This window comes from Drosophila gunungcola, unplaced genomic scaffold (assembly GCF_025200985.1).
Source record: "Drosophila gunungcola strain Sukarami unplaced genomic scaffold, Dgunungcola_SK_2 000018F, whole genome shotgun sequence".
Lineage (NCBI taxonomy): Eukaryota > Metazoa > Arthropoda > Insecta > Diptera > Drosophilidae > Drosophila > Drosophila gunungcola.
Window position 1 is genome coordinate 1,530,117 of NW_026453200.1, and position 72,089 is coordinate 1,602,205.

General features: G+C 41.4%; 2 protein-coding genes across 3 annotated transcripts; both read left to right on the forward strand.

The window, feature by feature from the left end:
• Nucleotides 1-12,400: 12,400 nt before the first annotated feature.
• Nucleotides 12,401-40,286, forward strand: LOC128263725 (plexin-B). Of its 2 annotated transcripts, XM_052998823.1 has the most exons (5): nucleotides 12,401-13,260; nucleotides 24,896-29,665; nucleotides 29,725-30,311; nucleotides 38,571-38,753; nucleotides 38,823-40,286. In XM_052998823.1, exons 1-5 carry the CDS (start codon nucleotides 12,750-12,752, stop codon nucleotides 38,928-38,930), a joined length of 6,159 nt encoding a protein of 2,052 aa, XP_052854783.1. In that variant the 5' UTR covers nucleotides 12,401-12,749; the 3' UTR covers nucleotides 38,931-40,286. The 2 variants fall into 2 exon arrangements, with proteins under 2 accessions (XP_052854783.1, XP_052854784.1); XM_052998824.1 differs by lacking the exons at nucleotides 24,896-29,665; nucleotides 29,725-30,311; nucleotides 38,823-40,286 and having other exon boundaries at nucleotides 38,571-38,709.
• Nucleotides 40,287-48,129: 7,843 nt separating this feature from the next.
• LOC128263780 (circumsporozoite protein-like) lies at nucleotides 48,130-48,615 on the forward strand. The gene has a single exon (XM_052998976.1). It carries the CDS (start codon nucleotides 48,130-48,132, stop codon nucleotides 48,613-48,615), a length of 486 nt encoding a protein of 161 aa, XP_052854936.1.
• Nucleotides 48,616-72,089: the final 23,474 nt, after the last annotated feature.

Genomic DNA, 72,089 nt, shown 5'->3' on the forward strand with positions numbered 1-72,089 from the left:
GTATTTTTTAATGAAGTCGATTCCTAGTATTCCATCACATGGAATTTCGAATTATAAATTTACAATATGAGAATTGTGTGGAATTAGTATGAATTTTAATAGAAATTAGACTCTTTGATTTGGTGACTTCTACGAGAGAAAAAAACTCGGGTAAAAGACTAGACGGGAAGGGTGTTTACGCGCAGGCCGCAAATACTACGGGAGAGTAACACTAACTAACTACAAATAAAAACCACAAGCAATGAATTTAATTTCCTTTTATCCCTTTATATTACTGTTCTTCTTCAATATTTCTTACTTGAGTCTGGTACACCGTAATTCTCCAATGAGGAATAATCCTGATTACACAAACCTTGAGAACACTAATCTTTTCCGAGATCTTATAGCCTGATTCCATTGCCGCATTAGTGGACTTTTTAAATGTGCCTGATTCCATTGGCGCATTAGCATTTAGCTAATGCTACTCCGACATGTGAATGGCAGAAACAGCTGATCTGGGCTTGTTTACTTTTAAATTGTCGTAAATCAAAACGAAATAAATTAAATTATGAGCGAGTTTACGGAAATCTTTAATGCTCAGCAGGACATCCACAATGCGACCGAGGCATTTGCCAAATTGGACGACATGGAACGGGAGCTGATGGTGTTGTTTGACAGGTTTGTAAAGGAGTTTCGAAAAAAGAGCAAGGATCCCCGTATATGTGGGAGTTATTTGCTGCCAGAGATCCAGAAGTAATGTATTGTAGTACAGCGACAAGGATTTGCTGCATGTGCTCTTGTTTTCAGTCATTTTTATGCAAAATAGATTTTAATTTCGAAAGAAATCAAAAATTGCGCCAAGCTTGCATATAAAAGCCAGCTGTTGTAGTGGCGGCACTAAAGAAATATCGGTATTTTCCAGTATTTTTTATAAAAACGTTCGGGGCGAATGATTTTTAATCCCATTTATTTATCGCATTTACTTGAAATGCGGCATTTAGCCTTATGGGATTCCCTGTGTAAATAGGCTAAATGCGTTTTAATGCGCCAATGGAATCCGGCTATTACTTTCCACCGAACTCGCGTATGCCGAAGCGTAAATGATGCGCACGTGATTCTGATACCTTAAATTAACCGCCCGCCGAAAGACACGTCTGTCCCGTTTCGCGATTCAAAACCAAGACCGATGTTCGGTCGGTGTACGACCGCCTTTCGCCTTCTTTCCTTTTCGCACATGCGGGATTTAAAGTACTATTCGCCCTCCTACACCGAACAAAAATTGATAAGATATGATACTTAGTCTGATGAAATTCCGTATCATTTTATGTGTGATACATGACGATATGTAAAAAAATACATTTCGACAATATCAATTTTACACAAAAACAGTATCAATATATTAAAACATTTTTTTGATATTAAAATGTTGAATCAACCATGTTGTAAATTTCATACTTTAATATAAAAACTTTATTATTGTATTTATATTATTGTGTATTTAATATTTTATTTAAAATAAATAGCGAGACTGTTTTTTTTTAACAATTTTATTAGCACTTGCCAAAAGTATGTACATTTGTTTTAGAAATAACTTTAGAAAATAAATATATATGATGTCATATTTATTTATAAAAACAAATTTCAAAATGTTGTGGTTGAATCGTACATATGTATATGCGGTTTCTGCCGATACTTAAGCTTCTTGTTTAACTTCTGGAAAGAAAATATAAGGTAAAATGGAATTAGGTCCTGTTTTCTCGTCTTGATGATTAACTAAAAGTCGATTTTAAACTTGAAACCTTAACCATTAATAGTGTGTGAGTGTATATGCCGGCCGGCAAAAATAATGCATAAGTGACCTTATTAGTGACCTTATATTTCTAAAAAGTGTGTGGCTGGGATACCCAAACACACACAAACAGTCAAATTTTTGGCGGCCAGCATAGACACTCAGACACACAACACAAAGAATTATGAAATTTTATATGTTAAAACAATAACTTGTTTAACTAGTTAGTTACAATCATAACTTATCATCCACTTATCACTTATTTATAAACGCACTACCGATATCTTCTCACATAAAAGTCAAATCACCGAAAAACAAGCAATGCGAAAGCCATGTAAGTGGGTTACTGTCTTTCTCCCTCTAACTTATTAGATATTATTCGCCATCTTGCAGGATTCTATCTTTTTCGACTGGAGAGCACTTTCAAAGAGAGGGAAATTGAAAAAATATCATTTTCCAACATCAAATTTACATTTTTCAATGGTTAAAATAAAAATCTCTTGTAAATATGAAATTGAACAGTAGTTTTTTTCTTACTTTTTTAGTATATTCTGCGTCTAGGCTAAATATCGGCTAAGGTTGCCACATGGGTTCTGAACTTAAATTATAACTTAATAATATATGTCGCAGTTCTCAGAAGTTTTTGAATTCGATGAACGCTAAAGTTATTTGGCGCTCAGATTTGGTTGTCGCTTAGCATAAGCAGCTGGTTCCTGGTAAGACATTGGTTCCTGGTAAAACATGGATTCTAGGAATTCCTGCTCTACTCGTAGCGCGACGGCATTGCAAGATCTCTTATAGAGTGGCGTAGTCGTCGAGTGAGGCCCGGTCGCCCAAGAGAGAGAGAGAACCGGAGAGCAAGAAGATGAGCTCTGGTATTTTATATGACTCAGAATAATATCCTGATTTTTTGTAAGTTTTATTTTAGAAGTCATTAAATAAAATTCAAAAATGATGATTTTTCAGTGGGTGAAAATTCAATTTCAAGATAAATTGATTTTTTCAATATTTCCACTCTGTTTATTGAACGTCAACGTCAAAGGTTTTTTGACGGATAAACAAAATCGTGATAATGTCGATCTCTATTTAAACAAAAAGTAACTTCAAACATAAATTGGAGGTTTTCAGCGAGCAAATTAGGATTCCGAAGTAGCTCAGTTGGTTAGAGCACTCGACGCGAAATTAAGAGGTCCCGGGTTCGATTTCTGGCTCGGATGATAATTATGGTACACACCTCTTTTGCTTTCTTCCAACTATCGAATTTCACTTTCACCAAATGACCTAAAGGTTGTGACCCTTTGCCGCCGCTTACAGCAAAGGCTACACACGGAACACAAAATGCACCATGATGCAATTCTGAGTAAGCAAGCCAGGAAAATTCATCAAACCATTTGTAACAAAATTTTAATTTTCGAGTTTCGAATTTTTGCAGCAATGGAAAAAAGTAATTTATCGGCGGGACCCAAGCATTTGTTAATAAGTCCAGCCTCTGAGATTCACTAAGTCTGGTGCCAATAAAATTTCCGACGTCGTGTTTATTTAAGGCGGATGAGGGTTATGTTGTTTAACGTTTTTGTTGCCTTCACTACATGAGCTTTGATCGCCCGTATTTTCACTACCCGATGCAGCATACCGAGGTTTTTTCACCGCTGTTTCGACAGATGATTGCGCTTCTTCATTGTCTTCAGTTTTTGGAGGTTTGCAAAATGGTTTTACAGGTACTAAAAATAGCTTCATTTTAATAGAATATAAACGAAATGCATACTCGAAACTGCTCGAAACTATTATATGCAGCTGATGCAGCGCCGCAGCACGCAGTAAACTGAGAGGCACTGTGACTGACAGAGGTATCACTTGGAGGTCGCATGATTGGTCGGTCCGTTAGAAGCGCTGGAGTTATCATATTTTCCACGAACCCTCCTGATGAACAACAAACCGGCAGGTTTGTAAATCCTGGGAAACGCAGCGACCGCTGGCGAGCTAAAAGATTCCAGGAAGAATTTGTCGGTTGACAAGAAGTCAACAGTATTGAACATAACTCGGGCATTCGAAACTTTAATATGCTGTACTGCACAGTCATCGCGTAAAAATGTGTTTCTTTTTCAATTTTGAGATTATATCATCTTATAATTCTCAGACCCAAGAAGGAGGGGGGGATTGATCCCCCTAATCCCTCCCCTATCTACGCTACTGCTGCCCACCCATAAACGTTTACTAATAGCTAAAACCTGAATTGTCCCAGCGCTATTTTATGGTGTAGAAGTGTGACTTCACACTACCAGTAAGAACAAAATTAAAGTTCTATTTAATTGCATAGCCAGGTATATATTCAACCAACCACATAGAGATCACATATCCGAATTTTCGCTGAAAATATTCGATATCCCGCTAAATGAATGGATAAAGATGCAAAACTTAATTTTTCTGCAAAAAATTATTTTCCAAAAAGAACCTTCGTATCTTTTCGAAAAACTTCAATTTACATCCTCTAGAAGAGCAAATAATCTTACTTGCATAAGACCTAGATCATTGACATCCGAAAGACAATTTTTAATTAATGCTATTCGATCATGGAATCAGCTCCCAAACCATCTTCAAGATAAAATTATTCACCTTAAAAACACTATTACGTAAATTAAAGTAAAAATAGAAGGCGACTTAGGTTGGTTTTTATGAAAATTAGTTTTAAGTTTAATGTAACAATTCAATATTTGCAAACTCTTAGTGACTAGCGCATTAACTTATAAGTTCCAAACTTGTAGCGTTAGGATGAAATTTTATAATAAATACAAATACAAATACAACATACAAATAAATTTGTTATTTATAGGCCTAAAATGGCACAAGCACTGTCGTATGAATCCAATCTGGAAAACCGTTTTAATTTTAATAAAGATTTAAGTGAGTTTGATAAAGAAAAATAAAGTGAAATATTAGGAAAATATTCCAAATCTTTTATAGTGGGCATTCCACACACACGAGTAACAACAGGGCTACTCAGCAAACGGCCCATTGATCCACATAAGACTGTTCAGCGTCGCCCATATAGACTTAGTGAAGAAGAAAAGGCTAATTTTAGGGAAATGATTAACGAATTATTGTCCGCAAAAGTTATACACCCTAGTAGTTCCCCTTTTGCTAGTCCGATGATGCTGGTCAAGAAGAAGAACGGTTCAGATCGTTTATGCGTAGACTACAGGGAACTAAACACAAATACGGTGGCAGATAAATACCCGTTACCACCTATAGCTGACCAAATTGCCCGTATGTGGGGAGCTAGTTTCTTTTCTTGCTTAGACATGGCTAGTGGCTTCTATCAAATTCCAGTTTACCGGACTCGGTCGAACGTACGGCATTTGTAACGCCCGATGGGCAGTATGAATTCCTCGCCATACCATTTGGGTTCAAAAACGCTTCATCGGTGTTTCAACGTGCAATAATTAATGCTTTGGGACTATTAGCCCATACCTATGTTTTTGTTTACATTGACGACGTTTTGATAGTTTGATAGAAACGAAAGATCAGGCAATGGAAAGATTAGATGAAGTCCTTAAAATTTTAATGGAAGCCGGTTTCTCGTTTAACATAAACAAGGGTACATTCACACAGAAAATAAATTACCTAGGGTATGAAGTTAGTGCGGGAGAAATACGACCAAATGGTCTTGTGGAACTACCACCTCCTCAGACGGTACCTCAGTTAAGGCAGTTCATAGGAATGGCTTCATACTTCCGGCAGTTTGTGCCAAAATTTTCAGAGTTATTAAAACCATTATTTTTACTAACTTCTCAAAATTGCAAGACAAAAAATAATAGAAATTTTGACTAGTTCTCCAGTATTGACCATCTTCGATACCAAACACCCTATCGAGTTGCATACAGATGCAGTATGGTTGGTTATGGTGCCATTTTGATGCACCGAATAGATAAAAATCGAGTATTTTAGTAAATGCACAACTCCAGTCCAGTCCAAATACCATTCATACGAGTTAGAAACTCTTGCAGTGGTGAACGCTGTTAAACATTTCAGGCATCATTTCCAGGGACTCGAATTTGTGATTTTTACGGACAGCGATTCATTGAGGGCGAGTCGTTCCAAGACTACATTGACGCCGAGGGTACGCCGGTGGTGGGGGTACTTTCAGGCATTTCAGTTTCGTATTGAGTATAGGAAAGGGGGAGAAAATGGCTCATGCTGATTTTCTGTCTCGGAATTCTCTACCCGTCGAAAAAGATTCCCAATTAGAAAAGGTAGTCGAGAAGTGCATAAATTTAACCGAGGTCTCCAACAACTGACAACTCGCCGAACAACAGCGAGATCCAGAATTTTTTGAAATAATCGAAAAGCTACGTAACGACGAATTAGAGAAAGATTTACTAAAATCTTATGAGTTGAGAAAAGGTATGCTTCATCGAAAAATCCAACGCAACGGAAGAACACGTTGTCTGCCCGTAATACCCTGAGCTTATAGATGGGCTGTAATAAAACACGTACACGAAGCTGTAATGCCCTTAGGTTGGGAGAAGACATTAGATAAAGTTTATGCGCTCTGTTGCAAAATTGCATTACATGCAAAATATCAAAAGGCTCTAAAGGTAAAGTGCAGGCTGAACTCCATCCGATTCCGAAAATAGATATACATTGGCTTACTCTGCACCACGATTCTATGTGAATGCGTGGCAAGAGCATATGTGTATACGGCTGCACCATGATCCTATTGGGATGCTTGGCGGGAGCGTATGTGTAGATCCTACGAGGATGCTTGGCGAGCACAATTGTGTAAGACTGCACCACGATTCTGTCTGAATGCGTGGCGGGAATATATGTGTATACGGCTGCCCCATGATCCTATGGGGATGATTGGCGGGAGTGTATGTGTAAATCCTATAAGAATGCTTGGCGAAAAGAATTGTGTGAGACTGCACCATGATCCTGCGTGGATACGTGGCGGGAGTCAGGAGGACGAGTCGGTGTCCAATTGGAAATAAAGAAAAATTGTGAAAAATAATGTTGTTGAGATATAACAAGAAACGCTGTAATTGGTTGTATGTTTATGAAATAATTGAATGATTTAGATTGGAAGGAATAGTGCTTTGTTGTAAAGCTTATTGGGTCATGATCACGCATACACGAGGACGTGTGCAGGTCAGGAAGGCCGTGTCGCAGTTCTCAGAAGTATTTGAATTCGATGAACGCTAAAGTTATTTGGCGCTCAGATTTTGTTGTCACTTAGCATAAGCAGCTGGTTCCTGGAAAGACATTGGTTCCTGGTAAAACATGGATTCTAGGAATTCCTGCTCTACTCGTAGCGCGACGGCATTGCAAGATCTCTTATAGAGTGGCGTAGTCGTCGAGTGAGGCCCGGTCGCCCAAGAGAGAGAGAGAGAACCGGAGAGCAAGAAGATGAGCTCTGGTATTTTAAAGGTAGTCAGTTTGAATTTGGCTCTTGGCGCGATCGTGACCTACTGCGCAATCGAAATGGCAGACCATGAAAATACTCCTTCTCCGTTATATATATGATCTTGGTGACTTAATATAACCAAATTGCGGCGTACACTCCTTCTAAGCGCCTTCGGCACAAGCTTTTCAAAAACGTTATTACCTCCCACATGCAACATCTTTGTAGGTCGATTACTAGAGCTTGAAAAATTTATTTAAAAGTTCAACAATTTATTCATTTTTTTTAGATCAGTTTTTGGTTCTTGTTAATGAATAACAATTTATCCACAATATTTGATTTCAGACAGCTCCTGCGATCGGAAACAATTTGTCCAGCTTTGCTGAGTTCACGTTCCGACATATGTACATACGCATGTACAAAAATTTTTAAATTAAAATAAGAAAAATTTAACTTTACTCACATGCTGTCTTCAATGCCCAGATAAACTTAAAACATTCGATAGTGGCCCAAAAACCATTGATGTTTAGAAAAGTTAAAAAACTTCGATGGTATTGACAGTGCGTTCGTTTGTTTTCCAGCTCTATCGATATAAGACGCAGGTATACGACGTCAAACCTCTTGAAACTAACGTCTTTCGTAATAAATTCAGAAACTACCGTCAGACTCACGATGTTAACACTGATTTTAGAAATTCGTTTGATTCCGTAAATCAGTCTCTTTGTGTACGGAAATTAGACTTATTAGGGTTTTCAAATGATCTTCTAAAATGGATTTTAGTTATCTGAGTGGCAGGACACAACGACTAATTTTTTAAAGCTCGGTCTCTAAGACTACATATTGTGACGGCCCACCGTAACAACAATATAGAATAAATAAATAACAAGAAAGGAAGCAAACTTCCGCAAGCCGAAGTTTATATACCCTTGCAGCTATTGCAAGAATTGAATATGTTTGAAAACATTAAAATTATGATTTACTTGCGTATATGTCTAAAAACATTGAAGCAATGATGATTTGCAGCTCAATTATTAGATAATTATTTTAAATAATTTTATTATTTCTATGGGAGCTATATGATATAGCCGTCCGATATTGATGAAATTTAAACCGTAATTATGAAATATTTAACCATTACTCGAAGAACTAAAAAAAAAGTTAAAAAACAGAAAAGTTATACTTTTTTTTTTATTTTTTTTATGATTGTTCCTATGGGAGCTATATGCTATAGTCGTCCGATTTTGATGAAATTTAAAACGTAATTTTGAAATACTTAACCATTACTATATCTCGAAGAACTAAAAAAAAAATTAAAAAACATCAAAGTATTAATTTTTTTTAATTGCTATAGTCGTCCGATCCGGCTCGTTCCGACTTATATACTACCTGCAAAAGAAAGACAACTTTTGGGAAAGTTTCATTCAGATAGTTTTAAAACTGAGAGACTAGTTTGCGTAGAAACGGACGGCCAGACGGACATGGCTAGATCGACTCGCCTAGTGATGCTGATCAAGAATATATATACTTCTTAGGGTCGGAGATGTTTCCTTCACTGCGTTGCAAACTTCTGACTGAAATTATAATACCCTCTGCAAGGGTATAAAAACCAAACAGAACATTCCAAAACAGTGATCTTTTGTTTGGAAATGCTACGCTGCACAACTATTCAAACATGCGCCCAAAGCGAACGACAACTGGTCACACTTCTTTAGCGGAGATATTGATAGTCAACAGTCATCGCCAAACCTTGACCCGATAACAAGTTATCGAGGCGGGACTATCACCATCGCTCGCACTGGTCAAAATACACGGCGCCTATATAAGCAGAGACAGCCGCAAACCAGTTAGTTGCGTTCCGACGAACTTCGAGGGAACATCAACAAGGTGGAATATCCGTATAAGTGTTTTGGTAGATAGTCTTGGTAGTGGTGGTGGATCCGTAAGAGCTCGGATTGACCCAAGCTGTGCGCAACCGAAGTTAGCAGAAGAGAACCCGTCTTTTCGCAGCGCCAACGCAACGAAGCAAGCAGTTACACAACTCGGTCTTTCCGCAGCACCGACGAGACAAGCAGTACGTAGCTCTGCACTTCCGCAGCGCCGACGCCTCAGAGGCACCCAGCAATCGAAATTACCGATTATACTTTAGTGTTATCCAGCCGTAGGAAATATAAGTATACTTAAAAGCGTTCTTTCTCTGTGTCATTATTGGGGAATGGGAGGTGAGCCGATCTATCCAGGAAATAAATTTCTGTCTCGAACCCTGGCCACGGCAAGCTATACCGCCTCCCGAAACAGGGTCGTTACAATATATTTAAGAATGCACACAGAAAATTTGATATCGTTCCAGTAAATGCTTTCGAAGCTTCACGCACATTTTAAAAGGCGTTTTAGAGTGCCTAAAAGTACAAGTACAAACTTTAAACGCGTTTTTCTCAAAATGCCGATTAGACTCAAATTTTATCAGGAACTTCATAATTATGTTTTTTTTTAGTAAATCAAGGCCGAAAATTTGGTCAAAAATTTTTTTAAATGTTAATTTGCGTATTGCTTGACGTTTGGTTTTTGAATTTCAGAGGATCCAGTTGAGAGATATAGTGGTCACCACAAAACGTCGTTTTTGATATGAGCTCCCGGAGATCAGCTTAAGCTCCCTTTCAATTAAATATTTTTACTAATACCAAATCTTAAAAAAATAAAGCATTTAAAAAAAAACTATTACATATACAAAAAAAAATAAACCAATAAACTTAAAAGTTTCCTTCGAAAAAATTACGGAAAATTCGTTTTTTTTTCGGCTTTCTAAATATATATAACCCCACCATCAACCATCCCGTTGAAAGATGGTACGTAAGGTTTTGCTGTGCCAAACATTTCCCTGTTATCCCTTGACGGTGGACTTTATGTTCCTAACCGCACGTTTCTAGCTGACTACAGAGTAGATACAAGCCATTAAATAAAAGTTCAGATAACCATTTAACAACTCATTCATAGCATTGAAATCAAATAAGACCCGGAAAAAGTACTTCAAAAATAGTTTGAAATAGTGAAAGGCCCCCTCAAAAAATTCTGCAGACGCCACTGTGGCTTTTGATGAACGGTAGATGGTGGAAGGTTGATTGGTGGCTTCGAAGGAAGATCAGTCCACCAAATATCAAAAGTCCAAATCGTTTCGCTTGAATGGGCTCTGTGGGACTAGGCTATTATACCCTCATCCCAAACAGTCCATCCATGAGAAACAGTTGGAATTTTTGACATATGTGAAAGCGCATCCACCAACCGAAAACAACTGATCTGAACAGATGTGGCTCATCAAAATAAAAACAAAGTTGGTTGACCTGTTGACTTTATTTATGTTTTGTAGAGCCACACCTGTTCAGATCAGCTGTTATCAGATGGCAGATGGAGGATGTGCTCTGTGGAAATCGTATTTTCACATTTGTCAAAAGCCCAACTGTTTCCCCCGGATGGACTGTGTGGTAAAATGTTAGGGACCATCCGGCTATTGGTTGGTGGATTGTGTTCTGTGGTAGACCCATCTGATGCAACTTGAAATATTTTTTAGTAGTTTAATGCCATAGTCCCACAGAGCACTATCCACCATATCTTTCAAAGATGGTCCGTAAGGTTTTACTTGCCTAAAATTTCAGGTTATTTCTTAATTCACATATCAGTAGTTTATTAGGGGAACGATGACAAGACGGTGAAAACGGAAACTCCAATTCACACTGCCACTGTTGATCGTTACCGTCTTCTTCTTCCGAGTGCTCGAAACAAGGTGATATTCAATCAAAACTTATCGGATGTGGCTATTATTTTGTCCTATAATAATAATAGCCAACCAATTTTCTATATTTTACTAATTTTTGGTTGAATTTCACTTTGTTTTGAGCACTCGGTAGAAGAAGACGTTGACGGTTGACGGTAGCAGTGTCAATTGGAGTTTCAATTTTTCCACTGTGAATTTTGATTTGCGCTGGATGGTGCAACCTATATGGATGGTGGCTCTGTGGGAACACCAGTGGTGGTGGCTCTGTGGGAACACTAGTCCACTATCCATCAAAATTCCTAACCGCTATATGCCCTCTTTCCACACAGTCCAACCGTTGGAAACGGCTGGAATATTTAACAAATGTGAAACTCCGGTTTCCACAGAGGACATCCATCTTCCACCTTCCGATTTCAGCTGATCTGAACAGCTGTGGCTCGTCAAAACGTAAACAAAGTCAACAGGTCAACCATCTTTGTTTATGTTTTGACGAGCTCAGCTGTTAAGATCAGCTGAAATCTGAAGGTGGATGTGCTCTGTGGAATCCGGAGTTTCACTTTTTTCAAAAATTCATACTGTTCTTCAGGGATGGACTGCGTGGAAACAGGGTTGGAGGGTTGAAACATCGGCTAGCTATCGCATAAATTTGTCCGTCAAAGTTCGTCAAATTTTAACGCCGGACTAACAGGGAAGTTTTTGGAATAACAAAACCTTATGGACCATCCCTTCAACGAATGGTGAATGTGGATGGATCTCTGTGGAAAAACCCTAATAAAGCCCTCATACTCAGATCTCACAGATCAAATTCCAGTGGTACGGTTGGGATTTTTGATTTCCAAAGTAGCCAACAACAGTCCCTTATAGCGTTTCCACACAGCCGCCTAAAAAGAGATGTAGCGAACAAGTTGACACAGGCACCAACTGATCGGCCTTTAACAAGTAAACAATCTTGAAAAGGAGAAGAGAGCACAAAACACAATTTTCCCGCCAATAAAGTAAACTATTAATGATAATCTAAATACAATTTAGAGATTCGCTAGGAAAATCCCTCAGGTTATGATTTATCCACTGACGTTGGTTAATGATGGCCGATCCATTAATCTATGCTAATTTTCCCCATTAATATGAGTGCTTTTCCGCGCTAATTAGATCGTCCAGCTCTTTGGCCCGCAAGTCAATTGAAAGTCATTACCTTTTTTATTATCTGAATTGCATTGCAGACTTGTCCAAATGAGTATAACTTCTTCCTTTTCAATTCGAGCGGCAGATAATATATATTTTTACGTTTTTCGGTTTGTCTACTTGGTCTAAAATTTTCGCAACAACTTCTGCAAATAGATGTGGAAGTCCGTAATAAGGAGGACCACGAGGGTAGCGTGATGATAGTGCTCAGTCAGTATAGGGTATTGCCGATTTACCGATAGTGCAACCTATATCCGATTAATCGATACCACCGAAATAGGCGCTAGAGCCACTAGTAGTGTACACACAATGTTTAAGCGTTGATTCGGAAATTTTTTATAAATACTATTTGTTTACTTTAATTAAATAGTTGTCAAAATGTGGAACAAACGGTCTCTACAAAATTGGAAGTATCACAACACCAATTTAAATATAAATTAATTACTGTAATGCAAGTCTCTGGAGGCATCGGCTTAATATACGTTCAGTACTCTTATATGTTTTGTGATACTGTTGGAAAACCAAGTTTACTTAAGGACTGAAAATGTAATGGTGTTTAATGTTATGGAGAATTGATGCTCTAAAATCACTGAAAGCTGATCAGCAAATTAAACATATAAACTATAATAATAAATATGCTGCGAAAAGACTTCTTTTGTGCGGACTTTTTAAAAATATTTTATGGGCTGTGCATTATCACCATATTTAGTTGGCGACATCAATTCGTTACCTGCGTAAAAGTTTTGCCGGCACAGGTGTCGTTTACCTCAAATGACATCGTCGCCCAGTTTAACTTGCCTTCAACATTGGCCCCATTAACAGCACCCAACCATGGAAATCGTTCAAAAGGAAATAACATAGAAACTGGCGGAGACTATCAATCTAAAAACTATTTCACGCATCTCAGCTTTGATTTTATGCACAATGTTTTGTTTGCGGGTGCCACAAATAAAATACTTAAACTTAATGAAAACCTTCGAGTGCTGTCTGAGGCGGTTACTGGACCTGTAAATGATTCACCGCAATGCCATGCAGGAGGCTGCCCGGACGATATAGAGACATCGTTGGTCAACAATTACAACAAAATTCTAGTAGTCAGCTACGCTAACGATGGCATTCTTATATCGTGTGGTAGCATTCGACAAGGTAAAATTCTAGACACGTACATACGTAGAATATATAACATAGTATACTTATATATATATATATAATGTTGTTATATTTACAAAAACAAATGGTTTCAGCTGGTTACGTCTAGTCTGGTTTAAAATTAGGCGCCTGTAACGCAACTTAAATAAGTAACCTCATATAAAGTTGTATCACTAAATCCAATTTTTGAAATTTCAAAGGTTTTGATTTTTTTTTTGTTCCCACCAATTGTTTTTTTTTTTTGCACCTCAGTTTTGAAAAATATGAAAACTTTGAAAATAATCGAAAATTTAAGCACAAGAGACCCGTTTGCATGTGTATAAAGTTAGCAGTACAACTTTCAAAATCTAAATTTTTTTTTACCATAATTTGCCGTTAATTATTCGTAAATTTTTCGTGAAAGTATAAAATTTGCCGCTCAATTTTTTTAAAAGTTATCCAATAACTTGATATCAAGTTAGCAGTACACAAAATTAAACTTTAACTTTTCGAAAAATTTCTTTTGCAGGAATTTGCCGTTAATTATCCGTAAATTATTCGTGAAAGAATAAAATTTGCCGCTCGTGTTTTACTATTTTTTTTTTTAAACAAACCCTGTGTTCTAAACCTAAATTTTAACTTTTCGAAAAATGACTTTTGCAGGAATTTGCCGTTAATTATCCGTAAATTATTCGTGATAGAAAAAAATTTGCCGCTCGTGTTTTACTTGTTTTTTTTTTAAACAAACCCTGTGTTCTGCTAACTTGATATCAAGTTAACAGTACACAAAACTAAACTTCAACTTTTCGAAAAATTTATTTTGCAGGAATTTGCCGTTAATTATCCGTAAATTGTTCGTGAAAGAATAAAATGTGCCGCTCTTGTTTTAATATATTTTTTTTAAAACAAACCCTGTGTTCTGCTAACTTGATATCAAGTTAACAGTACACAAAACTAAACTTTAACTTTTCGAAAAATTTTTTTGCAGGAATTTGCCGTTAATTATCCGTCAATTATTCGTGAAAGAATAAATTTGCCGCTCTTGTTTTAATATTTTTTAAAGCAATAACAAACAAAATTTAACACATGCATACAAATACATATAAACCACGCGGCCGCCGACATGGCTCTGCCAACGTCGTCGCCCAAGGCGCAGAATTCTAAACATTGTTTAGAGTGGGGAACGCAGTTTTTATTTATATGGACATTAGTAAACTAACTATTTAATTAATCAATTAATTAAAAACCACCAATATTAAAATATGCTCCCATCTACTGTAGACAATGTTTTTCTAAGCTACAGATTTCGCGGGAATTGTGCGTTTTTGGCGTCGACGTGAGCAGAGCTCTGTCGGCGTCGACACAGTGGTCGCCACACACTCAATAATATGCTGCGGGTTTACAATGTGCGAGTCGGCCTCTGCCGCTGCGCTGCAGCTGCTACACACACATATTGACAAGTTTCGCCGTGCAAATTACTAACACAAAGACGTGCGAACAGGTCAATGAGTGTGTGTTTGACTACTGATTTAAAACGTCGACGCCGACAGAGCTCTGCACACGTCGACGCCAAAAACGCACAATTCCCGCGAAATCTGTAGCTTAGAAAAACATTGTCTACAGTGGATGGGAGCATATTTAAATATTGGTGGTTTTTAATTAATTGATTAATTAAATAGTTAGTTAACTAATGTCCATATAAAAAAAACTGCGTTCCCCCACTCTAAACAATGTTTAGAATTCTGCGCCTTGGGCGACGACGTTGGCAGAGCCATGTCGGCGGCCGCGTGTTTTATATGTATTTGTATGCATGTGTTAAATTTTGTTTGTTATTGCTTTAAAAAATATTAAAACAAGAGCGGCAAATTTTATTCTTTCACGAATAATTTACGGATAGTTAACGGCAAATTTCTGCAAAAGAAATTTTTCGAAAAGTTAAAGTTTAGTTTTGTGTACTGTTAACTTGATATCAAGTTAGCAGAACACAGGGTTTGTTTTAAAAAAATTTTTTTTCTTTCACGAATAATTTACGGATAATTAACGGCAAATTATGGTAAAAAAAAAAGTTTAGATTTTGAAAGTTGTACTGCTAACTTTATGCACATCCCGTTTGCCCATCTTTTAAAATAAAAAAAAATTTGAAACCTTTAAGTATTAAAACAATATTTTTTGAAAATATAAAAATGTTTGCCGACATCTTAAAAAAATTTAAGCAACCTAAAAATCGTTTGAACTCTTAAACATGGTTTAAAATATAAACGCTTTCCCAATTTTAAAATGACTTATATTGTCTAAAATCGTTTGCCCAACCCTTAAAAAAAGGTTTTTCGAAAAAATATTATAAACAAGAAAGGAAGGAAACTTCGGCAAGCCGAAGTTAATATACCCTTGCAGCTATTTGCAAAAATTAAATATTCTTGTTATGATTTATTTGCGTATTTGCTTAAAAACATTGAAACTATGATGATTTGCAGCTCAATTTTTCGATCGTTTCTATTACAGCCGTGTGATAATTAAAAACGTAACTCAAACAAAAAAAAGGAAATTTGGAAATTTAGAAGATATATAAAATACGACATAGTCGACCGATTTTGATGAAATTTAAACAGATTAAAGAAGTTGGGTTGACAAAAATAGAATTTTTGAAATTTGAAAAGCGGAATCGTTTTCCCATTTTTTGCCCACTTTTGCCCATCAATTATTTTTTCTTTGCCCACCTCCAGTTTTAAAAATATTAAAAGTTTGAAAATTTTCGAAAACCTCTTAAAATTTAAGAATTTGAAAAAAAAATCGTTTGCTCACCTCTTAAAAATATGAAAACGATTTTTTTTTCAAAGTTTTAAATTTTAAAAGGTGGGCAAACATGGATATTCTTTATTTTTTCGAAAAAACTAATTGGTTGGCAAAAAATGGGCAAAGATTCCGCTTTTCAAATTTCAAAAATTCGATTTTTGTCGACCCAACATCTTTGAGCTGATCGTCATGACTTTCTTACCTCGTTAAGAGGTGTTTTTGTTTGATATAAACTTAAGACTATATACGAGGATAAACCTAAACCGCATGCTAGCAGGCAAATTGTTGTACGAACGCATACTTCTGCAGGGCTTATTGGTGGCAGTTCGATCGATGGCTTCTTATTAAGAATGGTTTAAAAGAACGTAAAGACCTTAATGGTATATAAAATCAAATTTAATTAGCAATAATGGGCAGTCTATGCTGCTGGCTATTAAATCATTAAAAACAAAAGTAGTGACTGAATTTTCCTTCGGTTTTCAAGGCTAGATAAGTGTACCAGGCGACATCTGTTGGAGTATGATGGCAGCGGGTGAGCGAAATTAACTGATATAAGCCCAAATGTTAAGAATTTCTTTTGAAAACGCTCAGTCCTGTTAACATGAGATGCTGTCTTAGGAATCCATAAAAAGGCAGCATATTCCAATTTTGAACGCACAAATGCCGAATAAGTGCCAACTTTGTGTACGGTTCGAATTGAGTGCTATTTCGCCTCACAAACCCAAACTTGGCATAAAAGTTGAGAAGAATATAATTTATAGCCGGATTCCATTTCCGCATTAGTGGACTTTTTAAATGTGCCTGATTCCATTGGCGCATTAGCATTTAGCTAATGCTACTCCGACATGTGAGTGGCACGAACAGCTGATCTGGGTTTGTTTACTTTTGAATTTTGGCAAATCCAAAAGAAATTAATTTAAATTAATGAACATGAGTGAGTTTACTAAACTCTGTAATGCTCAGCAGGACATCCACAATCCCACAGATTATAAGAAAGGCAAGGATCCCCGTATATGTGGGAGTTATTTTATGCCAGAGATCCTACAGTAATGCATTGTGTTACTGCAAGCAGAATTTGCATCGTGCACTCTAGGTTTCAGTAATTTAATTACAAAATAGATTTTATATTCAAAAGACATAAAAAATTGCGCCATTCTTGCATATAGAAAACAGCTGTTGTAGTGGTGGCACGAACAAAATGTCGTTAAAGATCTGTATTTTCCGGTATTTTTTCTAAAAACGTTCGTGGCGAATGGTTTTTAATCGCATTTATTTTAAATGCTGCATTTAGCCTTATGGGATTCCCTGTGTAAATAAATGCGCATTAGGCTAAATGCGTTTTAATGCGCCAATGGAATCAGGCTATTAAATGTTTTTTAAAGTTAAATTTGCTATCGAATAATACTCCAAGGTTAAATAACTCATCTTGGTGTGACAAAACCTGCATTTATAATGAATACGCTATTGACATAATATCATTTCTCTAAGTTAAGAGGCAGCAAGTTTTGACAACACCAATCATTGATTAAATCAAAGTCAGTTTGAAGTAGTTTTGCGTCAGGCGGTAACCGAATGAATCTTAAAAGTTTGAGATCGTCAGCAAATTTTTTTAAGGATTAGCAAATATCGTTGATGTTAATAAAGGAGAGGGCCAAGGGCACGGAAGGCCCTCAAATGGGAAAGAAAGTTTTCCATTGATACTGACCCTATAAGTGCGGTGATCTAGAAAAGATTTAATCCAACTCAATAGCGAAGGATGAAAACCAAGTTTCTAGTTTTGCGAAAAGCAAAGTCCAGATAAACTACTTTATTATGACATTGGAATTCGTGAACGTAGTAGTTGCTGAAGACGGCCAAATTGGTAATTGCAGATCTACCAGGCATAAACTTGTGTTAGTTGGGGGAGATATATGTCTTTACTAGAAAGAAGACTTGCTTCGTTATTTTTGTTCGTATCCGTCGAATTCAGTTTTCTGACATTTAGACCATCAAAAGCTTGATGAATATCATCGTCATATATAATGAGACGACCAACATTTAGAAAAGTAGGTATATTGCTTGATGTTTCCGAATGGTTCCAATTACTCTCAGGTTTAAAATTGGAATTCAACATTTTGCAGTAACATTTTCCAAAATAATTGACGAAGGGATGGGCAATGTTTTTTTTTTGGAATTGACAAACCGCCAAAAGGATTTTGGATTATGTTTGAGGCCAATCTTGATATCTCCAATATACTGATAATAAAGAAATGTATATAAGAACTCGAACTCACGCTTATGCTGCTTATATTTCTTCCAGTCACTTTGACTTGAAAGAAAACGTCTGCAGAGCTTATTGCGCAAATTTTTTACTTTTTTAACACTTTATTTTACAATGAAAGTCTATAAAGACTTTGAACTTTCAGAGGACAATTTCATTTATAAATATAAGATAATAAATTCAATAAGTTTGAATAGCAGATGCCTATACTAGCATGCGACGAAACTAAAGCCAACTTACTGATAAGATAATATTACTTACAGCATTAAGACTAGTTGCGTTAAACATATAAAACTAAACTCGAGGCACTACAGGCTCAAAAGTGTAAGACTTTAAATTAACCAGTAATGGGATAAGATGAGCATCACATTAAAAAATAGGACAATCGCAAAAACTTATGAAATAATTGATTCCTGAGCTAATAAAGACAAGATTTAATAGTTTATTTAACCTGTTAAAAACTGTGTTTATTTGAGTTAAACCCATACTAAAATGTCATCAACCAACAAAATCTCATGTGGTGAGAGATGCTCAATGATGTGAATTAAGGTATTTGAGTGAAAAAACTGCGGCCAAATAAATGATCCTAAATTAAAGTCGCCCAAAACGCAGATATGATCAGAATCAAGTAGGCTTTGTTTATTTATTTAAATTAAATTATTTTAATTTAAATATATTCCCTGAGGAATTGCCTAAGCACATCTTTCTTGGATCCCCAACCAAATCGAATACTCACTGGCAAGGAGTTAAACAGTCTCAAAGCTCTTAAAATTGGCTCATTCCGCGCATAATGGGTCCTCACAGCACTTTCGTTAAATGGGACAACGGTACGGAGACGCCTGGCTGGGACGTTAAATTTAATTGAGTTTAATAGGAAGGGACTATCAATGTTGCCAATTATTACATCATTGAGAAAGAGCTGACTCGCTATCGAACGCCTTTCTACAAGACTGCAGGTTTTCAGTAGGCAACATTGGCTAGAGTAAGCTTGCAAAGGTTCCGAAAAGTGTAACGGCGGAAGCGCAAATTTTAAGTATTTTTCTGCAGCCTCTCAATTCTATTAATATGTACAACACCTGAAGGGTTCCAAATAAAGGAAGCATGTTCCACCCCGAAGGCACAAATATGGTTCCCTAAACAGTACAGTGTTTCTTTTAACAAATCCGAAAATTGCATATGCCTTCGGCAGTATAATAAACAGTATTAATAAACAAAAACTTACTCTCAAAAAAGACCCCTAGATCCATAATCTCGGTAAGTGCTGAGAGTGAGTGGTTATTAAAAACACATGTTGAAAGAATATTTAAGATAAATTTACTCTAGCGAACAACATAACGTTTATTTATGTTCAGAGGCAAATTGTTCTGAATACACCATAAACCGATTTTGTTCAAGTCAGATTGTAGCAAACTGTCAGGTATGGAATTCATGTAAATCCGCATAAAGAAAATAACTGGCAGATTGAATGCAGAAACAAATATCATTAATAAAATAACAAAATGCAAAGGACCAAGATAACTACCTTAATGAGGACCAGAGGTTGCCTCATAGGAATTTGGAACATACCCGCTGACTTCAACATGGTAGGATCGGTTTACCAAATAAGATGAGATCCAATGTAGAAAAGAATAATGAATACCAAGCTTGGAAAGTTTTTTATGCAAAGCAGAGTGAGAAACCTTGTCAAAAGCCTTGGCAACGTCAGTGTAAACTGTGTCCACATGGGAATGGAGCTCAAAGGCTTGTATGCAAGCGAGAAAATAGCTAAATTCAAGGTCGTAGAACGACCAGGCATGAACCCGTGCTGGTTATGGTCAATATAAGTACGTATCAGGAATGATAATTTTTTAACTACAATTCTCTTGAATAGCTTTGCAATATTGCTTATTTTAGAAATACGCCTGTAATTAGAAAACTCAGACTTGCTTACGCCTTTATGAACCGGTAGAATTTTGCCAATTTTCCATCTAGATATAAATGTACCCTGAGATAGCGAAGATCATCTTACGGTGTTGAAGAAGACTATTATAGCATTTTTAAGAAATAGTGAAGAAACTCCATCAACGTCCGGCTTAGTGGAGTCGTCAAAATGAGATATAGCTTCGGAAATGTCCTTATCAGTTATTTCAAGGAAAAATTCGGGAATATTATTAAGAATTTGCTGGTCATTCCAGGCAGGCTCAAAATCAGCCGAAAAAAGGCTTAAGCTTTAAAGAATAAGTAAAATATTTTTCATAGGGGATTCAAAAAGGCCGCAGTCGCTATTTGGTGGAATGTAGGATGCAAAAATTAAAACTTTTTTAGCCGGTCCAAGGACTGAAACGCATATCTGGTCTAGCAACAATTATTCGTCTCACTGCCACATTAAATCCACCACCTCTGGAACAATGATTCAGCATCTCTATCTTTACAGCAAATAAGGAACTGGTTCGAGTCGAAGAGTTCATAATTAAAATAGCTAGAATTGAGCCAAATTTCAACCAGTACTATAACGTCAAAGTCGCAGATACAAGTTATTAAGTAGACCAAGTCGGCCTTAGTACGCATACCTAATATGTTTTGGAGGAATATTCTTAGAGAATTATTACGGGCAGGTAAGGGTGCCCGAGTGTGGGACGTCAAAGGAAAGTTATACGCAAGATCGGTAAAACATAAGCTTGCTCACGATGTGCCTGAATCTTGTAGACACTACAGAGAGCCTTTAATATCGTTGTGTTTTTTAAAGGTGTCAAGTCCTCCTCTCAATCGACAAAAAATCCAAAAAAGCATAGGGTTACGCCGCACTAATGCGACCAGTTCCAGAAAATTTGCAGACGGTGACAGAGTGTGGAATAACTCATAGAGTTAGAAAACAGTTTTGCAGATACTTGCTTTTGCAGAAAGTGGTCTGAGAACAGTTTAAGCAACTGAAGAGAAAATCCCACAAGCTCCCAAATGTTAAATATTTTAAGAGCATCGTCAAAGGCCAGCATCAATGATACTGGCAAGAGCATCCGTTGTAAGAGTTCAATGTCATCAAATCCAAAAGGGTAGGCAGAACTAACTAAACGCAGGTGCTAAAAATACCCAGGTCGAAAAAGCGGCGAAAACTACAAAGAGCCCAACTCCGAAGAGCGCGCTGAGAACGGCATCATATCCAGCACTTAAGCGATGATCATGTAAATGGACAGCGATAAGAATTCCCAAAGATGCTGTTGGTGCATCGGTCGAGCAGCGGAACGTGAAGAAACCGCGACTAAGAAGAGCGCGCTTAGTATTTAAATCCATGTATACTATACCATATATACATTGTATAGCCTTTCCAGCTCAAGAAATCTGTTGTTGATTTCGTCAACCTTAGAGTGAGAGTCATTATGCACAACACAGCCATCACACCGGCAAAGGAGAATTGACACGTTTATTAACAATTTAATTGCATCTGGTTGCAAATCGACACACGCAGTCTGAAAAGCACGACGACAAAGAGAAGAACAACGAATCGGTACCTTTAGAATTGCATGGGAAACAGTTAGACATGGCGAGGATAAAAACACGTCCGATCGCAATGAGAGCTGACTGTTGAATTACGGTTTAAATTTGATCAACGTCGGACGACTTTATCATAAAGCTCTATGAGAGCAATCGGAATATTAAATACAAAATTTTAACTTCTCTAATTTTCAATTTTTTGTTGTACTTCTTTTGGACATAAGAATGGTTTAATAATTCAGAATTGTGCTTTGAATTTTATTTAAATATATATCATATATTTATAAAAGATAATAAAGTTGCCATATTAACGATCGAATAATTGAAGTTAAAATCATGATGATGGTTAACCTTAAAAAAAGTCTTGTTTATTTATAAAAGATAATAAAGTTGCCATATTAACGATCGAATAATTGAAGTTAAAATCATGATGATGGTTAACCTTAAAAAAAGTCTTGTTTGTGCGGTAAAGGATACCGATCTGCGATGGTTTGAGAATTTAAATTTCTGTAGTCGCCGCATGAACGCCGTTTACCAGTTTACCAGTAGCCTTCCGAAACTTGTGTAACATGGAGTGGTACGGACTTTTTGACGGGCGATGCACGCCAAGGTTAACTTTTGGCTGCTTGGAGTTTTTCTGGAGATAGTCTTCTTGGCCTGCCAAACGGTGGTGTCGATGCAATGTGTGACGTTGGTTGCTGGTGCTTGAGGCAGAGATAAGTTAAGCTGGGTAATATCCTTAAATTCTTCCAGCAGCTTGGCGAATTCACAGTGAATCTTAAATTTCTTGATCTCCGTAGTTGATTGTTGGCTAGAAATACAGCTGCATGATAGGCGCGGTTCAGCAGGTTAGAATACTTTATGTCGACTAGAAGATCTAAGTTGCTGTAGGAAGTCTGGACCAATAATTGGAACTTTAGTGTTCGCTATGAATGGTCGGCTTAATCCGAAATCCACAGTTAAACGAGTGGTACCGTAGGTTTTGATCGCGGTTTCATTGGCTGCAAATATTGTATGAACGATAATTGCTGCAATGTGTCGATTTATTGTAAATTTTGGTACAACCGATACGTCAGCTCCAGTATCTATAAGAATACTGTTGCGTGATCTTCAACGATAAGACGTTTAGAGGATAAAATTCTGCAGATATTTTTTTTTTTGAGTGAGGAATGTTTACCATTAGGCATTTGCACGATGACCGTCAGAGCTGCCCTGCTGATGATGTGTTGCTTCGTTAATTTCTGTAACTTTGTGATCAATTTTAGCTCCAACCGCGTGATTGTTTAGTATAAACAAGCAGATGGCTTAGCTTGTGTTGATCTATTGTAGCAATTTGTCGCTATCATCAATGCTTTTACATGGTGGGTGTTGTGCTGTGATACTGCACACATTTGGTGTCGTAGTTTAAGGAGGTATTGGGAGAGCTTTTATCCAGTAATTTTTATCCCTTGTAACTTCCGTAAAATTTTTAATTTCTCAAAACCGTTCAAAGTGTTTTTTTTGGTTGTGTTAACCCAAAAAGTCAAAAAGTTCCTTGAAAAACGGAACTTCAAATTTGAGGGTGCCCACTTCGCAGATTTTTTTTTTGTGGTCTTGCAGTTTTATGACCAGTGTTTTTTAGTGCCCAAAAGTATGCACATTCCGCACGTCAGACCGTCCGCCTGTCAGTCCGTCTGCTCGTCAGTCCGCCTGTGAGTCTGATCGCATGTCAGTCAATCCGCTCGCACAGACAACCGCACCATAGTGGTCGGCTCCATAGGCCATAAATAAAAAAATTAAAGTCAAAATTTCGACTTTAAATGTACCAATTCTTATTAACAATTAGTCTAGCTATTTGAATTTATTCATCTTTTTGTTTTGCTCTATCTGTCCTGTTCAAGAATAGCATCGAAAGAAAGAGAATGATATTCATTGGGTAATTCAGCGTAAGCAACGTGCAAGGGAAACTTTCCTTAAACAATTAAGCTTAATTTAAGCTTATTTAAAACAAGTTTTAGTGCAATGAAAGTGCTTTATATTTTAAATAAAGGTATTAACTTCCATTTTACAACAAAAAGTATATGTAGTATGTGTTGTGTTTTGTGAAAATCAATATTGTATTTAGTACACAATTGTGAGCTTTCTTGTTCTGTCTTTTCTGTGTTTGGCTAGAGTTTTAGTTGTGATGGCCTTCTTCGACTCAAAAAAATCTATTTGTAAAATATTCTTAAGCGTTTTAAGAATATAAGAATGTTTTATTCAAGTGCCGAAAGGTGCCAAACGGCTTGCAATTATTCAAATATTTAAAAAATACGTCTTCTGCTGTCTGTTGTAGTTTGTTGGTTTGTATTGTCGTTTGTTGTTATTTTTGTGTTATGTTTTGAGTTTATATTTTTTTCTTTAAAATATTAGCTAATTATTTCCTTGGGAGTGCCAATTTTCACGATACTATGGATACTTCTGAAATTCCAAACCATGGCTTTATTAGGAACAATCTTTTAGTTCTTTTAAAAAAATTAAAAAAAAATGTTAAGGCTTAATATATTTTTGTATACTACCTGTAACATAACATGAAGACAACTTTTGGAAAGTTTCATACAGAAAGTTTTAAAACTGACAGACTAGGACGGACAGACGGTCATGGCTAGATCGACTCTCCTAGTGATGCTGATCAAGAATATATATACCTTATAGGGGCGGAATGTCTTCATCACTGCGTTGCAAAGTCAGTCAGAAGTGACTTAGTTTAAGTCTCATCTATCGGGTAACGCAAACACTTCATAAATCGATATTTTTATTGTTTTATAAGTTTTTGACAATTACGTTTTTTTTACGTTTCACTGCATAATTGAAAAGCGGCGTTCGTGCACAAAAGGCAGCGGTCAGCACACATACTATGACATGCTCAAGCTTTACTTGTGTGAGTAACTTGCACTGCGAAACATATTTATTTTTCATTTTGATAATTGGAAAACGAGTATCTAACAGTCGGGTATCTCGACTATAGCGGTCCCTCTTTAGAAGATGTGTCTAAAAATGGATCAACATAATACTTTCCAAAATGTTGTAGTTATAAATATCTTTAACTGTAATATTTGAGGAACTCGACTACTTCGTTATTTTGTTAAAAAAAAATATTTTTTTTATTGACAGGAGCATGCGAAATCTACAGCCTGCCACGGTTCCCAGCAACGCCTCAGTTTTTTGCTGTCCCATTGGCTGCTAACGATGAAAATGCATCTACGTATGCATTTGTAGGTCCGTCAAGGTATTCATGGAAAGAGGAAGATATATTATATGTAGGGACCACATTTACAAATGTTGGTGATTATCGTCATGATGTGCCTGCCATTTCGTCCCGTCGCCTTGATGATTTAAACTACGCAGAGTTTTCAATACAGCAATCAATTATAAATATCGATGTTAAATATCGGGATCATTTTTTGGTCGACTACGTTTATGGATTTAATTCTTCAGAGTATGCGTACTTTGTTATTGTTCAAAAAAAATCACATTTGGCAGATGAAGCAGGTTATGTAACCCGTTTGGCACGTATATGTATAACAGATCCTAATTATGACAGCTACACTGAAATAACTGTTCAATGTATGGCAACTGAAAACAACATTGACTATAACATATTACGTGATGCTAAGGTAACCCCAGCCAGCCAAAAGCTAGCTCAGAAAATGGGAATAAAAAAAGATGATCACGTGTTAGTCACTGTGTTTTCGCCGTCGAAAGAAATAAGCGATCAGCCAGAAAGCAGGTCGGCTATGTGCATATATAGCATAAAAGACATTGAAGATATGTTTATTGAAAATATCCACCTGTGTTTTAACGGAACCATAAAGGATCGAAATTTGGGTTATATATCAGGCACTATTAATGATGGAAGATGCCCAATAGTTGGTTCGCTGGGTAACATTTACAACTTTTGCTCTGTTGGACTTAAGATAAGCGGAGTATCCCCTATCACTACCCATGCGCTCTTTCATTTTGAAAACGTGTCCGTTACGTCAGTAACTGCTACTTCAACAACTGATCAGCAACATTCTCTGGCTTTTCTTGGAACTGACATGGGAGTAATAAAAAAAGTTTTATTGTCTGGACAAAGTCCAGGTGAGTATGAAGAAATAGTTGTAGATGCTGGAAACCGTATACTACCAAATACAATGATGTCACCAAAAAAGGATTTTCTTTACGTTCTATCTCAACGGAAAATAACAAAGCTTAGAATTGAGCATTGCTCTGTATACACAAATTGTTCAGCCTGCCTGGAATCGCGGGATCCTTTTTGTGGATGGTGCTCCTTGGAAAAACGGTGCACTGTGCGATCAACTTGTCAACGAGATACATCAGCATCACGTTGGCTATCATTGGGCAGTGGACAGCAATGCATTGAATTTGAATCCATCATCCCAGAAAAAATTCCAATCACTGAGCTAACACATCTGCATTTAATAATTAGAACATTGCCTGAACCTTTTAATGCAAAGTATCGATGCGTTTTTGGAAATTCTACGCCTATTGATGCCGAAATTCTGGACAATGGACTTGGATGTGCTACGCCCCCACTTGATGAGAGACCAGTTATTCCGGCTAATACTGACCACGTCTCGGTGCCATTGTCAGTAAGAAGTTCTGAGACAAATAAGGACTTTGTATCAAGATATTTTGCATTCTTTGACTGTTCACATCATGGAAATTGTCAAGAATGTGTGCGCAGTTCTTGGGGCTGCAATTGGTGTATTTTTGACAACAAATGTGTCCACAAATCAATGCAATGTCGTAATATAGAAGTCGCTATAAGTGCTGTTGGGCAATGTCCACATTTGAAAAAGAATCGTCCTGCTATTCTTTTACCAGTGCGGGTTCCAAAAGAAATTCGGCTCGAGATTGAAAACTTACCGAAACCCAAAAGCGCTCATGCAGGTTTCTTGTGCACAGTTCATATTGAAGCCGCTCAGATGCTACTACCAGCGCATATTGAGTCAAACAAAATTGTTGTGTGTGAGAAAACACCATATTTCTACGAGACTAATACACATGAGTACCAGGCAAAGGTTGTAGTTACTTGGAACTTTCAACACTATGTAGACACAGCAATCGTAACATTGTACAAGTGCGACGTACTGGGCTCTCATCGCGATCATGCTGACTGTAGTTTATGTGTCACTCGTAATCCAAAATATAAATGTGCCTGGTGCAGCAACTCGTGTGTATATAATGAGACTTGCATAGCAGACAGAACCTCTATCAGCGGGGGATCTAGAATGGCTATAGAAAATGAGTGTCCTTTACCCAGGATCGATATAATTAAACCGTTATCGGGACCTATTGAGGGTGGCACCCTTATTACGATTGAAGGCAGTAATTTAGGTATTCGCGAACAGGACGTTCGTGGTAAAATATTTATCGGATCGGTACCCTGTGAACTCGTAAATTACCAAATATCTGTTAAGATTGAATGCCGCACTGGAGCTGCGTTGTATGAAATGTCAGCTCCTATAAAAGTTGCAAATGATGCAGGGTATACTGAATCAAGTGTACAATTTCATTTTAAGAATGTGCTGTTAACAGGGTTATATCCTACGATTGGACCCAGATCGGGAGGAACACAATTGTCATTAATAGGAAAGTTTTTGAATATTGGTTCAACTATGCGGGCATTTTTGGATGAGTATGAATGTCATATAAATGTTACACAAGCTTCGTCTTCCCAAGTTAGCTGTACTACATCAGAGGCGACGCAGCCAGAACCAATACGGTCACTTCACCTAGTTATTGATGGTGCCAACCGAACATTAGAGTGTCAGGTATCTGCTCCAAGTATTACCGATAAAAATTCGGCACGAAGTAACTTTGCTTCCTATCAATTCCGTACGCCTCCAAGGCAGCCATGTTCCATTTTTAATTATACTCAGGACCCGCGAATAATGCAAATAAAACCTCTACGCAGTTTTGTAAGTGGTGGTCGCGTTTTGACAGTACATGGAATATATCTCGATTCCATTCAAAAACCTGAACTTGAGGTGTTCTTTGACAACGAACGAATAAACAAAACGTCTTGTTTTGTCATCAACTCAAATCTAATGGAATGCCCATCTCCTCCCGTGAATCATAAATTTCAAAACTTTAAAAATACCAACAGGTTGCTGAATTCGGAATCGGACTCTAAAAATTATTCTTTGTCAACTGAAAGTGGATTTGAAATTGAAGTGGGTAGGCAAAAGAGAAGAGCTGCCACCGTGGAAAACTTTCACATATACACAACTGGAGGAACTGCATCCACCTATTTTGTCAATAATAATGTGGATGTTACAACTTTTGTAAAGGTTCATGAAACTCAACTAAATTTACAACTAAGCTTTGTGATGGACAATGTACAGCTGGTCCGAGACTTGAATAAATATTTTCACGATATACGAAGCACTATAGTTTATTTAGCCGATCCCAAATATTTGCCTTTTCCTAACGACGGCATTAAACTCTACAAGGGTGACAGCTTGGTCATAGAAGGCGAACTTTTAAATTTAGCAGCTGATGAATATGACGTTAATGTAACTATTGGTACCACTCAGTGCAACATTACCAGTTTGGCACTTACCCAACTTTTGTGCATTCCACCGGAGCAGCAACCACTACCAACTGATGAAAATGGTGTAGATCAATCTACTGATTTACCTCTGGTTGTAGTTAAAGTAGGTCGTAATCTGCGTTTCGTCATAGGATATTTGAAATATGATTTAAATAAACCTTATGTCTTCTCACATGCATTGCTTGTCGTTATGTTAACGGTAGCAGTTCTTGTCATTGTTCTGGTTATCGTGCTCATAATATTTAGAAGGAAATCTACACAAGCAGAACGTGAATACAAACGCATTCAGATTCAAATGATTACCTTGGAAAGCAATGTACGTTCTGAGTGTAAGCAGGCATTTGCTGAGCTTCAGACGGACATGACCGATCTAACCGCAGATTTGGAGAGCACTGGCATACCGACGTTGGATCACGTCAACTACATTATGAAGGTGTTTTTTCCCGGTGTATCCGATCACCCTATATTAAATTCGCCAAAATTTCGTGGAAGTAGCCCACACACAAACTATGATGCTGCTATGATGCAATTTGAACAACTCATCGGCAATAAATATTTTTTACTAATGTTCATTGAAACTTTAGAGGCTCAAAGGTCATCATTCTCAATTCGAGACCGAGTGAACGTCGCTTCATTACTTATGGTTGTTCTGATGAACAAAATGGAATATGCCACGGAAATCTTGAAGTCCCTTTTATTGCGTTTAATTGATAAATCACTTGCCACCAAACATCCTCAGTTAATGCTACGGCGCACTGAGAGCGTAGTTGAAAAAATGTTAACCAACTACTTAGCAATTTGTATGTACGATTACCTAAAGGAGTATGCTGGATCTAATTTATTTTTGCTGTTCAAGGCAATCAAGCATCAAATTGAAAAGGGCTTAGTGGACGCAATTACCCACGATGCTCGTTACTCACTTTCAGAAGAACGGCTCCTGCACGAACAAGTTACCCACTCTGTTGTCATTTTGCATATTTTACAAGATGATCTTGATGAAAAGGTCCAATGTCGCGTTAACGATTGGGATACCATTTCTCAAGTCAAACTAAAAATTCTTGATGCAATTTTTAAAAATACTCCGTTTTCTATGAGACCATCTGTATACGAAGTGGACTTAGAATGGAGACACGGTCGAGGAGGTCATCTTACATTACAGGATGAAGACTTAACCACAAAAACTATAAATGGGTGGAAACGCCTTAATACTTTGGCTCATTATGGAGTTAAAGAATCTGCTGTAATGTCGCTTATAGCAAGACAAAATGATAATTATCATATACCCTATAGTAAAAACCAAAATCCTGCTCCATACCACAATTGTAAGTACTTAACACCACTCAATAGACTTATTAACATAACTTTTTTTCTTAAATTTCAGTTTATTTTATAAATAATTCGCAAAGCCATATTATAATTAATAATGACATTGAGTCAGGGTTACAACAGCCTCGACTTTACCATCTTATTAAGCCTATAATACCTGACCATTATATGAACATTAAAAATTCGGCCTTATCTGGAGCAACACCAGTATTGCAACCATCGCATTGCGTAAATAATTGCAATGAGAGGGTGAACAAAACGATTCCAGAAGTCTACTTAACACGCCTTTTGGCAACTAAAGGAACTATACAAAAATTTGTTGATGATTTTTTCTCAATTATTTTAACTGTTAATGAGGAGTTACCACCTGCTGTGAAATGGCTCTTTGATTTACTAGATGAGGCTGCGCGGCGTCATGATATTGCTGATTCTGATATTGTGCACGCTTGGAAATCAAATTGTTTACCCCTTCGATTCTGGGTTAATTTTATAAAAAACCCAGATTTTATTTTTGACGTTAATAAAACGTTTTGTGTGGATTCCTGTTTAAGTGTCATTGCGCAAACTTTTATGGATGCCTGCTCAACATCAGAACACAGACTTGGAAAGGATTCTCCGTCGAATAAATTGCTTTTTGCAAAAGTGAGTACAATTTTAAAAATAATTATTTATAAAAGACCTAAAATTTGTGCATTAGGTAGCATTACAACTTTCAAAATCTACATTTTTTATACCCTTGCAGAGGGTATTACAATTTCAGTCAGAAGTTTGCAACGCAGTGAAGCAGACTTTTCCGACCCTTTAAAATATATATATTCTTGATCAGCATCACTAGGAGAGTCGATCTAGCCATGTCCGTCTGTCCGTCCGTTTCTACGCAAACTTGTCTCTCAGTTTTAAAGCTATCTGCATGAAAATTTGCCAAAAGTTGTCTTTCTTTTGCAGGTAGTAGAAGTCGGAACGAGCCGGATCGGACGACTATAGCATATAGCTCCCATAGGAACAATCGGAAAAATAAATGAAAAAATGTATAAATTTGCTGTTTTTTTTAGTTTTTCGACATATAGTAATGGTTAAATATTTCAGAATTACGGTTTAAATTTCATCAACACCGGAAGACTTTAATAAAAAGCTCCCATGAGAACAATAAAAATTTAAAAAAAATTAAATAGAAAAAAATTTTTTTTTTGCAATTTTTTTAGAAATTCTTTTAGACTAATTAATTATTTGACAGTTCAGAATTACGCTTTTAATTTTATTGAAATAATATAACTGCCATAGGAACTATCAAATAATTGAGCTGCATATCATCATAGCTTCAATGTTTTTAAACATATACACAGGTCTATCATAGTTTTAAGGGTATCTAAACTTCGGCTTGCCGAAGTTTGCTTCCTTTCTTGGTTTAAGCCACAATATGCCTTGTTATCCGTAAATTATTCGTGAAAGATAAAAATTTGCCTCTAAATTTGTTTAAAAAGTTATCCAATGTTCTGCTAGCTTGAAGTAAGAAAATTAAAGTTAAGTGTTGGTGTACTGCTAATTTTATATAGAATTTTTTTTCTTGCAGGAAACAATAAAAATTGGTGTTTGTGTATTTATTTAATTGTTTTTTTTTTTTAAACCATTTGATTACCAACACTAATCTTTAGCGTTTAACGGCAGGAATTTGCCGGTAATTATCCGTAAGTTATTCGCGAAAGAATCAATTTTGCCGCTTTTGTTTTTATGAATTTTTATACCTTTGAAGAGGGTATTATAATTTCAGTCAGAAGTTTGTAACGGAGTGAAGCAGACGTTTCCGACCCTTTAAAGTATATATATTCTTGATCAGCATCACTAGGAGAGTCGATCTAGCCATGTCCGTCTGTCCGTCCGTTTCTACGCAAACTAGTCTCTCAGTTTTAAAGCTATCTGCATGAAAATTTCCCAAAAGTTGTCTTTCTTTTGCAGGTAGTAGAAGTCGGAACGAGCAGGATCGGACGACTATAGCATATAGCTCCCATAGGAACAATCGGAAAAATAAATGAAAAAATGTATAAATTTGCTGTTTTTTTTTTTAGTTTTTCGACATATAGTAATGGTTAAATATTTTCGAATTACGGTTTAAATTTCATCAACACCGGAAGACTTTAACATAAAGCTCCCATGAGAACAATAAAAATTAAAAAAAAATTAAATAGAAACAAATTTTTTATTTTGCAATTTTTTTTAGAAATTCTTTTAGACTAATTAATTATTTGACAGTTCAGAATTACGCTTTTAATTTTATTGAAATAATATAACTGCCATAGGAACTATCAAATAATTGAGCTGCATATCATCTTAGCTTCAATGTTTTTAAACATATACACAGGTCTAGTTTTAATGGTATCTAAACTTTGGCTTGCCGAAGTTTGCTTCCTTTCTTGGTTTAAGCCACAATATGCCTTGTTATCCGTAAATTATTCGTGAAAGATAAAAATTTGCCTCTAAATTTGTTTAAAAAGTTATCCAATGTTCTGCTAGCTTGACATAAAAAAATTAAAGTTAAGTGTTGGTGTACTGCTAATTTTATATAGAATTTTTTTTCTTGCAGGAAACAATAAATATTGGTGTTTGTGTATTTATTTAATTGATTTTTTTTGTAAACCATTTGATTACCAACACTAATCTTTAGCGTTTACCGGCAGCATTTGCCGGTAATTATCCGTAAGTTATTCGCGAAAGAATCAATTTTGCCGCTTTTGTTTTTATGAATTTTTATACCCTTGAAGAGGGTATTATAATTTCAGTCAGAAGTTTGCAACGCAGTTAAGGCGACATTTCCGAACCTATAAAATATATATATACTTGATCAGCATCACTAGGCGAGTCGATCTAGCTATGTCCGTATGTCCGTCTGTCCGTCCGTTTCTACGCAAACTAGTCTCTCAGTCTTAAAGCTATCTGCATCAAACTTTCCCAAAAGTTGTCTTTCTATTGCAGGTAGTATATAAGTCGGAACGAGCCGGATCGGACGACTATAGCATATAGCTCCCATAGGAGCAATCGAAAAAATAAATAAAAAAAATATAACTTTGCTGTTTCTTAATTTTTTCCCATAGGAACAATCGGAAAAAAATACAAAACACATTATAACTTTGCTGTTTTTAATTTTTTTTTAGTTCTTCAACATATAGTAATGGTTAAATATTTTATAATTACGGTTTAAATTTAATTTAAAAATGGGACGACTATATCATATAGCTCCCATAGAAATAATAAAAATATATAAAATAACTATCTAATAATTGAGCTGCAAATCTTCACATGTTTCAATGTTTTTCAACATATACGCAAGTAAATCATAATTTTAATGTTTTCAAAAGTATTTAGTTCTTGCAATAGCTGCAAGGGTATATGAACTTCGGCTTGCCGAAGTTTGCTTTCTTTCTTTTTTGATATCAAGTAAGCAGAACACAACGTCTGTTGAAATACGAGCGGCAAATTTGATTTGAAGTTTATTGAGGGTGTACTGTTAACTTAATATCAATTCCTGCAAAAACAATTTTTTCGAAAAGTTGAAGTTTAGTGGGGGTGTACTGCTAACTTGATTTCAAGTAAGCAAAAACACATGGTCTGTTTAAAAAAAAAAATTTTAAAACACGAGCGGCAAATTTTATTCATTCACGAATAATTGAATACCTAGTTAGCAGAACAAAAGGCATAAAAAAAGAAATTAAAAAACAGCGTCAAATTATATTCTTTTCCGAATAATATACGGATAACTACGGGAAATTCAGCCAAAAAATTTTTGTTTTTTAAAGTTAAAGATTTGTGTTGGTATCAAGCAGAATACAGGTTCTGTGTTGTAACTTAAAGTTTTTCCAGCAAAGCAACAAGATGTAAAAACTGAGTATTACGCAATTACAATTATATTTTCTTATGAACTTAACGTTCGATCGTAGTGTATTATTTATGGGTGGATTCTACCGAGTGGATTCTCACGCAGGATTTCCACAAACTCCCCCAGTTTATGGTCCCAGGAGATCAGCAATCCAGTCCTAAATTTTAAGCAAGTTATCATGCTTGGTAATCAAAAATGCCGGGTACCTTTATCAAGATCAGTGGTTCGATCTAACGCGGAAAATTATGAAAATAAAAATGCAAGCCGTGCCAGCTATGAACGATCTCTGGAATCATGTAGAGGTTATGCTGGTATGCTCTGAAGACGAGGAACAAAAAGTAGTTTGGTGGCGGCAAGATGAGAAAACCCGAGTGGACATACTATGGTCGATTTCTTCGTTGGACATATCACTGTTGGACGGCTGCGAGACTTCTAACGTCTGTTGATTTAAACTACAGGAGCAGTTTCAGTCAAAAGGTCCCGTACGGAATACTGGCCTATTGAATCAAGGACACGTACGCCAACATATTCTTGATTTTTTCGATACTATGTCAAAACTAAAGGAAATTGGAGTAGAAAATGGAGATGATCTGCTTGCTTTATCATTGCTATATAGTCTTCCAGAATAGTACGAAACATTCCGTTGCGCTATGGTATAAAGGGATGACTTGCCAAGCCAAAAAGTCGGAAAACGAAAGGCGAACGAGAAGCTAACCGTTATGGCACATACGAAAACCGAAAAAAGTACAGCTGTGCAAAGAATCATACTCCAAAGGACAGCAAAAAATGTTTTGCCTGCAATAAAATTGGAAAGGAACAAAGAGTGAGAAACCCAACATGGCAACACCCCTAAATATCGTCGAAGTGGTTAACTTTACAGAAGCCCCGGACAGCATGTGGTTTATCGACAGTGGATGTACCTCACATATGGGCCGAAAAGCAAGACTATTCAACAATATTAAGAACGACGACAAAAAGCTGCTGGCATCAAAATCAAAACAAACGAATATAATCAAGAGAGCGAAGCTACGCTAAGAGAAGTACTATATGTTTCCGGCTTACGACAAAACTTATTGTCTGTGTAAAAAATTACAGACAAAAGATTTCAGGTGCTACGTGATTTGAAAACCTCTACTACTTGGATACGAAAGTGCATCAGGCAAATCAGATTACCACGGAAAAACAAAACGATGTCAATTTATGGCAGATTAGGGCATGTAAATAAGAACGACCAGATTAAAATGTCCAAATTTTTAAAGGGGATTGGTTTAATATTTGAAAATAGCGCAAAGATAATGATATGCTAAGTGTGTTCTAAAACTGAAATTTAAAGTTTTTAAAACGTCACAGCCAGAAAAAAAGCACTTCAATCAGAGTACTGCAGCATCCTACTGCGCCGGAGCATCCCCGTCGCTTTGGGCGGAAGCAGTAAACACGGCATGCTATATTCGAAACATATATGTCTCAAAGGATTTAAAAGTGATTATTGAGAGTTTTTGACGATGAACACGAGATCAACATCGAAATTAAAGCATCGCAAGAAAATCAACAGGAGGAGCTTTCAGACGACTCATTAGACGGCGAAGAGAAGCAACCGATCTCCCGGAAACATGGCAGAGGGCGTCCCAGATTAGATAGGAAAAACCTGGCAGACCACGAAAAAGGTATCAACCCCCGTCTCAACACGTAAACAAACCAAACGTCGGTTCGAGGTATTTGCAGTTATCTTCGTTATTTACTGCAAGAATACCGAGGTTCCTGTGGATGTTTTTGGTTGCGAAAATACCATGGTGACCCAGTGATTTTGGATTCTGCGCGCTGTATCATGTCTATGTTGCTGCTGCTCGAGTTCCCCCACAGCTGGGAGTTAAATGTCCAGATATGCTTGAGAGTGAAGTTGTACAGCAGGACCTTCTAGTCCAGACACAGGGGCGATCGAGCATTTAAGATCCAGTGGAAGCTATTAGAAGCTAGTATTAGATGTAGTTTCTTGCATGTGATGTGTCTTCTCCAGGTTAGTCGTATGTCTAGGTGAACGCCGAGATACGTTTATGCGTTGACTTGGAGGATCTGCGTACTATACAATGATAGTGGAGGAATGTTAGTCAGTTCAAAGTAAAAGTTATGTGTTTACATTTTTGTTTATTTATTTTAATACGCCAGACAGGTAGCCACCTGGCTAGTTGTGTTGTTGCTCGGTTTGGGCACCTAGAACGACTTAGGATTGCAGTGTCGTCAGGGAACGTAGACGTTGTTAGCTGCTCGTTCGTAGGAATATCCGCTGTATAAAGGACGAACATAGTAGGTACAAGTGAACTTCCTTGCGGAACTCCATCTTCGATTGTGTAGTCGTCTGATGTTGTGTTGCACCTTTCTACGAATACTCTGTTGTAGAGATACGACTCAAGTAGCTTGTGAGTGTATGTAGGCAAGTTTGTTTTGATTTTATACATGGCCATTGAGCCAGACTCGATCGAAAGCTTGAGATACATCGGATGTGCGTATTTCTGATGTTATTCTGTTAACTTGTTCGATTGTTCCGTGGCTGTGACGGAAGCCAAATTGATGTGCTGGATGACATTGTGTGCTAGAAGGCATTTTTCTAACAATTTAGACAGACACGATAATAACTTATTAGTTTGTAGGATAACGGAATTGTGTGTTTTTTCCGGGCTTCGGTATAATTATGAGAGTAGTAGAAGAATGAGTAGATTTTTTTCATTTTTTCCGATAGTACTAGACGTACTATCCCATTGAAGAGTGTGAGGAGTTGAATAACTCCCCACAAGTTAGAAAGCAAGCAGAGTAAACGTATGCAAACAGTGGCCTACCAGTTACCAGTTACGCGGCGAATTCGCCCGTAGTAATGGTAGTGCGGCGAGAGAGAGTGGTACCCTGAGCACCAGACAAAGATAGGGAGAGTCCGAGAGAGACAGCAATACAAGAGAGCAGCGAAGGGCCGTGGGCAGAAGAAAGTAACGGGACGGCACCGAACTTGGGACCTTGATATTGGTGCAGTGCACAGAGGGCAAAAGGTCGAACGGTACAACCGTGGACTTTGGACCCGGAGGCAAGGAGACGCCGATAACTAGCGGTAAACAGAGGCCTTTATAAACAGGCCGAGCGGAGGAAGCTGGATCAGTCCTTTTCTACCGAGTCATCAAGTAACAGTCATCAAGTGAACCAGTAACCAGTGAAACAAGAAGAACCAAGTTGAGCCGTGCGGACTCATCAAGGAAACAAGATCGCTACGTCGAGACGTTCGGGACTTAGAGCTAAAATCTCCGATACGCCTGAACCGTCAGGTAGAAGCGACCGGCCATGAGCCCTGTAATTCCGCCGAGCCAAAGACGAGAGACGAACACTTACATCTTCTGAGCTAGCTGCACGACATTCGTAGCGAGCGGAGAAACCAAGAAAATCAGTTCGTTACAAGAGTTTACAAATAACCAGTTCCCCGATGACTTTCCTGATCGACATTGGCTGAAACAGTGTTTGTAAGGAATTAGTTTCAGACTAGATTTGTGGAAGGACAAATGGACCAGTGGCAGAGGTCGGCTGGAGGACTCTTTCTTGAATTATACATGAATACATGAATTTCTTATCGATGTCACTGTGTCGATTGGAGAGCTCATATTTGTGAGCACTGGCGAATGGTCAGATGGAAGGTGAAGCATCCCTAAGCCCTGTAATTCCGCCGAGCCAAAGACGAGAGACGAACACTTACATCTTCTGAGCTAGCTGCACGACATTCGTAGCGAGCGGAGAAACCAAGAAAATCAGTTCGTTACAAGAGTTTACAAATAACCAGTTCCCCGATGACTTTCCTGATCGACATTGGCTGAAACAGTGTTTGTAAGGAATTAGTTTCAGACTAGATTTGTGGAAGGACAAATGGACCAGTGGCAGAGGTCGGCTGGAGGACTCTTTCTTGAATTATACATGAATACATGAATTTCTTATCGATGTCACTGTGTCGATTGGAGAGCTCATATTTGTGAGCACTGGCGAATGGTCAGATGGAAGGTCCGAAAGCACATTGACGCTCATTATGTTGCGTGGAAGGTTTTTTGTCACGGCAAAATTATTAAGTCAGAGAGTTTTCTGCTGGCCAGTATGTGGGGCTACCAGGGGACACATAGTCCAACTTGTTGCTCAGTTTTAAGATTGCATTATATAATTGCCTTCTTTTGGGTTTTTTTTTAATGTTTAGTTTTACAGTTAAGTTAACTGATAAGCCAGATTAAATAAATAAATACCGAACTTCTCTGTGAAAATAGTTTTAGTTTTATGTGTGTAAAACCGTATGATGTCCTTGTTAGTATTCTTAAGGTTAAATCTAATGCTGAAGGCCTCGATAATATAAACCATAAATTTGTAAAGCTTCCTTGCTGTTGACCCACATCACATCACCGCATTAACTACGCGCTTATTTCCAACAGTATGGAAAAAAGCTAAGATCCTTCCGATTCCGAAACCAAATGAAGATTACAGGCCAATATCACTACTACCTTTCTTGTCAAAAGTTTTCGAAAACCTTAAGACTTCTCAAATTCACATTTTGTTGATCAACAACTCAGAACTACACAAAAAAGTCTGGTTTCCAGAAAAATATAAGTTGTGTAAGTGTGATAACAGATATATACCAGTTAAAGGCAAATATAGTCGTATTTTAGAAAATTAAATTTTTTTAATTGCTACAAGCCAATATAAACTGAATTTGATACTGATCATGAAAAAATACTTTTTATTGGGATGGAATTGTTTTCATCTCTTCGTTACAAACATCTATACGATTAGAAATATAAAAAATTATTGCGTGTATAAATGTGAAATTTCTGGACAAACCCTTCAGAAATTATCCGTCAAATCTTCTTTGTGCGGGGTCCTACTCCGTGCTTAAACTGACATTTTATTTAAAAAAAAAATTATACATTTTTTAAAATCCGAATAAAAATTTGTTTTATTATATAATAGATTACTGAAATGCATATCATTACTCTTAAACACCTTTGAAATGTTTTTATATGCAGGATATTCCAAACTATAGAATTATGGTTAAAGAATTTTACCGAGACGTATCAAGACTTCCACAAATAAGCGACCAGGAAATGAGTACAGCTATGCAACAACTATCAGTAAGGCAAAATGAGGAATTTGATACCATTTCTGCATTAAAGGAGTTATACATTTATGTAACCAAATATAAAGATCAGGTAAACGGATTATTGTTATTATGTATTGATTTTTGCTCTAATCTATTATTTCTCCTTACACGTATAAAGATTATGGAAGCACTTGAAAGCGATATAAATTGTCGGAAGATGCAACTTTCCCGAAAATTAGAAAATGTTGCTGGTACACTCGACGGCGACGAAACATCTAATTGCTGACATAAACATGCCTTTTTAAAAATTGTTTGGATTTTAAAATGTATTACACTTCAATTTTGTTTTTACTGCTAACAAAATTCATTTCTTGTCATTACTAAAAAATGACTTACGTGAAATATAGATTAATGTTCATAGTGTGCATAGAAATAGGCATTATAATTTTTTTCAAAAAGGACATAAATGTACAAGAAAAAGGCTTTGTAAATTAAGATTAACCTCCTTTCGATATTATTGCGAAGAGAAAATACACAACATTTTTGTAGAATTACTGATCAATTTTAAATTTGAATGTTTACACTTGTATTTTATTGCATTTTTTATATAGTAAGGTAAACTAAGTGAATAATTTATATTATAAACTCTTATAGAAGGGCCTACTGTAAAAAACAAGTTAAAATATAATGATTCCGATGGATCAAGATTTCTTGAGAAAATTTCGTGTGTAAACTAGTTCATTAAACTTTCGATAATCCGAATTCGTAATTAGGCGGGATTTCTTTTTAACTTTTTAAGGGATCTCTAACTTGAAACTTTATCATAACCCATTTTCACATCCCTTGTGGGTGTCATTTTTTGATTTTCAAAATTTTGAAAGCTTTCCACAATAGATTGAGATTAAAAAAATAGAAAAACTTGCACAACTGATTATTTATTTTTGAAAGGTTTGGATAGGTTTTTTCACTTTATTTAAACATAATTGATTTTATGTTCACCTGCTTGAGACGGTTACACAAAACTTGAGACATCATATATTATCATTCTGAAAATATAATTCCAACAGAAAATAGTGCAAGGAGAATAACTAATAATATTTCGATCACCGTATAAACCGGCTTATCACAAAAAACAAATTATTGAAACTATGAAGCCATATATAGTTTTGTATGCGGTAGAGGGTTAAAGTTTGATCTATTTGAATTGCGGTCGTATATTTGCTTGCGAGAGTGACTGGTAATTCATCAAACTATAGACGATTTTTTAAAATAAAATTAATATCTTTCTGAATCTGTTGTGCATTTTACCTTCGTGGTAGTAAATTATGTATAATTTTTCAGTAAGCTGAGAACTGATCAATGAATCTCTATAATAACAAAATCTGTAATCATTTTGAGATCAAAACTGTTAATAAATATATTTATACTACATATAATAAGTCTATAAAAGAATAAATGAAGTTGATATATATCCTTTCTCTCGAACAACGAACAACCTCGATGTAGAATAACTTTGCGGCAGATAATAATTATCTTTCGACCACGATTCTCTTTTAATGTCAATTAAAATACACAAGTTGTAAAAGTATGGGTAAAGTGGAAAAAAAAAATAAACGAATATAAAATATTACTACATTTTTAACACGAAGTTGTTATATCTTTGCGGTTATTATAAAAACTTACTTGCCAATGCCGATTTTTCCCACGTCATTTGAAATATGCTGATAAAAAGACTTTGCTGATAAAAAGACCTATGGCTACATAGGATTACAAATTTAAATTGCTGGAATCCTCCAGAGATCAAACCTTGATTTTCCGGTGCAGATGGACTTTCTGATTCAAAAAATGACACTCACAGTAAGGTAACATTTTTTTTAAGTGTAAATAATATTTCTTGCCAATTCTATTTTATGTGCATCAATCCGGTTCAATTTTTAATTAGAACTTAAATAATAATAATTACTATTAGAGTTTTATACAATATCAAAAAATAACTATGATTTGTGGAGCTTTATATTGAGCTCCACAAATAATGATTATTCTATGATTTTTAATTTCAGCTTGACAAAAATTGAGCAAAAAGTAACACTTATTCCTTGAGTTTTATTTTTTTGATTGAAAATATATCTAGAACTTCATTCATATTATTATTTCATTCATCAAAATAAAATAAGTGGACTACTGCCACCATTTTAAGATTTTTTCGTTTTTATTAATGTTAAAAACTTTCCATAGCTAGCCGATCTATAGGCTCATAAACATACACAATTAACAATTAAAAAAACTGTTTATTTGTTAAATTTTACAAAAAGGAGTTTTTTCAAGAAGTCAGTGAAAAGATTACATCTCATATCGGTAAGGTCCAACTTGCGTTGCGGGCACGCACTGGGCAGCCCTAGCCAGTTGATAAAAGTTTGGATACAAAAACTTTTTCTGATCCCAATACATCATAATGTCGCTGCCTAAATCGATTGGCTTTGGATTGTAATTGTCTATTTCACTGCAAGCTGTTTTCATATACCCATCATTTATTTCATCATCCGAGATTTCGACGTTCGATTCAGCTTTAAAAGAGTTTAAGAACTCATTAAGTGGGGACGATGACGAAGGTTCCTGCTTTAAAATTAATTGAATATTTAAATAGAATAACTATATATTTTATGTATTGACTTACGCTGCGGCTAACAATTTTAATTTGTGGGAACAGCTTTTTAAGGCTGTTTCGCGCTGTAATAACATTAACGGGGTTTGTTATTAGTGTTCGACGAATTCGAGAATCTAGATAAACAGCTGCTAAAACGGCAGTGTTCTCCAATAAAAAACTTCCCTATTATGAAGGCAATCTTCTAGCAATATGCTGTATGGAGTGGACATTGAGCAATAAGCAATGATTCGCAGTCAAAAACAGACGAGATCATTGAGGAACTTCCTGAACTTAAAGCCTATACTTGCATTTAAATACAAAGTTTCAAATCGCTTTTCCTGAATCTGTGGAAGGAGGAAGGAAAAAGATGCTAACAAATCTCCGGCTTCAACAACATCCCATCATATCAATCCCGTTGTGTCAGACCATAACGCTCCCACTGAGGGCTTTAAGGTTGTCTCCAAGAAAAATAAGACAATCGTAACAAGAAGCGTATTATTGGTTCGGTGCTCGCTTGTGATCAACTTGAAGAATTGCCCAGCAAAAGATTTTTGCATATTGGCAAATTCGCTGTAAACACAAAGTCAGAGGCGCTGTGCAAGTTTGTTTCTGACAAGCTAATAGCATATCATGCCATTCATTAACAAACATAGCGGTGAATTCTGGTCACTGGCACTGACGTCATTAGCGGTTCACTCATCACCATCGCCGCTTGCCCTCTACATCGTTCTTTGGAATCAACGCGCGCAGCCGCAGCTGTTTTCGCAACAACAACATCAGATAATCTCTTCGGGTCCGCTCTCACACGGCGCTCTCTTTGGAGTTTCGCTCTCTCATTATCATCACTAACCATACAACATATAGACTGGTCATTTCATACAACGAATTTGGACACAAGAAATTGGAAGCGGGAGGCTCCCCGTGCTCACAACAGCAGGCCCCGGCACTTCGTGTGCATTCGGGTTTTTTGCTCTCTCATTCTCATTTTTATGCTCGCGCACTCATTGCACGAGTTCAGCCGTTCAGTCGCAAAGGGGCGGATTTTGAAGAAGGTTGCCCTGCGCTTGAATTGGTCTTTGTATGTATGCTGCAAATCATTACACAATATTTAAAACAATTGCTCCCCTTAAAAGCAATTGTCGGTAGGGTATGCCGGCACCAACCGCTCGCAAAACATCGACACAAGCTGATTTAGTTTGAAGTTTTCTCATCCACTGAAGAGCAGTCGGTGTTTTAAGTGACTCGACTGCGATATACCCTGTTCCCATCTCAGTGGACTGATTTCTATTAATTCGAATACATACATCTATGTAAAATATTTTACTGCTACCACTTATTTGAATTTGTAAAAAAAAATAAAATGTATGGTGAAATATTATAAAATATTGTGAGGAGTCTTAAAACACCCCAAAAATTCCGAGGCAGGAGAGCTGCATAGCAACAGCGAAGGAGGCGAGAATGCCGGAGGAGTCAAGGGCAACAAGGTCAAACGGCAATCAACGGACCTTGGACCCGGGCAAAGCGGAGGCACCGTGAATTAACGGTACCACGCTGGACATTGGACCCTTACACGGCAAGGGCAACAAGGTCGAACGGTAAATTGGCGGACTTCGGCTTCAACGCTGAGATCCAACGGGTGCTAGGTCGTGGTTAAATCGAGCTCTGGGAGTCCTTGCGTGGAGTCTGCGATAAAGGTGGCTGGGCGAAGAGGTCGAACCTAGTTCAACCTGCTGGGCGATACACCTTGCCGACACAATCCGGACCAACTTAGGGAGCCTGCGATAAAGGTGGCTAGGCGAAAAGGCAGAACCTCGTTCTACCTGCTAGGCGAAACACCTTGCCGGTCCCGACAGTGAGGTTCGCATAATATCCAGAGTCTCGAAGGAGCCGTCACGAGTAGATACCAGCAAGCAGTCGACGACGAGGAGCGACGCCGCGAAGGACAGCGACGAGGAGCGACGCCGCAGAGGACGACGACGAGGAGCAGCAGCAGCTGAAGAGCCGCGAGGCTTGTATAAGGAGACGAATAAAAACCGTTACGATCCCAACAGAACTCTTGCGTTATTCATTGGTCAAAGGCAATCACCCAATATAAATTTGGTGGAACGAGCCCGTAACCTCTCTGAGCTAGCCGCCCGTTAACGTAGCGAGCGAGAATACATAAGAAATCAGGTCGTTACATCTGGCGCCCATGAGTGATTGCCCTGACCAAGAGAACAAAAGATCAAAGATGGGAAAGTCCTGGATTTATAATCTCAGGAAGGAGGACTTCGCCGAGGTGAGCAATGTTCTGGGAATAGAACTCGAGGGCTCGGTAGAGGCGATGAGGAAGACCCTGGCAGAGACGGTTGACCGCATAGCAGAAGACCCGGTCGTCGCAGAGTTAGTGGCAGGTCTGGAGGTCAAATTCCGGAAGCTGCCGGTCCCAAAATTCAAACTAACAACCGCAGATGCCGAAGGCCTTATAGCAAGCCTGGATATTCAGAGCATGGCAAGTGACGGCAGGCAGCGAGAGGAATGAAAGCGTACGGCCACATCCGCAGGACTACGCCAAAATGGCCAAGCAAGTCCGAGAGTGGAACTTTCGGTATGACGGCAACGATAAGCCACTGGAGTTCTTGGAGCAGGTGGAGTGGTCAGCCGTGACATATGGTCTGAATATAAACCATATCCCACGAGCAATGCCGGAGCTGCTGCAGGGCAGAGCCCTAAAGTGGTTCATAGCCAACAACCGACAGTGGGACAACTGGGGAGACTTCATATTCAGCTTCCATGGCTATTTCCTCCCTCGAGGCTACATGCAGAAGCTAGCGGACCAGGTCAGGCAGCGGAGGCAGACATACGGGGAAAAATTTAAGGATTACATGGTGGACATGCACACGATGATGCGGCCCCTGGGTATGTCTGCCAAAGAAGTCCTGAACAGGATAAAGGAGACCAGCACGCCGGCCCTCCGAATGTTTATCCGCCCGTACGAGTGTCGGCACCTGGACACCCTGATGGCGCTGGCAGACGAGTTCGAGGAGCTGGAGGAGCAACGGGAGAAGTTTGAAATGGAAAATCACTCCCAGAGGACACAGAACCGCCCAGTGCCAAGGCCAAGGGCAGAGCAGGGTGCGGTGTGTAGGCGGTGCCAGGAGCACACGGAGGCGCCACGGAGGCATACGCAGCAGGAACACGGACCACCAGCCGATCGCAATGGATTTATCCAGAATCCGGCCAACGCGTGCCGCAGATGCGGGGGCGCGGACCATTGGACGAAGGAGTGCCGGAACCGGCGACTCACGTTCTGCTGGCGATGCGGAAAGATAGACGTCCGAACGGTGGAGTGCTGTTCGGGAAACGCGCAACGATCCCAGCCTCCGAGGGGCGGCCAGGGATCGTAAGGTGCTGCCTCTCAAAAATAATGGGCAACCTGAAGGCGGAAGAAATGCAACTGTCCGCCACAGTGCTCATAGGTGACGCGAACGTTAAGGCCACGGTGGACACCGGCGCGACAGCGAGTTTCATCAGCAAAGAGCTGGCGGACAGGCTGCAGGCGGCAGGAAAAGTTGGACCCACAAAGAGGCAAGTACGGATGGCGGACGGTAGATGCGGAGACGTAAAATCGCAGCTAGAAATTCAAATCGGACTGGGCACACGAAAAGTGTCAATGAAGCTGCTGATCCTCCCAGGATTGATCGACGCACTGGTGCTAGAATGGACGTTCCTCACCAAAATCGGAGCCGAGGTGAAATGCGCAGGTCACAGAGTGATGATACCGGCGAGGGACAGACACCGAGGCTGGCTGGAGGAAAAACTGTCGGTAGCAGTCGTGGAAGCTGCGAAGGGATTTTCGGAAAAGGATGTGGACCAGTTTTTAAAGACCGAGTTGGAGAGCCTGGAAAATCTGCAAGGAACGTCAAACGTGGCAGTACACAGGATCACCATGAAGGACGATCAGCCGGTCAAACAGCAGTACTATCCGAAGAATCAAAAAATTCAGGGAGAGATCAACGCCAAAGTAGTCGAGCTACTTGAAAAGGGCTGCATCGAACCGTCAAGGAGTCCGTACAGCTCACCAATAGTCATGGTGAGGAAGAAGACCGGGAAATGGAGGCTATGTGCGGATTTCAGGCAGATCAACGCACAGTCCGTGAAGGATGCATATCCAATGCCGATGATCAACTACATCCTGGACCAATTCCGAGAAGCTAAATATATTAGCAGCCTCGACTTAAAGGACGGTTACTGGCAGATACCGTTGGAGGCAGCCAGCAGGCAGTATACCGCATTCACAGTGCCAGGGAAAGGCCTGTTTCAATGGAAAGTTATGCCTTTCGGTTTACACTCGGCATCAGCAACATTCCAGCGGGCGTTGGACCAGGTAATTGGACCTGAAATGATGCCGCACGCTTTCGCGTATCAGGATGATATAATCGTCATTGGACGGACACTAGAGGAGCACATGCGGAACCTAAAGGAAGTATTCAGAAGACTGCGAGCGGCAAACCTGAAAGTAAACGCGGATAAGTGTAAATTCTTCAGGAAGGAACTTCAATACTTAGGGCATCGCATTACAGACCAGGGCATCGGGACGGATCCGGAAAAGGTATCAGCGATAGCATTGCTAAAACCACCGGCAACTGTCAAAGAACTACGGCAGTACTTGGGAGTGGCGTCGTGGAACAGGCGTTTTGTGCCAGATTTTGCCACGCTAGTTCATCCGCTGAACGCCCTTCTCCGAAAGGGTGTCAAATGGGAATGGACCGACGACCACCAGCAGGTCTTTGAAGCTGTCAAGGCAAGATTGGTCGCCGACCCAATTTTGGCATGCCCGGATTTTACAAAGCCGTTTGTGCTGCAGACCGATGCCAGCGATTATGGGCTGGGCGCCATTCTCACTCAAAATTCCGACCAGGGTGAGCGGGTGATCTCCTATTCCAGCCGGACCCTAAACGGGTCAGAAAAAAGTTACTCCGCCACTGAAAAGGAATGTTTAGCAATCGTGTGGGCCATAAGGAAATTAAAGCCATACCTGGAGGGATACCACTTCAAAGTGATAACAGATCACATGGCCTTGAAGTGGTTGAATAGCATCGAGAGCCCAACCGGAAGAATCGCACGGTGGGCACTAGAGCTCCAGCAATACGACTTCGAAATCACATACAGGAAAGGACAGCTAAATATTGTGGCGGACGCACTGTCGCGGCAGCCCTTACCTGAAACCTGCCGAAGGTTGAAAACGAAGTCACCTGGTCAGCCAGCAAAACAAGCCGAATGTAGCTGGATAACGGACATAAGGGCCAAGATAGCACAGAACCCCCAAAAATATCCGGACTATTTAGTGGAGGCTGACCGGCCGTACCGGCACATTCCTCACAGAGCAGGCAACGAGGATGTGGTCGCATGGAAGCTATGCGTACCAAGCGGGTCAAGGCAGCGAGTCATGGCCGAGAACCACGATATGCCGACGGCCGGACACATGGGCAGCCGGAAGACGATCGCGAGGGTGGCAGCGAGGTATTATTGGCCGGGCATGCACCGCGACATTAGGAAGCACGTGCGGAACTGTGAGAGCTGCCTCAGGTACAAGCCCAGTCAGCTCCAGGCAGCCGGAAAAATGCTCACACAGATCCCAGAGGAGCCCTGGGCCACAGTATGCGCCGATTTCGTTGGGCCGCTTCCTCGGTCGAAACACGGGAACTCGATACTACTAGTGCTCGTAGATCGGTTCTCGAAGTGGACGGAAATAGTGCCAATGCGTAGGGCTACCACGGAGACGCTGGAAAAGGCAATCCGGGAAAGAATTTTCTCAAGGTACGGCGTGCCGAAGGTCTTAATCACCGATAACGGGGTGCAGTTCACGAGCAGGGCGTTCAAGCGGTTTCGACAGAGTTGGGAGTGTACAGCCCCGTACACACCACAAGAAAATCCCACGGAGAGGGCCAATAGAACTGTAAAAACAATGATCGCCCAGTTTGCCGGACAAGACCAGAGAACGTGGGATGAAAAAGGGCCAGAATTGCAGCTGGCCGTGAACACTAGTGTAGCCGAGTCCACAGGGTATTCGCCGGCATTCGTCACGCAGGGTAGAGAGCCCAGGTTACCGAGCGCGTTGTTTGATGAAGAAACCACCGGCACAGGAAGGGAAACCCAGACCCCGTCGGAGAATGCGAAAAAAATAAACGAAATCTTCGAGCTGGTCAGGCGGAACATGGAGAAGGCGGCGCCCTTGGAAACCACAGATTGGAGACACGGTATGGGCCAAGGAGCACCATCTATCCAAGGCGGCAGAAGGATTCGCGGCGAAACTTGGCCCCAGTTACGAGGGACCGTTTAAAATAATTAATTTCGATTCTCCGGTTATTTGCAACCTGCGGCACGAACACACGGGCAAAGAAAGGAAAACACACATAAGCCAGTTAAAACCCCAAAGCAAAGAGGGGCAGTCTCAACAAATCCGGCGTATCGGAGGAGCACTGTACCCTAACCGAAAAAAGGGGGAGGACGATACACAGTATCGAAATTAACGGTCAAGCACACACACACAGGCACCCGCATCAGGAGCGCGAGAGCGGACAGGGAGGGTTTAAAAAGCCGTAGGCACCGTTACCGGCTAAACAAACACATGCACGGGTTGCGTAGGAGGCGTGTACACATAGGGCACCGTTACTTTTAAACGTTACACGGACACAGAGCGGAGAGCGAGTCCCGTTACCGGTACACGTCTCCGCGAATAACGGAACCGAGGATACGTGGAAGAACCGAGGTTTCGTCAGCGACGGCGCTGCATGGTGCAGGTCTTTCCAAACAAGATCGTCATCATGAGCGCACGTAAGATCAGCAGACGGTCACGTGGATGTGGCCCGCGCCCGAGGAGGCAGCAGAGGAGGCCAGGATGAGAGAGGCCATCGAAGCCATCGAGTGGCGGCGCCCACCGCCGTTGAACCCGCGCGATCCGAGGGCCAAGTCGGCGAAACGCGTCGCGGAGACGGCCGATCGCGAGGGACCGGAGGTGACGCCCGAGGAGGAGAGCGAGGCCCAGGAGGGGCTGGAGAAGGGGCCATGGGAGTGGCCATCACGCGGGGCCACCCCCGAAGCTGGCGCGGCAGACTTCGTGCCCGGAGTCGCGAGCCCCATCGGCGAAGCCGACGCTGCGAAGACAGCAGTCGGAGGGCGCGGAACCGTGGGCGGAGGTTCCGGAGGCGGAGTGGCCGGCGCGGGTGGCCGAAGAAGCGCAACGACAGCGAGGGAGGCAGAGGAAGGCCAGGTGGGCCAAGCTCGTGCTGGAGGAGGGACAGCGCTACCGAGTCAAGGTAGCAGGGGGCCGGGTGCGGGTGTTTAAGGCCCAATAAAGCAGATCCAAGCACTAAAGCCCAGCAGTTATTATTTGGGCAGGGAAGCACAACACAGCACAACACAGGAAAAAAAAAGAGTGGTTCGCCGCAGCAGCCGATCGCGGAACGGGGGCGGTGAGGGGGGGAATCGCGGGCCAAGCACGCGGGCCGGCAGAAACACGAGGCTGCCGCAGGCGTAGGGCGAGGGGGTCACTTGCCGCCGCAAGGGTCTCCCGGGGCACGCGGTCCAGGGTCAGCACCTCGAGACATGTCAGGGGCATCATGGTCATGGTGTCGCTGTAAAGAAAAAAGTCGTTAATTAAAGGAAAACCATAATCAGCAAGTTCACTTACCAGTTTTTTCAAAACAACGAGGCCGTGAGGAAATTAGGGACGAGGGCGTCAGGCGATAGGCGGTCGATCGATAGTTGCGATCGATGGGTACAAAAAATACTGGATTTCTCAAGAAACGGTCACACGGAGGCAACTTAAGACAACGGAAACGATAACGATAACGGCAACAACGATGGCAATGCTGGACCCACTATCGATAAGTGCGATCGAGACAGGGTCAGTAGAGTGGCCAGACGACGGGAATCGGAATGGTGATTTCAAACACGTGGAAATGTCTGGGCGGGAAATTCAAATTCTACGCGGGGAATGGTCTAAGAAACGAGATGAAGTTTTGGGAAAGTTCAAGTCTTTCGGGGAACTGTCTGGGGAACAGGCTAACGCAGCACAGCCAGGGGAAAGTTAAAGGTCTTTCCGAACGCTGTCTGGGGGGAGTCTTACGAGGACAGTTTAGGGAAAGCTAAAGTCTTTTGGGGAACGAGGAGAACGAGTTTGGCGGGGAATTTAAATCAACAAACAACAGGGGCGGGGAGATCACCACTTTCATAACATTTCCGAAGAAAGAGGGAAATGTGAGGAGTCTTAAAACTCCCCACAAATTCCGAGGCAGGAGAGCTGCATAGCAACAGCGAAGGAGGCGAGAATGCCGGAGGAGTCAAGGGCAACAAGGTCAAACGGTAAACAACGGACCTTGGACCCGGGCAAAGCGGAGACACCGTGGACTAACGGTACCACGCTGGACATTGGACCCTCACACGGCAAGGGCAACAGGGTCGAACGGTAAATTGGCGGACTTCGGACCCGCACAAAGAGGACGCACCGTGAACTAACGGTGCGGCAGTGGACCTTGGACCCGATCACGCGAGCTGGAAAAGGGAAATAACGGGACCATCACAGGCTATAAAAGGCGGCGCAAGCGCAGCACAGAGGGAGTAATAGTGCGAGAATCAAAGCGAGTGCGTGTACGCGAGACCAGTAGCAAGTTAATCAAGTGCCGAGGACCAGGATCAAGATCGCAAAGTCGAGACGCCGAACGACTGAGAGTCTACAAGGCTGAGGCTTCAACGCTGAGATCCAACGGTGCTAGGTCGTGGTTAAATCGAGCTCAGGGAGTCCTTGCGTGGAGTCTGCGATTAAGGTGGCTGAGCGAAGAGGTCGAACCTAGTTCAACCTGCTAGGCGATACACCTTGCCGACACAATCCGGACCAACTTAGGGAGCCTGCGACAAAGGTGGCTAGGCGAAAAGGCTGAACCTTGTTCTACCTGCTAGGCGAAACACCTTGCCGGTCCCGCCAGTGAGGTTCGCATAACATCCAGAGTCTCGAAGGAGCCGTCACGAGTCAGATACCAGCAAGCAGTCGACGACGAGGAGCGACGCCGCGAAGGACAGCGACGAGGAGCGACGCCGCAGAGGACGACGACGAGGAGCAGCAGCAGCTGAAGAGCCGCGAGGCTTGTAGAAGGAGACGAATAAAGACAGTTACGAGCCCAACAGAACTCTGGCGTTATTCTTTGGTCAAAGGCAATCACCCAATATAAATTTGGTGGAACGAACCCATAACCTCTCTGAGCTAGCCGCCCGTTAACGTAGCGAGCGAGAATACATAGAAATCAGGTCGTTACAGCCTATACATTTTAACAATGTCTCCTGTTAGTGCGAATTTATCAAGACGGAACTTTAAAAGTGTTATGATGAGGTCTGCTTGTATTGTGGGGGCTACCAAAAGAATATCGTTGATGCACTTTCCAGAGGTGGTTTTGGTAGATGCGTCAAAAACCACGCGCAGAATTGTTGAAAGACTCTACGCCCATAAAACGCAGTGATGCGGAATGTAAAAGTGTGGCTTAGCACGATCCACGCTTTTAGCTTGTGACATATGTCCTAATGCGAGATATTTTTTCATAAATATTACTTAGTTTTAGTTGGGGATTTTTGTTGAGTCTCCTTTCCAACAACACTAACTTTTTAAGAGCCTGATCGAATCAATTTCCCAGTTTATCAAAGGTGTCCTTGAATGGAAGTCTGACTTGTATTCGATTTTCCTCTTGAATTTAGACTGTTTGAAGAAAGTATTCCTCGCATTGTTTCTCTTGTTCCGTGAGAATGCCTTTGCCCATTTTACACTCTTCGATTTCCCAAAATTGGTTTACGAGTTTTTAGAATAAGGCTTTTTCTTGAATGACATTACATAATTGATTTTGTGTAAGTTTTCCTACCGCTACCACCTACAATCCAACCAAACGCTGTGTTTACTAAAGTTGGTAAGTTTCTCCTAGGCTAATATTTCCTTCTTGAATCGCTTCAAAGAAACCTACCGTATTGATAAGAAGATCGATTTTGGGCGAAACATGAAATTGAGGGTCTGCTAGTATCAAGCCTTAGGGTAATTTCCAGTTTGGAACGTAAACTGATTCTTCAGGCTGTTTCGCACAAATAGTTTGGATTGTTGAGAACGTTGAAGACTATTCAAATGGACAGGTGCGCGATTTTATAGTATATGAGACCTGTCTAGTTGAGGAAGATTTGATGTTTCCTCGGTTATGAAATTAACTTCGGAACAGGAGTCCCTGATTTGTTCCTCATTAGAACGACTGCTGTCGGAATAATGCCCCTTTTTACAGTGCGAGCTATTAGGGTGACATTATTGTGGGGCCTTGGATCGTGTCTTGCTAATCTTTGAAGATTCGCTTGATTCGTGACTTGTCTCTCGATATGATTTATGTTTGATGCTGATAAACGCTCTGGTTGGAGTTGGTGCAGTCTAGACTTAGATCGGAAGTCCTTGATCTGATGAGAATTTCGAAGAAAATTAAAGCAAACGCCTGCTTTCTTGGCCAACTCTTGTCGTTGTTGAATTGCTAAGTCTGCAAATGCTTTGCAGCTACTGATGAAGTGTGCGCTTGAATTACAATAAAAACAATCAACGTTTGTGGTAACGAATGAATTTTGAGATATATGTGTCTTAGACTTGAGTTTTTGATCCCTTTGATCGGACTTCATAACGTCACCGTTTTGACTTTCGCGAACCTGGCATCTACGATTAAAAGCCTTGCAACATTCATCCCAAGACGGAAACGGCTGGAATGTTTGTTCTTTGTATTTAGCCTTTGTTTTGCTGTCGACCCTTGATAAAATCACATGAATCATTACGTTATTCATAATGTCCTCTGCACTCCCCAATGACAGTAGAGAGCCGCGAATGGCTGAAGCTTTATCGACGATATGCTGTAATTGTGAAGGATCGTTCTTCGATAGAGTTGGAAGCGCGAATAAACTAGAGATGCAGTCCAGAAATATGAGAACTTCGTTGTCGTACTTTGACTTTAACCGCTCTAAAGCCTTTGGATAGTTATCTTCCGAAATCTGAAATGCCTGAACTACTTCCAGCGCTGGTTCAGATAAGCAGCCTAGTAAATAATTAAACTTTTCCGTTTGCGCAAGAGAAGAGTCATTGTAAACTAAATTAATGAATGAAATGATGAACCGCTTAAACTGAGAGTATTTGCCATCAAAGCTGGGAAGCTTCTGCATTGGCAACCTGGTATGGTGAGATCCAGCCAACGTTGTTTCGAAGACGCTTTGATATGCAGGGCCTTGACGTTGTCTTGACTGGATAAGTGATACGATGCTAACTCTAGCTGTTATGAAACGTTCATCTATTTCTGCCCGATTGTTATCAGAGATTAAATTTGAGTTTGAATCTGACACAACTGTCGATAATGCGATTCTAGAATTTGCGGCCTACACTCGAGAACTGTTATTTCTTGATGGGCTACATCAGCTATGACTTTGCTATGTATGTTTTCTATATGGCGTTCGATGGTGCTTCCTTGTGATCTAAGATGCGTTAGTTTTGCCTTCCCGGCAGCTAAATTAGGATCTCCTTCCTTCCCCTTGCCTTATATCGCCGTAACCGACGCAGAGTATGTGTTTTATCACGATAAGCTCGGTATCGCCGAGAATACGGGATTTTTTTTTAGTATGATGGAGAATGTATACTTGCGATTTGATGTTTACAAATGCGTATGCGTGAGATGGTGTGTGTAATGTTGAATTCCACTTGTTGCCGTTGTGATGATGTGGGGTGAGATGCTGATATCTAGAGATGATTTGCGATGATTGCGTTCCTCAGCTGGGTTTCAGGTTAGGGTATGTCCAGTGTATGTGTCCGTGTTGATGTCGATGGCGGGTACTCCACTCGAGCTGAAAGCTTATTTAGCTCATTCACATACAACTGCCTCCATAGCCTGCACGTAATTAAGGATTAGCGACTCATGCAAACAAATGACGCTCGAATGATGAAATTGAACGAATACTTCTCCTTATTCCTCGTCCTGTCACGGTCGCCAATGTAGCAGCTAATTGTCTACTTTCCGTCATCCATGGGACAATTGAAAATACTCTGAGTGTCGTGCTGTGTTTTGATTCGTTTCTCTGTATTTTCGCAATTCATATGCTTTATTCAAAATTTTAATTTTTTAAGTTGTGTTGTTAGCGTAATAGAAAAAAGCAAAGTAAGCTACGTTTCCGCGCTAACATTAGATGTGGATCAAGTTTATAGATTGTAATGCGTGGCGCAGTGTTGTTAAAAAGATAAATGCAACCGTGGGTGGTTGCTACATTATTTCAGTTAAGTTAAATTCAAATTCAAAACTTATAATTATAACAATAGATCTCCTCTAACACATAGACTTTTAAACCCTGTTAAACTTATATAGATACACTCTAGCAAACAAGCCTAATTTAGAAAAGTTGATTTCAAATTTCAGATAAACTGCTAGCGGCTGAGTTTTCTTAAACTAATTTCTTGTCCTTGCTCAAGCAAGTGGCCATTCAAAATTATGAGAAGTGGTAGCTATTTTTAAGCTTGGAGCAGAGCAGATTCACGAAATCGAATGCACTGATGAAGTCCAAAAGGGTTAGAAAAGTCACATTTTTATTTTCTACCTGATCACGGATATCGCCTCTTATTTTTATAGCAGCGGTGTTGCAGCTTTTTTGTTTACAAACCAGTGGTCAACACGCTCCTATCTCTGAGGCACAGACTAAGGTCTCCCGGGCAGCGCAGCAGCAGAACGGCTGCAGTGAGCAACTCACAGACAGTATACGACTTTGTGAAACTTCGGCATGATGATTCGGCTAAATTTTTCTCATGACTACTTGCGTAAAAAAAAATAAATAATATAAGAGGTGGACATAATGCGTAAACGCACAGAAAATTTAAAAAGTTTTTTGATGAGATTTACTTATGTCTACAGAAATGTGCCAAGTTTTCTAAAAACTATTGGTAATGATGCCGAACATCTCGTTGTTGCGATTGAAAATTCGGATTTTTGGTTGGACTTAGAAATCGCAAAGAAAATTGCGATTTTACTTTGATGCTTAATGATTATGCCTTCAAGGAAAAAATAAACAAATTTTTGATTTAATGAATTCAATAACATGACTTTAGTGATCTGTATATCGCGTTGTATAAGTCCGGTTTAATTTTAGTAGGTGTTGTAGAAAGTTGAACTTTAGTACCATTATAGAAAAATTTTGTAATCGATAACACAAAAAATATGGAGACCGGCAAAGAAAAAATTCGCTATATTTTACAATTTTTCTTTGACAAAGGAGAAAACGCAGGGAGCTCAAAATGTTAATGGAGTATATGGCCCTAGTACTGTAATTGCCAACAATGCACAATTCAGGTTTCGTCAATTGCCCAGGAGCAAGACATTGCTCAAAAAACAGTTTGGAACCATTTAACAAAGGCTGGATACACAAAAAAGCTCGATGTATGGGTGCCACATGAGCTAAAAAAAACCTTATGGACCGAATTTCGATCTGCGAATCTCTGCTGAATTGCAACCATACCAACCCGTTTTTGAAGCGGATGGTGACTAGTGATGAAAAGTTGGTCACTTACGACAACGTGCGGCGAAAACGGTCGTGTTCGAAGAAGGATAAGCCGGCCCAGGCGGTGGCTAAGCCAGACAAGGTGGTGGGATTGACAAGGAATTATCTACTATGAGCTGCTCCCCTATGGCCAAACACTTAATTCGGTTTTGTACTGTCAACAATTGGACCATCTGAAGGAAGCAATTGCCCAAAAGCGCCCCGCTTTGACCAATGGGAAAGGAATTGAAAGGACAACAATTGACCACACACATCAATGGCGACTCGCCAAAAGCTCCGAGAGAGTTGGGAGGTTTTTTTGCATCCACCTTATAGCCCGGACATCGCACCAAGTAACTACCACCTTTTCCTATCAATGTCGAACGATTTGGATAGTGCATAGTAAGCTATAAGAGAGGTTTGTGAAAACAGACTGCTCAGTTTTTTGCAGATAATTACGAAGGATTTTATGAGAGGGATATTATGAATTTACCATTAAAATGGCAATCGATTGTAAAAAAAAATGCTGCGGATTTGAAATAAGTCGGTTAATTTTAACCATAAAATATTTTAAGTATAGTCCGAAACAAATTAACAGATTCACACTTTGAAGACTTTTTGCAAATCAAAAAATTTAAAGGCGACATTAATTAAATACGGCAAAATATTTAAATACTAAAATACACTTGGAGGAATGGTGGAGTTGGTACTCTGAGTTTGACTGGAATAGGAATAATCTTAACATACAACAAAAGTTTTAAGCATGTTTGACCATGTTTCGCCAGAAGTCCTTTGTGATTGCGTAAAGAGTTTTTTGAAATTTTAAATTCATTTAAAATAGAACAAATCTTAGAGCACAGATTAAAACTTTTGGGTTTTTTATGGAGCTCTGTTATACCCAAGGGACATAAAAATGGTTCCATTTTATGATAAATTTGTGCGTTTACACCCCGAAATTCCTCTATTACACCGCATCACTGTATCCATTTTCCAGCAGATTATTTTTTATGTAGAAAATATACAATTTTTGCTTTATATTTTTCTGAGACGATATCCATTATGTTTTTGGATGAGGCCACGAAAAAGTTGGGTTTTTAATACTTTAAAGGCCTTGGAATCCAGGAAGGAAACACTCAACGTAAGCGTCCCTATTTTTTTGTCAGCAACTTCACCTTCTTCTTGCTGGCGCTTTTCAGAATAATATAACTCATTCCGCTCTAGGTTAAAAATATTGTTTTAGGTAAACTCGAATTTGCAAATGAGACACTTGGATACATTTTATCAAATGAAAAGAATTTACGAGAAACACTGGTGCTTGCGATTTATTTTCCCAAACAATTACCAAATTTTTTTGTCAGAATAAATATAAATTCATTTTGACTTTGTAAATGTTTCGAATTCCGTGGTAAACCTAACAATAAAAGGTCATCTTAACGTAACGCTAAAAATAATAATTAGGAAAAAAATACATAACAAAATAAACTTCCTGTTATTGTGCTTTGCATGGACAAGTCGGCAGTGAAACAGGGTCTCGGGCTCTCTTATTGTTTGCTCTATATAAAGAAATTGGATTTTAAAAGCCATATAAAGTAGAAGAAGGACATATTTCATAAATTATATGAGTGGGAAGGTTCAATCAAATTAACGTTGTTTCGCGGCTAAAGCATGGTTTTTGCTTTGCACTTGCTTTTACGACCAGTTTAAAATTTTCAGGTAAATAATTAAGTTTGAATTTAACAGGAATTTGAGAGATCTGATTTGGTGTTGTGGCCGAGTCCATGATGGAGAGTATAAAACACAATTGCAGTTTGTGTCCTCTTTTTGGTACAAGAACTGCAAATATTGTTTCAATTTGATTTTTGTTGTAAGAAATTAAGCTAAAATTAAGAAATTGATGTTCGTTTACATTTTAAGTTAATCTGACACGACTTTATCTGTGATTGCATTTTCACCACACATCAAACAAACACAATTACATCGGAACAAATACAGTCAAATACAGATGCTGAAAAACTAATTCAAAAGTTTTCGGAAATGTATGTATTTAAAGCAATATGCAATACGTACCGGAATACCGGATTGGGTTGGGGATCCAAGAAATATGTGCTTAGGCAATTGCTTAGGGAATATTTTTTAATCAATATTTAGTTTAAGAGTTAAGTTAGCTAGATAAGGATTTTTGTATCACTTCGTGACATTCATTATTTTGCAGAAATCCTTCACACCAACTGCGCAGTTGCGCTGCTCATTTAATTGATGCAACCGAAAACGTTGACCTCGTTTATCATCATGAATTTCCTCTTCTTGCGGCTTTTCGCTTCACTGTCAACAGATCTACGGCCTTTGTCATGTTCTTTTCGTTATCCGTTGTAACGCAGAACAATTTGTTTGTTTTGAGATTTTGAAATCATTCAATATAATCTCGACTCCTCCATTTATACAATTCATTAAGGGGCCTTACTAGTATAACCCCCAAAAAAATAAATAAATCTTTAGAATTTTTATACCCTTGCAGAGGGTTTTATAATTTCAGTCAGAAGTTTGCAGCGCAGTTGAGGAAACGTTTCCGACCCTATAAAGTATTTATATTCTTGATCAGCAGAGTAGAGTCCGCCATGTCCGTCTCTCAGTTTTAAAGCTATCTGCATGAAACTTTCCCAAAAGTTGTCTTTCAATTGCTCCATAGGAGCAATCGGAAAAATAAATGAAAAAAATTATAACTTTGCTTTTTTTTTAATTTTTTGTTTAGTTCTTCGATTTTTAGTAATAGTTAATTATTTCAGAATTCTTCTTAATATTCTTCAAAACATAGCAATGGTTAAATATTTCAATTTAAATTTAAATTTAAATTGTTTAAATTTTATCAAAATCGGACGACTATATCATATAGCTCTCATAGAAATAATAAAAATATATAAAATAACTATCAAATAATTGAGCTGCAAATCATCACAGCTTCAATGTTTTTAAACATATACGCAAGTAAATCATAATTTTAATGTTTTCAAAAATGTTTAATTCTTGCAATAGCTGCAAGGGTATATGAACTTCGGCTTGCCGAAGTTTGCTTTCTTTCTTGTTTCTGGATAAAGTACTAGCTAGAATGTTTTTAAACTTTTTGCACATATATATTTTTTTGGGAGAAAAATGACGTATCTGCCAAATGAAAAATTTTTAATCATTCCAAAAGTTCGTTGATCATTTTAGGTAGGACCCATTTAAAATGATTGAGTGTTAACTTAAAACTTGTAGTCGAGCAATGATGTCAGCTGTTTTCAAAAATGTCGTTTCAAGATAAACGCGGTTAAAGTGTAGCGGTACATGCCTGCGAGTTGTCGCTCTTTAGAACGCTGCCATTCAAAAACTATTTTAGGCACAATTTTGCCGCTTTCACAAGATATTTGTGAATATGTACATCGATAAGTAAAAAAAAAATGAAAACAAGAGAGATCGCTAAAGTCGATTTTTCCCACGATTTTTCCGATTACTCAGCCCACAAAATTTAAACTAAGTATTCCCCGTACAAAGCAATCGAAGTGTAGGTGGCGCCATCTGTCGGCATAGGCAACACTAGAAGCTAAATAAGTGCAGCACTCCCACCCCCCGCTTACAGTTCTTTCGTTTTGTTTCTCTACTGCAGCGATTACCGACAAGCAGCGCCATAGCGGCTGCACAGGACTTTAAAATTACATAACTTCTAAAAAATGTTCTACCGATTGAAATGATCTAAACACACGCACAGAGTCCAACACCTGCGGTCTAACATGTCTCAGAGCGATGTGAAAGACGTGTTAAGTGTTTTGCGATTTGTGGGCATGGCTCCGTTTTGAAATAAACTTGCGCTGCTTAGGAAACACTAGAATCTGCATGCCAAATCCCAAATCTCTATCTTATATAGTTTCCGAGATCTCGACGTTCATACAGACGGACAGACGGGCAAACGGCCAGATGGACAAACATACGGTGTAACGAACCGATTTTCTTTATTATCTGCTCGCTACGAATGTCGTGCGGCTAGCTCAGAAGATGTAATTGTTCGTCCCACCAAATTTATATATACGTGACCGCCCTTTTGACCAGTGAAAACACAGAAAGATTGGGAGTATGCAGTGATCTTTTATTCGCCGACTTGACCCTCGGCCGGGGTGGTGTAATGGTTATGTAGAATTACGTCCTGCCGTCGTCTCCTTCCCACGTTGAACGCCTCTCGATCGTGCCGGCTGCGAAGTGGTGTCTTCCTCGCCGGCTTTGCTCGTGATGTCTTCTGCCACCCTTGGCTCGGTGGGTTTACAGGGACTAGGGATGCGTCACCGTTCCCAGACTAGGGTGAACAGGCACTGTGCTCTCAAGGCGTACGCCTTTCGCAGCCGCAGCCTCCTGTCCCTTGCTCTGTCCCGGCCGGTCGCACCGGACGTCGGCTCAGTTTCTACCTGACGGTTCAGGCGTACGCCGGAAGCCGCCAACGCAGTCCCTGGGTCAAACGCCAGGTTCTAGACGAACGCTTCCACCCTACCCTCTCTGCCGCAGGCTTAAGAATTCGAAGTGTGGGCTGCTCGCTCGATGCTCGTTTTCGTCGTCCTGGGGTCCTCGTTGTCCTTGTCCGCCTCCAGCTATCTCGACCAGCTCCGCTCCTTGTTGGCGACTCGGTAAGCTGCCGTTCTGGGACTCTAGCGGTGGACCGCTGTGCTCTCAACGCATACGCCTTTCGAGACACCAGCTGAACAAACGCGCGTCCTTCCGGGCTATTCGCAGCAGGACCTTGTACAATTCCTGCAGGACGATCAGGCATACGCCGGAGTTCGCCAATGCAGTCCTTGTAGGCCGGCTCCCCTCCTTGTTGGCGACTCGGTAAGCTGCCGTTCTGGGACTCTAGCGGTGGACCGCTGTGCTCTCAACGCATACGCCTTTCGAGACACCAGCTGAACAAACGCGCGTCCTTCCGGGCTAGTCGCACCAGGACCTTGTACAGCTCCTGGAGGACGATCAGGCATACGCCGGAGTTCGCCAATGCAGTCCTTGTAGGCAGGTAGCTAGTTCTAGACACTTTGCTTCTGAGCCCACGGTTCTTCGTCGAAGGACTCTATTTGTTCACTTTGTCGGACACGCCGGGTGGGATGCCCAGCTCAAATCGCGACAGAAGTTGTAACAAAACGCCTGGACTTAGCCGTTTGATGCCGTAAGGACCTCAGCTACCTGTGTCTCAATTCGGAGACTTTAGCTCTAAGTCCCGAACGTCTCGACGTAGCGATCTTGTTTCCTTGATGACTCCGCACGGCTTTACTTGCTCCTTCACGATGGTTCACTGGTTACTTGTTCACTTGATGACTGTTACTTGTTGACTTTGTAGAATCGACTGATCCAGCTTCCTGCGCTCGGCCGGTTTATATAGGCCTCCATTTACCGCTAGTTATCGGCGTCTCCTTGCCTCCTGGTCCAAAGTCCACGGTTTTACCGTTCGACCTTTCGTCCTCTGTGCCCGGCACTAATATCAGGGTCCAAAGTCCGGTGCCGTCCCGTTACTTCCTTCTGCCCACGGCCCTTCGCCGCTCTCTTTTGTTTTGCTGTCCCTCTCGGACTCTCCTTGGCCTTGTCTGGTGCTTAGTTCACCACTCTCTCTCTCCGCACTGCCGTTACTACGGGCGAATTCGCCGCGTAACTGGTAACTGGTAGGCCACTGCTTGCATGCGCTCACTCTGCTTGCTTCTTAACTTGTGGGGAGTTATTCAACTCCTCACATTCTCCCCTTACTTCGGGAATGAAAAAGAGACTCGCTGTTCTCTCTGCCTTGGTACACTCCACATTCTGACATTCTTCCCTCGACGTGTCTTCTCGTACTTGTCCTCGTTCGCCTGTAGTCTTCTAGTCGACTTGTTCCACAGCGCCGATCCGCCTCCCAGATTTTGAATTTCCCGCCCCAGACGTTTCCCCCGTAGACTTTAAATTCCCGCTTAGACGTTTCCCCCGTAGACTTTTGAATTCCCGCCCAGACGTTTCCCCCGTAGACTTTTGAATTCCCGCCCAGACGTTTCCCCGATGATTTTTGAATTCCCGATATGTCTTCTCCGTCGGATGGCCACTCTACATCGTGCCGATCGGTCTCCAGTCGTTATCGGTGTTATCGATAGTCTCTCGTGTGACTCTCTGTTGTATGGTCACTCTCCGCCAAATCGATCGGTCTCCAGTTGCTATCGGTTCCGTGACCCAACGTGGTGTTGCCACTTAATATATCGATGTTCCACGGTGTGACTCCCTGTGTCGATATTTCCAGTATTTGTGCCCACCGATCGACACTATCGCGCAGCGCCAATCGGTCATAAATCGAAGCGCCCCCATCTCTTTGGGCAGATGAGGACATTTTCTCCGGGTAAGTTTTCCAATTTCTCCTTTTCTCCTTTCTCTCTGTTCTTTTCTCTTTTTTTTTCAGCGTTCTGGACCTGACGAAGAGGGTGATGCGCCTTCTCCTGCACCCCCTCCCCCTCCCGGTTGGCCCTCGCAACTTCACGTAAGTGAGCCGTTTGTTTCAATAACCCAATCTGACCTTTTTTTTTTCTTTTCAGCATTCCCTTTGCCTGAAGGCAAAAACTGCCCAACATTTGGACGACACGTGCTTCGCCTCACCCCCCCCCCCCCTTTTTCGGTTGGACCCCTCATCCCTGTTTCATATTTTTATTGTGTAAGTACACCGCATATTTTGCTTTAACTCCTACTGACTTCACCCTTTTTTTTCAGATTCATCACACATTTTTTCCTTTTTTTTTTTTATGGACAATATACATCCACCTTTTTTTTTTTTGTGTTTTCATTTGTGTGGCTGCGTGTGTGTTTTTTTTTTTTTCTTTTATTTGTTACTGGGTAAATACCCTGATCCTCAACGGTCCGACCCGCACCCGGAACATGCGGCCGCCCTGCTGCACCAGGACGCACCTCTTTCCTCCTCGCCTTCGTGCTGCTACGACTGCTGGGGCTTCGGTGATTCCCTTCGGCCAGTCCACCTCGACGACTTCCCTCCAGCGCCTCGGGTCCGGCGCTGAGGACTGCCGCATGAACGCGGGCCTCGTCTCCACCACCGGCGCGGAATACTGCCGCTTCAGGTTCGGCCTCGGGGGTGCCACCGGGTCCGGCCACACCCACGGCCCTTTTTCCACCACGTCCTCGGCGGGAAGGCCTACCTGCTCAACCCTTCCTTGCTGAGCGGCGACTACCTCTGGCGAGGCCAGCGGAGATGGGGTTGGGGTCGGCGTCGGCATCACGACTCCGGCGGGGCCCCCTGGGACTGCGGTCCTCCACAACCGTGGATCGCGACAGTTGCTCCTTCCTCCTCCGTCGCTACAGTGGCCCCGTCCGGCCACGTCCAGGTGACGGTGTGCTGCCTCCACACGCGTCCTTCCGCCTGAAAGGAGCCGATCGCATGGCTGACGTGGGCCACCGGGATGTCCATCCGGGCGTAACCCGGAGGTCCCTCCTGCTGCCGCCGCTCCTCCTGCTGCCGCTGCTCCTCCTGCTGCCGCTGCTCCTCCTGCTGCCGCTGTTCCTCCTGCTGCCGCCGCTCCTCCTGCTGCCGCCGCTCCTCCTCCGATGCTGCCTCTTCCCACTCGGGGCAATACCTCGGGGTAGGTGGGCGTGCCGGTGTCCATGGGGGTGGGGACGGGGGTTGGTTCTCCTCCTCCGCTGGGTCCGCTGCCCGTTCCCTTGGCTCCGCGACGTACATCTGGCGCCCAACGTGATTGTCCTGACAGTGAAAATACAGCAATAAACAGAAATGGGGAAAAACTGGATCTATCTCCTCAAGAAAGAGGATTTCCCAAAGGTGGCAGCCAAGCTTGGCATTATCCTGGAGGGCAAGTCGGACGACATGCGAAAGGCCCTTTCAGAGTATGTTACGAAGACACAAAACGACCCAGGAATGGCGGAAATTTGGGCTGAGCTGGAGGAATTGTACGACAAACCAAGCTCGAGCGGCAAGTTACAAGTCCCAGACGCCGAACAGCTCATAGCCAGCCTGGGCGTTGAGAGCATAAAGGAAGCAGGAAGATCCAGGGGCCCAAGCCAAGAAAGAAGAACAGAACAGCAAAGGCCCAGCGCACCAGACTATGCAAAAGTCGCGAAGCAAGTCAGGGAATGGTCGTTCAAGTTTGACGGCACGGAGAAACCACTGGAGTTTCTGGAACAAGTGGAATGGTCAGCAAACACATACGGTTTGAACCTGAACCTCATTCCCCGAGCCATGCCTGAATTGCTGCAAGGCAAGGCCCTAAAATGGTTCATATCAAACAATAAACACTGGAGGACATGGGGAGAGTTCAGCGACAGTTTTCAAACGTATTTCCTGCCAAGGGGTTTCTTCACAAAGCTCGCAGATCAGGTCAAACAAAGGAAACAGGGCTTTAGAGAGTCGTTCAAGGACTATATGGTTGACATGCAGACCATGATGAGACCACTTGGCTACTCCCCAAAGGAAACACTCGAGCAGATAAAGGAAAACTGCACGCCTGACCTGAGGATTTCCCTGAGGACATATAAGATAGACGATCTAGAGTCTTTAATGGTGCTGGCTGACGAGTATGAAAAACTCGAGAAAGAGCGAGAAGCATTTATTCAAGAAAACAAATTCTCGCGAAGCAAAACAACAGCACCACAAGTCACGTGTAGAAGGTGCGAAGAAGAAGGCGGACACCAAGCACCTATTGACGGTCCAAGACAATGGACTCCAAACACCTACAACCACCAGAGCACGTTATGGAGGCCACCCAATACCAATCAGAGACCACCCAGCGCACCTCCAAGAGCCCACAGGTCACAGACACACATCGTGAACCCACACGAAGCCTGTAGACGGTGTGGCGGTCACGGACATTGGGCAAGAGGATGCCAAAACCAAAGGCTGTTTTTCTGCTGGACTTGCGGCAAGGTGGGGGTGAGGAGTGTAGAGTGCTGCCAAAGATCGGGAAATGGCCTGCGATCCCAGCCACAGAGAGGCGAGCAGGGGTCGCAAGGTGTTGTCTCTCCAAACTAACTGGCGATTTAATCGAAGAGGAGCAGCAGTTATCCGCAGCGGTACAGATTGGCAGAACCTCACACAAAGCCACAATCGACACCGGAGCAACAGCGAGCTTTATAAGCGAGGAGCTGGCGGATACACTGGCTGCTTATGGAAAGATTACAAGGACGAGAAGGCAAGTTAGGTTGGCAGATGGCAGGTGGAGCGGGATAAACACGCAGCTCGAGGTGGAAATCGAATTCGGCAATAAGCGATTGCCCATGAGCCTGTTGATTTTACCAGGAGTGGTAGACTTGCTGGTGCTGGGATGGAATTTCCTCACAGGAGTCGGCGCCGAAATAAGGTGTGCCGGACATACAGTGATCCCAGAAAGAAGAAGGCACAACGGATGGTTAGAGGAAAAATTGTCCGTGGCAGTGGTGCAAACCGACTCTGAGGAATGCGACGTTGAAAAATTCCTAGAGGAGGAGCTCGCGGAGTTTCGAACAATGAGTGGAACATCCAAGAACACCGAATCACCATGAAGGACGACAAACCAATCAAACAGAGATACTACCCGAAAATCCAAAGGTTCAAGGGCAAATCAATGCGAAAGTCGACGAGTTGCTGGAGAAGGGGTGCATAGAACACTCGAGAAGCCCGTACAGCTCCCCGATAGTCATGGTGAAGAAAAAGACAGGTCAGTGGAGGCTTTGTGTCGACTTTAGACAGATCAATGCCAAATCCATCAAAGATGCTTATCCGATGCCAAGGATAAATTACATATTGGACAAGTTGAGGGAGGCAAGATACATAAGCAGTCTGGATTTGAAAGACGGATACTGGCAAATTCCTCTGGAAGAAAATAGCAGGCAATTCACGGCGTTCACAGTGCCAGGAAAGGGGCTTTTCCAATGGAAAGTAATGCCATTTGGTTTACACTCCGCCTCGGCGACTTTCCAGAGAGCACTGGATCAGGTTATTGGACCGGAGATGTCACCACACGCGTTCGCATACCAAGACGACATCATCGTGATCGGACGGACACTGGAAGAACACAGAAGGAACCTGAGGGAAGTGTTCCGACGCCTTAAACAGGCTAACCTGAGGATAAATCCCGAAAGATGTCATTTCTTCAAAAGCGAACTGCTTTATCTGGGACACCGCGTTACGGACCAAGGAATCGGCACCGATCCCGAAAAAGTAGCAGCCATAGCCGAGCTGGAACCACCCACAACCATCCGGGAGTTGCGCCAATACTTGGGCGTAGCATCGTGGTACAGGCGATTCGTGCCCGACTTTGCGCGAATAGTAAAACCACTAAACGATCTATTGCGGAAAGGCACGAAATGGACATGGACTCCAGAGCACCAGCAGGCATTCGAGGAGGTAAAGGCAAGGCTAGTGGCCGATCCTGTGCTGGCATGCCCGGATTTCGATAAACCATTCGTACTGCAGACGGACGCAAGCGATTATGGTATAGGGGCAGTCCTGACGCAGGAAACTGAAAGCGGCGAAAAGGTCATTTCATATTCAAGCCGGACCCTGAATGGCGCGGAAAAGAACTACTCAACCAGCGAAAAGGAATGCCTGACAATCGTGTGGGCAATCCGGAAGCTCAAACCATACTTGAAAGGATACCACTTCAAGCGATACCACTATGGCGCTTAAATGGTTGAACAGCATCGAAAGTCCCTCAGGAAGAATAGCGAGGTGGGCCCTGGAGCTGCAGCAGTATGATTTTGAAATATCATACAGGAAGGGGCAGCTTAACGTGGTCGCTGATGCACTGTCAAGACAGCCTCTACCAGAAGCCTTTAGGCTAGCTAAAGAAACTCCGGAGGACACGCAGGGAACATGCAGTTGGATCAAGGATATGTGTGAGAAGATTAACAAACAGCCACAGAAGTTTCCGGATTTCATCATGGAGGGAGGCGCATTGTACAGGCATATCCCGCACAGAGCAGGCAGCGAAGACGTGGCAGCATGGAAGCTCTGTGTCCCACGGGGGCTGAGGGAAACAGTCCTGAAGGAGAATCACGACTCACCAGCTGCTGGACACGTGGGAAGTCGGAAAACGATCGCAAGGCTGGCGGCTCGATATTACTGGCCAGGAATGCATAGGGACGCCCGAGCACACGTACGGAAATGCGAGACCTGCCTCAGGTACAAGCCCAACCAGATGCAGGCAGCCGGGAAAATGCTGACGCAAATACCCGAAGAACCATGGGCAACGGTATGTGCAGACTTTGTCGGACCATTGCCCAGGTCGAAGCATGGCAACCAGATGCTGCTAGTGCTGATAGATAGGTTCTCAAAGTGGACAGAATTGGTGCCACTGCGAGCAGCAACGGCAGAATCACTTCAAAAGGCGTTCCGAGAAAGAGTCATCGGTAGGTTCGGAGTCCCGAAGGTGGTAATAACGGACAATGGAGTTCAGTTTGCCAGCCGTGCATTCAAAAAATTCCTCAGCGAAATGGGCATTAAGCAACAAAGATAAGCAAAGATAAGGCCAATAAGATGAAGGAGATCTTCGAAATTGTGCGCCGGAACATGGAGAAGGCTGCTCAGGACCAAGCCAGGCATTACAATCTACGAAGGAGGCAATGGAATCCAACGATAGGGGACACAGTCTGGGCGAAGGACCACCATCTGTCAAAGGCAGCCGAGGGTTTCGCGGCAAAGCTAGCGCCGAGATGTAACGAACCGATTTTCTTTATTATCTGCTCGCTACGAATGTCGTGCGGCTAGCTCAGAAGATGTAATTGTTCGTCCCACCAAATTTATATATACGTGACCGCCCTTTTGACCAGTGAAAACACACAGAAAGATTGGGAGTATGCAGTGATCTTTTATTCGCCGACTTGACCCTCGGCCGGGGTGGTGTAATGGTTATGTAGAATTACGTCCTGCCGTCGTCTCCTTCCCACGTTGAACGCCTCTCGATCGTGCCGGCTGCGAAGTGATGTCTTCTGCCACCCTTGGCTCGGTGGGTTTACAGGGATTAGGGATGCATCACCGTTCCCAGACTAGGGTGAACAGGCACTGTGCTCTCAAGGCGTACGCCTTTCGCAGCCGCAGCCTCCTGTCCCTTGCTCTGTCCCGGCCGGTCGCACCGGACGTCGGCTCAGTTTCTACCTGACGGTTCAGGCGTACGCCGGAAGCCGCCAACGCAGTCCCTGGGTCAAACGCCAGGTTCTAGACGAACGCTTCCACCCTACCCTCTCTGCCGCAGGCTTAAGAATTCGAAGTGTGGGCTGCTCGCTCGATGCTCGTTTTCGTCGTCCTGGGGTCCTCGTTGTCCTTGTCCGCCTCCAGCTATCTCGACCAGCTCCGCTCCTTGTTGGCGACTCGGTAAGCTGCCGTTCTGGGACTCTAGCGGTGGACCGCTGTGCTCTCAACGCATACGCCTTTCGAGACACCAGCTGAACAAACGCGCGTCCTTCCGGGCTATTCGCAGCAGGACCTTGTACAATTCCTGCAAGACGATCAGGCATACGCCGGAGTTCGTCAATGCAGTCCTTGTAGGCCGGCTCCCCTCCTTGTTGGCGACTCGGTAAGCTGCCGTTCTGGGACTCTAGCGGTGGACCGCTGTGCTCTCAACGCATACGCCTTTCGAGACACCAGCTGAACAAACGCGCGTCCTTCCGGGCTAGTCGCACCAGGACCTTGTACAGCTCCTGGAGGACGATCAGGCATACGCCGGAGTTCGCCAATGCAGTCCTTGTAGGCAGGTAGCTAGTTCTAGACACTTTGCTTCTGAGCCCACGGTTCTTCGTCGAAGGACTCTATTTGTTCACTTTGTCGGACACGCCGGGTGGGATGCCCAGCTCAAATCGCGACAGAAGTTGTAACAAAACGCCTGGACTTAGCCGTTTGATGCCGTAAGGACCTCAGCTACCTGTGTCTCAATTCGGAGACTTTAGCTCTAAGTCCCGAACGTCTCGACGTAGCGATCTTGTTTCCTTGATGACTCCGCACGGCTTTACTTGCTCCTTCACGATGGTTCACTGGTTACTTGTTCACTTGATGACTGTTACTTGTTGACTTTGTAGAATCGACTGATCCAGCTTTCTGCGCTCGGCCGGTTTATATAGGCCTCCATTTACCGCTAGTTATCGGCGTCTCCTTGCCTCCTGGTCCAAAGTCCACGGTTTTACCGATCGACCTTTCGTCCTCTGTGCCCGGCACTAATATCAGGGTCCAAAGTCCGGTGCCGTCCCGTGACTTCCTTCTGCCCACGGCCCTTCGCCGCTCTCTTGTATTGCTGTCCCTCTCGGACTCTCCTTGGCCTTCTCTGGTGCTTAGTTCACCACTCTCTCTCTCCGCACTACCGTTACTACGGAGTTATTCAACTCCTCACAACGGATATAGCTAGATCGACTCGGCTATTGATCCTGATCAAAAAAATATATACTTTATCGGGTCGGAAACGCTTCCTTCTACCTGTTACATACTATTCAACGAATACAATATACCCTTTTTCTCTACGAGGTACGGGTATAAAAAAGTTACAGTGGTAAGGCCCAAAGTTTTTATGCATATACCTAAGAAGAGACAGCAACAGCAGAGAGAGCGTCGAAAAGCCGGGACAGCGGCGGACTCTGCTGTGGTGCCGTGCGCAGACAGCGAAAGGTCGATCGGTAAAACCGTGTACTTTAGACCAGGAGGCATGGAGACGCCGATTACTAGCGGTTCACAATTGGACGGTCATGTCTATATAAATTTTGTGGTACAAACACATTCATGTTCTGAGCTAGCCGCACAATATTTTAGCTAGCGGAAACTAACAAAATCAGTACGTTACATCTAGCGCCTTAAACGTGATTGTCCTGACAGTAAGAATCAGTATAAAACAGAAATGGGAAATAGAAGGATTTATCTCCTCAGGAAAGAGGATTTCCCGAACGTGGTTGCCAAACTGGGCATTACCATGGAAGGCAAGTTGGAAGATATACGGAAAGCCCTCTCCGAACACGTCACAGAAAGCCAGAAAGACCCAAAAATCTGGGCTGAGCTGGAGGAGACCTACGGAGACCGTCAAATTGCGGAACCCAGATGCCGAGCAGCTTATAAAAAGTTTTGATCGTGCAAAGCATGCAGGAGGCGGGAGGAACCAGAGGCACAAGTCAGGACAGAAGAGCAGAACAACAAAGCGGCTAATGAGGAGCGTAGAGTGTTGCCAGATATTGGGAAATGGCCTGCGTGAGCCGCATGGTCGCATGGGTGCTGTCTCTCCAAACTAACTGGCAAATTCATCGAAGAGGAGCAGCAGTTGTCCGCAGCGGTATCAAGTGGTGGAAGCACATACAAAGCCACAATCGAGACCGGAGCAACAGCAAGCTTTATAAGCGAGGAGCTGGCGGATAAACGGCAAGTTAGGCAGATGCAGCGAGATAAACACACAGCCGGTGGTAGAGATCGATTTCGGCAACAAACGACGCTTACCCGATGGCAAGGATAAAATACATCTTGGACCAACTGAGGGATGCAATATACATAAGCAGTCTAGACTTGAAAGATGTCTACTGGAAGATTCCCCTAGATGAAAGTAGCAGGCAATTCACGGCATTCACGGTGCCCGGAAAGGGCTATTCCAAAGGAAAGTGATGCCTTTCGCTTACATTTCATAGAGCACTGGATCAGGTTATTGGGCCAGAAATGTCTCCTCACGCATTCTCGTACCAGGATGATATCATCGTGATCTGACGTACACTAGAGGAACACAGGCAGAACCTGTAAGAAGTTTTCCGACGCCCAAAGCAGGCAAACCTAAGATAAATCCAGAGAAATGTCAATTCTTCAGAAGCGAACATCTTTACCTGTGTCATCGCGATACAAATCAAGAGATCGGTACTGATCCTGAAAAGGTAGCAGCCATAGCCGAATTTAACCACCCACAACCATCCGAAAACTGCGTCAATAGTTAGGCGTAGCGTCTTGGTACAGACGGTTCGTATAGTGAAATAGTGGGTATGGGCTCCAGAGCACCAGCAGGCCTTTGAAGAAGTAAAGGCAAGACTAGTGGATGACCCCGTACTGGCATGCCCGGACTTCGAGAAACCATTTGTGTTGCAGACAGACGCCAGAGATTATGGTAAAGGGGCAATCCTGACGCAAGAAACGGAGAACGCCGCAAAGGTCATGTCACATTCATATCATATTAATATTATTACTGACCAGGAATGCACAAGGATGCCCGATATGAGCCTAACCAAATGCAGGCAGCTGGGAAAATGCTAACACAGGTACCTAAGGAACAGTGTGCAACAGTGTGCGCAGACTAGGACTAAGCATGAAAATCAGTTGCTGCTGATATTAATAGACAGGTTTTCAATGTGGGTAGATCTAGTGCCGCTACGCACTGCTACGATAGAAACACTCCAAAAAGCATTCCGAGAAAGGATAATTGCTAGATACGAATTCCCAAAAGTTTTAATAATGGACAACAGATTTCATTTTGCCAGCCGGGCTTTTAAGCAATTTCTGAGCGAGATGAGAATTAGACAGTAATTCACAGCGCCAAACCCCCCATAGGAAAATCCGACGGCAAGAGCAAACCGGACAGTAAAAACAATGATACCGCAATTTGCAGGGCAATACCAACGTAACTGGGACAAAATGCGGCCAGATATCATGCTCATCGTAAACTCAAGTACGTCGGAGACCACTGGGTATTTCCCATGTTTCATCACGCAACCGAGAGACGCGTTTGCCCATCGTTCTGTACGACAGGGAAACCATCGGCACAGGAAAGCAGACAGAAACACCGGAGGACGAGGAAAACAAGATGAAGGAAATCTTAGAAATTGTGCGCTGGAACATGGAGAAAGCTGCTCGGAATGCCAAAGCCCACGACCAGAAGGGATCTCTGTTATCCCGAAGAAAGAGGGGAGACGGTACAGCTGGAGAGCTTTACACAAACTGCACAATGAAAAAAAGTAACACACTACATCTGAGCCGGCAAACGAGTTCGCAGTTAAGCAAAGCGCTTGTCAACTAAATGCAGAACGTCGCAAGAGAGTAATAAGAGAGGCCCAAGCTATAAAGGAAAAAGACATAAAGTTAACAAAAAAGCAATGGGAAATTGAACTTACCATATCGTTGGGTGAAGTCACCATATGCTAAGGGATGGGGCGCTTCGATTAATAAGCGGTCGATCGGCACTGGACGATAGTGTCGATCGATGGGAAAAAAATACTGGAAATATCGGTATATGGAGGGTCACACTACAGCATAGTGTGCTCAGGTGTTTCAGAAATCATTGGATGGCAACGCCCCGATAGGCTATCGTAATCGATATCGGTCGGTACAAAATAATGTGACCAGACGACGGAGAAGAGGAAGATGAAGAACGAGAAAAGTCATTGGGGAAAGTCTTGGGGCGGGAATTCAAAAGTCTGTGGGGAAACATCTTGGGCGGGAAATTCGAAACCCTGGAAGGAGTGGAACTCCACTTGGAGCTGTGACGTCGAGGGAAGCCTCTGGAGGATGCTAATATCTCAAAGGCTACAAGTTATCAAAGATAAAAGCAGCCGAGTACGAAAAGAAGAGACGTCGAGGGAAAGATCAACAAGAGTATGAGGAACACAAGGATATCAATACAAGAGAAGGGACGAGTTTCTTTTTCGTGAGGAGCATTCACGCAAGCAGTGGCCTACCGGTTGCCAGATACGCGGCGAATTCGCCCGTAGTAAAGGAAGTGCGGAGAGAGCGTATGGTACCGTGTGCACAGAAGGGGACAGGAAATGTCCGGGTGCAAAAGAAAGTTACGCGAGTTACGTGCGCAGAGTGCGAAAGGTCGAATGGTAAAACCGTGAACTTTGGACCAGGGGGCAAAGAGACGCCGATAATTAGCGGTTAACAGAGGCTTATATAAGCAGCCCGAGTGCAGGAAGATGGATCAGTCGTCTTATACCAGTCAACAAGTACCAGTCATCAAGTGAACCAGAAATCAGTTAAACAACGTGAAGAACCAAGTGGAGCCGTGCGGAGTCAACAATGATAAAGATCGGGACTTAGAGGTTAAAGTCTCCGAATTGAGACACGGGTAGCTGAGGTCCTAAAGGCATCACCCGGCTAAGTTAAGGCGCTTTGTCCCAACTTCGAACTCGATTTAAGCTTGTTGTATTGCCCGGCGGGTCAGGCAGAGGTGCACAAAAAGAGTTCTTCGACAAAAAACCGTGTTCTCGGAAGGGAAGTTGTCTAGAACTAGCTGCCTTGCTACGAGGATCGTATAGGCAAAGTCCGGCGTAAGCCTGATTGTCCTGCGA

What these genes read in the sequence shown, in the direction of transcription:
- LOC128263780 (XM_052998976.1), top strand. Translation starts at nt 48,130, where the DNA reads ATGTGGCCCGCGCCCGAGGAGGCAGCAGAGGAGGCCAGGATGAGAGAG.
- LOC128263725 (XM_052998823.1), top strand. Translation starts at nt 12,750, where the DNA reads ATGCTGCGAAAAGACTTCTTTTGTGCGGACTTTTTAAAAATATTTTAT. An exon ending in ATAAATTGCTTTTTGCAAAA is followed by an intron (nt 30,312 to 38,570) that starts GTGAGTACAATT and finishes TTTTATATGCAG; the next exon opens with GATATTCCAAACTATAGAAT. An exon ending in TAACCAAATATAAAGATCAG is followed by an intron (nt 38,754 to 38,822) that starts GTAAACGGATTA and finishes ACACGTATAAAG; the next exon opens with ATTATGGAAGCACTTGAAAG.